This window comes from Parasteatoda tepidariorum, chromosome 3, assembly GCF_982258835.1.
Source record: "Parasteatoda tepidariorum strain Cologne lab strain chromosome 3, Ptep-v5.0, whole genome shotgun sequence".
In the NCBI taxonomy this organism is placed as follows: domain Eukaryota; kingdom Metazoa; phylum Arthropoda; class Arachnida; order Araneae; family Theridiidae; genus Parasteatoda; species Parasteatoda tepidariorum.
In genome coordinates, this window is record NC_141757.1 from 36,478,996 (window position 1) to 36,551,084 (window position 72,089).

Genomic DNA, 72,089 nt, shown 5'->3' on the forward strand with positions numbered 1-72,089 from the left:
ATGTGGGGCGCATGAAATACATAACAGTACCTATACACATTTTCATACTCATACACATGCACAGCCACAAACACATCCACATACACATGCATATACACAAACACATTCCACATGCACATTCAGATACAATTACAGATATACATACACATATTCTCATGAACACACATACACACACTAATATAACTGTTATGTGTTTCATGCACCCCTCGTTTTTCAAATTTTTATTTTTTAATTATTATTCTCCACTACAAAAACGTGGTTTTTAAAAACATTATTTTTTATTTTGATTTTTTTATATATATTTTTCGCTTTACGTTTTATATTTGAAATCACTTTCATTTCTTCTCTTTCACGTCTGGCAAGTCTTGAAAATGGGTGTCTGTTTTTGAGCGCTTTTAAAACACGTTGACATTTTTTTCTTCAATTTGCATATCTTTGAAGCGAATGAATTATTTAATAGAGTAATATCGTACCGCTTCAGTTTCTTGGAATTTTTTGTTTAATAGTATCTCCACGCGTGTTGATTTTACCAAATTTAAAAAATATGAATTTTGAAATTATCAAGCAGTATTAATAGTCAATTTTCTTTTCTTCTATAGGATCTTCATTTACCCTATAATCAGAAGAAAAAAAATGGTACCGAATGTGCTCTTGACGAACACAACACGTATTTACTTTTTTAAGAAATATATCTGTACGAGAATTCGACGTTGATAGACTTCGAAATCATACCTGCAAACTTTTACTCTCTCCGAGAAGTAGGGAAAAACTATCCTTTCACTTTCCCAAGGCCACAACACACTGTCATTTACATAACTTGCATATTTATATATGATTGATGCATTACATGCAATGCTGGTCAAAATAATTTTAAAATAAATTTCTAAAAAAAAAAATCAATAAATATTTCTAGTAAAAAAATATATTAGCATTTCAATTACAAAAATGAAATACTACGAGAAATTTGTAAAAGTTGACAGCTACGCTAAACATTTTTAAAAAAAGTAATACGTACTAACATTAACATAAATTTTTAATGATTGTTATATTTTATATAATAATAGTTCAAACAAATTTTTCGTATTTCTATTAAAAGTTGTTAAAATTTTACAGAGGTCCGTTTCCTGAACTTTGATTGACAAAAAAGAAATTAACGAAGATAAAAAAGAAATTAAAGAAGAAGATAAAAGATGAAGCAATTGTATTTCTTATTATAAAACTCTTGTTAATAAATAATCAAAAAACTTTTTAATGTTGTTTATAAAATATTAAGGAAAGATGTTTATAAATTGTTTACAATTAAGTTATTTATAAGTTATTATTAAGCAGCTAAAGCATAACTAAAAACTGTCAGGCTTTCTAGCGAAAGAAATTAAGAGATAAATAAGATGATTTTTTGTCGCATTGTTTAGAAAAATAAAAGATATGACAGGATTTTGACCGCTAGAATGATCAGTTGAAATAACAGGATAAAATTTAATTACTTCAACTGCTATTGCAATACCAATGTGAATAACACCGGGGAACAATTTTTGTTGTTGCACTTGTACAAGTACCCAATAAAGGTGTGAAGATTTCAAATCTGAAATTAATTTTGTTCCGAAAGTTACAGATTTTAATTTAAAATGATATTTTTAATGCAGTTTGTTTTTAGTTTATTGTATGTGTGTATGTAAGTATATACACAGAAGAGCCATTACATTATGACCACCCTGCAAATAACAAGTAGGACCACCTTTAGCCCTCAAAACTGCCAGCTCCCGCCGTGGCATTGATTCCACAAGGTGCTGATAGGTAGTCTGAGGTATCTGGTACCAAACGCTCACCAACTGGTCCTGCAATTCCCTCACAGTGCGAGGGGGTAGCGTGGCAGCACGAATTTGGTTTTCCAAGTAGGACCACAAATGCTCTATTGGATTAAGGTCAGGTGAATTTTGGGGCCAAGACATGACTTGAAAGTCACCGGAATGTTCCTCGACAATTCGACCCTTATGACATGGTGCATTATCCTGTTGGTAAACACCATCCCCAGCAGGAAAAACTGTTGCCATGAATGGGTGAACCTGGTCTGCAACTATGTTCAAGTAGCTTACAGACGTCAGGGAATGTTCTATGAGGATTATGGGTCCTAATGTGCCCCATGAAAACATTGTTCCTCGGGGAGAAACCATGAAAATCTGGGCGAGCCCATTATTATAGATGGAGGGGGGTCATAATGTAATGGCTCTTCGGTGTATATGTATGTATGTATATATGTATGGTCATCTTTCAAAATTATCTTGTACAACATACAAACTATGCAATCAAGCCGAATGCATAGCGCAACTATATTTATATATTATAATTCTTCGACCCTTCCTCTAATCCTAACACCTTTAATTAGTTTTAAGCAATTTACTAGCCAAATTGTTTTCGTCGTCTAGTTGTTAGCTCATGCGGAAATACTTTAATATCAATATCGACTATTTTCAAGAGATATAGGCAGCAGAAGTAGTAAAATTATTTCCATCTCTGTCTTGAGATGAGATAGAAAACTCATCCTTATTCTTCATTACGTGCTGTACTGCTTCCTCACGCACCTCTCATCTAGAGTATCTAGAGTATCTAGAGTATCGTGGAATATAGACATGTTATTTCCGGAAAAAGGCAAGTTCCGTCCCCAATAATTGGTATGAGAGTATATGCTGCACCATAGCACCGATTATGTTTAGCATTTCTACAATCATTTTAGAAAAGTTCAAAAATAAATCTAAATATTTACTTCGTAACAAAATCGGGGGTTGCTTAATCAGTAATATATACTATTTGTGATAAAAATTACATGCTAGGACCAAATTTTCATATGCCTCGGGCATGTAGGACAAAATAATTTTTAAAACCTTGATTTCCCTTATTCCCTAAAACGATACATTTTACAGATCTGCTTTGCAAGATTTTCCCTAACTTTTATTGAGGAACATAATGACTTTGTGTCACTTTCATAACTGTTATAATTACTATTCTCCGTTAATAACTATTAAGTAAATTTTGTGCCCTATATCCCTGCCTAAGACCTGTTTCTATCCTTCCACTCGGCAACGACGTTATATATATATATATATATATATATATATATATATATATATATATATATATATATATATATATATATATATATATATATATATATATATATATATATATATATATATATATATATATATATATATATATATATATATATATATATATATATATATATATATATATATATATATATATATATTTAATTAAAAACTAGAAGTTTTTATGTCCCGCAGTGAGCTGATCGTTAAGACACGGTTCCCAGCAGATCACCGAAGTCAAGCATCACTGGCTGCGGTCAGTGTGCGGTGGGTGACCACTTGGATCAGTCTGCGTAGGGACCGAGGGTGTGCGGTATTGGTCCTCGTTAAACTGTTCTACCGTAAAGTGCTCAACATCGCGTGCAGGTCGTCGGGCTACCGAAGCGGGGGTTGCCATGCCCTCTACAGAGGATCAAAATTGTGATGGCATGCCTTCGGATCATCCTCAAGAATGTTTCTCAGACCGTCGCCAATAGCCCATTGTGCAGATCTTGTGCGACGTAAATGAACTACAACAACAACAGCAGAAGTTATATAAATAAATAAGAAAAGAGTTATTCGTTATAAACGTCGCATTTTTATCATAAATATTTTAATAATGGTGAAAATACTATAATTATTAATATTGCATTACAATAATATTCATAATAATGCAATTCGACAAATGACAATAGCATGCAAAACATCTTTTAACGTTGACGATACCGTAACTAAAGAAAAATCTGGAATAAAATCCACGCTACGAAAATATTTTCAAAAAAATTAGTAAGAACAATGGGTAAATCATTCATTTTATCATCAAAAGTGATGTTGTAGTATCAACGATCCATACCTTTCTAGAATAAGTTTATTAAAAGTCACCTTTCCTAAGTTTAATTTCCCACTAGCACGTTTCAGCTAGAAATGAAAGAAAAATTCTTCAAGAGAAAGTGAAAAGAAAAAAGAAAAGAGACCAAGGTAAATAAACGCGGGAAGCTATGTGACGTCACGCAAGAATGGACGAATCGCGTTGCTGGTACAGTGACGACATTGACTTCGAAATTTCTTGATTAGGCAAATACCAAGGATGCGGCTTCAAAAAAATAAAAATAAATAAATAAAAATGAAGAATAATTAATATGATATTTTTCGAAAGGTAATCTGCAAGAACTAAAAGTATTCATTAGTTTCGTATTAAGAAGAAGGTATCAGTCCCGTGAAAACTTTCTAATAAGCCACATTCGAACATTTTGCTCCAATTGTATAAATTCTGGGAAACATTTTTTTTCTCACTTTTCTCAACTTTAAAGTTCTTTAAATATTCCAAATCTAATCTAATATAAATGTAATTTAATCATGAAAGCTTCAATTATCGTTTGCTTTCTGTTTTTGATTATTACGGTTTGTAATGTATCTGCCGAAAGTGCAGTGCATTCTACAGCTGTCAGTAAAGAGCCTGTTACTACAGCTATACCAGAGAAAAGAAACTTAACTGCTTTAGAAAGATGGATGAAAACTGATAAAGAACTTCAAAAAACTATGTCCAGTTTAGTGAAATCAATGCTACCTCAGATACTGAGAGCATCTGAGGATATGAATTTATCATCAGGTTGTTCTCGTTCCTTAATGAAGTTTTTAACTGGACTTAAGCAAATGAAATTATGGGCATTTCGAAGTAAGTTTTGTATAAATTTTATTAAATTTTCATTTTAACCCAGCATGGTCTGTATTTTTATGCTTTAATGATTTAAAAAGCTTGGTTGTGAAAAAGTAGCCATTTTAATTTATGTATACATGAATGTTTAAAATAATTGTGTATTTTTTAAGTTGCCACTTATGGGAGTTCTGAACACAAAAATCTTAAAAGTTCATTACAATTTCAGTTACATAAAAAGTAATTCAGTTAATCCTTTGACGCAAAAATTTTAATAAGCATATTTTTCATACTTTAATTTCATTATTGTATTAATTTAGGTGAAAATAAGTTTAAAAAAATATGTTTAGTATTTTAATGATTTATAGTTATGAAATATAGCATGAAACACCGATGTTTTTTTCTACGTGAAAGATCTTCTAAATACAACTCACTTCCGAACAATAATTTATCAAATTTTCAGTAATTTAGATCTAAGAGAAACAGTTATACATCATTGGAACTTCTTACATTTTACAAAATTATTAATAAATTTTTAAATATGAATGAAAAAAAAACTTAATGCTACTTTTTTTTTGGATCTTATATTTTTAGAACTAATGTAAGTCCCATAATCCAACAGATTTTTTTAGTAACTATTAGACTGCGTTTTATAATTAAAAAATGCGAAAATATATTTGTGAGTGTAATTAGAGAGTCAGAAAAAAAGAAACGAAAATCTTAAAGATAATGTGCATTTTTTAGAAATAAAATAACGTACATTATACATTTAAAAGAAATTACGGAATTATTTCGCAGATAGCTAGCAAATTATGTTTTTCCCCCAACTAGAGTTTAAGATAAGGCTCGGTTACGCTTTTTTCCAATATTGAATTTTAACATAATATACATAACTATAAAAATTATTTATATATAGAAAAACTCCATATGAAAAAATTGGCATTATTTTTTTTTGTTAACATCAAGAAGATAGTTCTCTTATTTTCTATCACTTTAAATAAACCAGCGTCAAAACAAACAACAACAACAAAAAACTTTGACACTGAAGCATGTTATTTTCAGTTACATTAAAAACATAATTTTTTTTTAAAAATTTGAACTTTAAAAATTCGTAAAAGTATTCCATTTTGAAATATTTTCTGTATCATACAATAGTACAAAATCAGCTCATGCGCTTAAGAAATTTTTCTTGCCCTTCGAAGTTTAAAAAAAGAAAATTCAATAAAATTTTCCCAGGTCCCAGTCAAAAGTTTTACATCACGCTTACAAAACGGCGGTAAAATTATTTTGTTCGCCAAAATAAAAATTAGTAATGAATTTACCTTGCCGCTAGTTCTTACCTTCCTGAAAAAGAGTACTGACCATTAATTAGAACGCTGGGCGATTTATGGAGATTCCGTGAACTTAACCCATATTCAGTAGCGTAATTATTTCACTCTTAGTTTTTGTTTCTGAAAAGAAATAAAACCTGTCTGTCCACCATAATAAATTACAATAGTAAGAAAAAGCTTCTAGTTTTAATCTGTAATCAAGGTTAAAATAGCCTCTTATTTTAAACATTGATAAATTACTACTTTTTTTTACAGAGTAATTTTCACTTTATTGGTATCATTGATGGTTAAAGATACTGATATACATATGAAGGCTTTATTGCTAAACAATGATAAGTCCTTTTTTCGATATTTTTATGTTTCTAGAAAAAATAAAAAATTATACTTAATCGCCTTATTTTAAACTAGTTTTTGATAATATTCTAAAAAAGGACAAATATGCTATAAAAAAATATTTAACCCATTTTTTTTCGATTACTAAAGATTGACAGCATAGAAAACTACAAAAGAAGCAAAAACATTAACATAAAAAAAGTAATTTCTGTCCTCTACTCTATCCCATCTTCCTTCCTTAAATATTTGGGAGCCATTTTTTTAAAGGCTGTGTGATTACGGTAGATTAAAACAAAACCTATTAAGCATAAATTTAAATTAATTTTTATAAAGCTAATTAACTGTAATCCTTATCATCTGAAAAGAGATAATAGCAAATCCATTGGAAATTTTCTTTCCTTTTTTATTTCTTAATAGCCGCCTGAGGCGGCCAGCTGTCCGCCACGCTAAAGGTTTTCACAAATAAAGTTTTTTAAAACATAGGAGGAAATCTGAAGATTAGTGGACAATTAAAGTGTTCCTGTCCTGCAATTTTGTCTTCATATCCAGATGAGCAATTTTGTCTTCATATCCAAATATATCAAAGCGAAGCGTTCGATTTACGCATCGAATATGTTGCCTGTAACGAACTCTCCTCTTTCCCCCACTACAGCGCCTCTGGCGGTGAACTAAGACAGTCTGCCAGGAACCGCCGTAATGCACGGACGTTTATTCGAGCCCAAAACCCCCTCTTCCAAATTCTTGTATTTTTTTATCCTTGTTTTATTTTTGTGTGTTTTGTCCTTTTCAATAAATATTTAGAGTTAGATAATTTCTAGTCTTTCATTATTTATGTGAATTGGTAGAAATACAAATAAACCAGGACTTCCCCTACATGCCACATTTTTAATACATAAGTTAAACTTTTCTCCACTTTGATAAATGCGAACCTTACAATTGGGTATACTATAGTCTACGTCACAGGTTGTGTTATTCCTACTAAATTTAACCCATGAACGGCATTTTCTGCGAGCCTAACTTCAAGCCACAAATAAACAAACGAAGTGTTTGATCGCTTAAATAACTGCTCGCCAGGTTTTATTGCATTATAAAGAAAAGTAATTGATATTCGATTTTTGATTAATAATTGATTTATGTGGATAGTGGCATAGAATTTAGCATTGCGTCATGGTAAATGTTATTCCTACTAAGTGGAAGTAGTTGTGTTTTTTTTATATTATACCCAATTGGGTATAATATGAAAAAAGCAAAACTACTTCCACTTACTAGGAATAACATTTACCTTTTAGTTTAATTAATAAACTGAGTTTTAAATATGTTTACTAAATTCATAAACTTCGGTAAAACAACAATATAAATTATTTCCAAAGGAACTAGACTAATACAATTCCAACCTGGCGAGTAGCGACTTATAACAAGACACTTCGTTTGATGCTTTTACTTGTTGCTAGAAATCAGGTTCGCAGAAAATGCTGTTTACTAGTTAAATTTAGTAGGAATAACACGATCTGTGATGTATGCTATAGTATACCCAATTAAATTATTAATTCCTTCGTATATTATTGGTTTAAGTTGTCGAAAATTAATATTTCAATTGCAAGATTCGCATTAGCATACATTTATAAGAGTGAAGAAAAGTATATGCATTTTTTAATAGTTTTTTGAATATGGCTCTTTGAAGACGAAAAAGCATTGATTTTCTTACAAAATGACTGATAACTGAAAAACTAATCCAAATTTTTGAAAAAGAAAAAAAATACTTCTTCATTATGTCAAAACACAATTATGTGCCGAGTTTCTTGCCTGGGCGAGGCTTCTGGGGCGATATATTGTGATTACAGACACACACACAGCCGCGTTTATTATTATGTATAGATTTCCTTTTGCTTTTTTTTTTTTTTTTTTTTTCATTGCTCAAATAGATGTTAAGAACTCTAAATTCAAATATATTGTATTGAAAATTTAAAATTCTACATAAAACAAAACTCTTTTTGTTTTTCTTTCTAATAAAAATTTAATTTTTACTTCCCAAAAAATTTTAGGTATATGTAACATTCTTTAGCTTTTCCCATTAGTTTTTATAAAAAAATTAAGGCCACCAATTTCAATGTTAGGATATTAGTTTATGCACTTTTTCATGTGTTATTTTCGTTAACTGAGTATTAATGAAATAAAAATCACTAAAAAAAATTTTTTTTCAATTACATTTTTAATAATTTTGGTAATATTTTTAAAACTCAAGACGAGAGAGTAGGAACAGAGTGGCGCCGTGTGTGAACTTTTGAATCACTTACGTGTAATGAAGTAAAAAATAGTTTTAAATCAAACTTACAAAGCAAAGAAACATATAGAAAAAAATATTAGGTAGGAGTTGAATAATTTTTCCCAAAAAGCATAGAAACTTGGCAGCCCAGAAAACATTATTCGAAAATTTTTTTTTTTTTTCTTTTTAAGTTTTCCTTCATTTTGAAAAAGAGAAATTTTTGCTGACTACACTTAACCTGCATCTTTGAGTAATTAACGTAGCTCGCAGCTTTTGCAATCCTCGCAGTGTATTTTTTAGAAGTAATAAAATTACTAAATTTAATTTTCCCTTCTCGAAAAGTGAATTTCATTAAAATAGAATTTAATGATACGATTTAACAACAATACTAATTATAATAACGTATAGGATTTGATATAGGGTTCTTACAATCCCTTAGTAAAAAGTGGGTATAAAATTTTAAAAAAATTGAATGACTTTACCTTTTACGCAGAAAGAGACACCTGTGTCTCATGCTGTATTTCGTAGACATAAATTATTAAAATGCTAAACATAATATTTTCCATTTATTTTGACCTAATTAATACAAAAAAATGAAACGAAAAAACATGTTTAGAATAAAAATTCTTCATCAAAGGGTTAAGGAGGACGAACCCTGTGATATAATCACACGAACATATTCTTGTTATCTTAGCTAATAATGAAGTCATGATACTATTACCATTTAATTGTTTTTTTAAATATATTGATCTGAAAAGTTCTACAACTGATGATTAATGCATAATTAATGTATTTGACATGGAAGCTATTCTATAATAACATTCATTACCGTCGTACGACTTAATTAGTAAATATGTTTGAAAGAGAAATTGAATGTAGAATTAATATATCATTCCTTAATTACGGATTATTTGAATATATAAGCCTTCTAATCGATTCTTTTTTTGGGGGGAGGGGAATATTTAATTTACTCAAACTTTACTTCCTTGTTGATCATTGTTAAGCTTGCAATTGTTATAATGAATGAGTACCTTGAAACGTTGTGAACTTTTTGAAGCAGTTGAGTAACAATGCGGCAACGGGCGTCCTTTCCGTGTCCAATGCTACATAGTCAAACACCATACATAAACACAATCTGTGACTGTCATTTATCTTCCCTGCTCATAAGGAAAGTAATAAAAAAATATGTATTTGAATTAGTAATGGGGGAAATTTTGTAGTTCATTATAAATACACTCATATTATATATATATATATATATATATATATTATTGACGTGCTTTCTATTATTGTATCAATATAGCCAAAGCAAAATATATCAATACAGTAGTGTGAGGAACACTTAAAACTCGAAACAAAATCGAACACATTAAGTAAAAAATATGTATCGCAAAAACAGAGAATAAAACATAAAGAAAAAAGGAATATATATATATATATATATATATATATATATATATATATATATATATATATATATATATATATATATATATATATATATATATATATATATATATATATTTACGTATTTTAAAAAATAGCTTGACATGCGCTTTTAAAATAGTTCAATTCAAAAAGCGTGGTTAGAAAAAATGGATATAGCCCAAAATTTACCCCATATCATGTAAAAAATAAATATAGCTATATTAGAATAAGGACATAGCATTTAATTTAGTTTTTTAAATCTATTCTTAAATTAATCGTAATTTAAACAAAACTAATATTGAATAATTGTCAAATAGGGTATTAAACTCATTTTAGATTAAAGCAAAATATGTATTATTCTACAAAATTTGCTGCCTGTTTAATTATAAGGAATATTTTCGTGAAACAATCGGGGTATAAATATTTCAGATGTATGTAACAACCCATAACATAGCTACCGAATCTTCTCTCTTTCGTAGGATATTTTATTTTTATAGTTAGAGATAACATTAATATTTTAGTCTGTTTCAAAAATATTATAATATCGCTCTGTATTGCTTTTGATCTTGTGATAGTATATTCATATTCTAGGACTCAATCTGAATGGTTTGAAAGATTGAACTCAAATATGCTATTTAATTAGATCAACCGATATTTTAAATTACGAAATCAGACACTTTTTTAAATATGTGACTTTTTAAATTCGATTTCTCAGAAACTATTAGACTGATTTTGCTCAAATTTTGTATTTCCATATGAAATTAGATTCTTTAAAATGATGTATCGTATACCTTACAATCAAAATTGTATACCTTATTGTATTCAAAATGTTTTCGACTACTATTAAAAAAAATAATAATAAATGATAAATATTTACTAAAAGTTACTTTTTGCAAGGAGTTTTTTGTTGATTAATGAATTTTATAATCATGGGAATAGTGCAAATGCTCAATACGATTAAAAAGTTCTTTAGTGATGGCGCAAAAAGTAAAATTAACATTAAGGGGTCCAAACTTTAGACTGGTCTCCTGACCAAACTATTACGACCGTATTTCCCAGATTGTGGTCACCCCTTATAACTCGGGGGTCAGAAATCCGTACCAGTCACAAAAAAAGAAACTAAGTTCATTTAAAGATAGCACGTTTTTTGTGTCTGATTTTATAACCAAAATTATGGTCTGCAGAAATTAATTAGTATACGGGAAGTCACCCCCTCAAACCATTAATATTAAGTCCTAGAACGTGAAGATCCGATCATTATATCAAAATTATTCAAAGTGGTCCGTTTTCCTTTTTTTTTTTTTTTTTTTTGGTCACTGTACTTCAAAGTTAGCATAATATTCTTCGCGCAATTAAAAAATTCTTAATTAAAATTGTAAAATTAGCTGTAATATCTCTCTGCTACTACAAAAAATCTTAATAAAAAAGTGATAAAAATAGCTAGATCATAATTTCACAGATTACTCGTAATCACAAAAAGTAATTAAGTAAAAATAAATTTAAGAAATTAAAATCAGGCGAAAGTTTACATACATTTATACATTACATTTATATACATTTAACGATCCAACTCAATTTACATAAATTTGATCGAGTAATTGATAGATTAAATAAGTCTAGGGATAATATTTAAAACGTATTTTAAAAGAGGCAGTACAGTGACAGGAACAGAAGTGACGAAACCTTGGGTAATCGTAGTTTGTCTAGACTTAGTTAATTATTGGTTAATAATATTAATTCATTGAATGCTTTTCTTAAAAAAAAAAATTTAAAAAAATAAATAACAAAACTTTGATTATAAGTTACAAAGTATAAATAATCTATTTAAGAAAATAATTTACAGAGGAAAGGATTGTAGTAATAAAAATTAATTGACTAATAAAATATTTAAGCTGATTTGGATGCAAAAGTTGTCAACGTTAGTCTGAAAATTACCATATTTCACCTGTTTGTCAAGGATAAAAAGTAGTACAAACTGTGCATTCCTTTTTTGTTCATTGTGTAACTTTCTAGTAGTGAATTAAATAATATTTCTAGTTATAGACCGTAGTGATAAGCAATTTAAATGTCAGCATTTTTCACTGATGAACTGTAAAAAGAAAAAACTATTTAGAGAAATTATAATATATATTCTGATCTTTTGAAAATAAAAATAAAAAATATATACATTTAACCTCAACGTGTTATATAAACTAAAATGTATTATCGCCTTCTTCTACCACTCCCTACGTGGCAAAGAAGTTGAAGCAAATAGTACTCACTCGAGTGAATTTTAAAAAATCCTGATTAGGAATATATTATTGAATTGCATAAAAATTGTAGTTTTTAGAGAGAAACCGATTACTGATTCAAAATCAGCGACGCCAAAATATTTAAGATTCTTACAAAAGTATCCTACAACAGGAATAGAATTGTTCCCAGTGTTATTTTCTACACATCAATACACAAGAACTTGTGCAATTAAAAAACGTAGCATTATAATTCATTTCAACATTTTCAAACTCATTTGTACTTAAAAGCCTTTTAAAATAGCCCTTAGTAATTTTGTTTTATGGTCATGTCAAATCAAAGGGCTTAGTTTAGTTGTTAAAGTTCTTTTATCAATTCAGCGAAATTCTAATGCATACCTAACATAAAAGTACAGAAAATGTTCTAAAGAAAAAATATTCTTTTCGTTCAACTCATGAACGGTTAAGAGCAGCATTTAATATTAATCCATGACACATTTGACTTATTTTAGTGGTATTCATATGTAAGATTCAAAAGACGTTTTTCAAAGGTTTTATAGAAGATAAATTCGGTTCTTGATAATCGAAGTTAACTTAGACAGGTATTCAAATTGGCAGATTTCACTGTACTCTTTATGTTAATAGCAATATTTATAATACTACAACGCAAATTATTCCGGTAATTTGAGTTTTGTTTAGAATTTTCTTCTATGAACCACTGTAAAGCTGTACATTTTCTAAACTCATGTTTTTAAACTTGTTTCCCGTATGGTCTATAAGAACTAAAAAGCTATACAAACGAGCACAGCATGCTTCTTTAATGTAATTTTGGTATTTAAATTTAAGATAGTTTTTGCAGTTCTGTTTCATTTTTGTACGCAAAAAAATATAAACTGGAAGACAATGAAAGCTTATCTGTATTTCATACAACCACTTTATGTAACTTGCAAGATAGGTAAACATAGGCAAGATAGGTAAAGATAGGTAAACAAACATTTGTTCTTACAATTCAAATTTTTTTTGTCATGTTTATTAGATCCATAAAAAATGGCAGATTAGTATTAAATTTCGTGCCCTATAATTCAAATAATAAATTGCCATATCTAAATTGGGGAAAAAACAGTTTTGACCTTCTGAAACAATTTAATAGTTTTCACGATTTACACAAGACTAAGGTTTCTTGCCCTTTATAGAAAACGAAGAACATTGTAGAAAAGTCATCCGTCACCTTCAGAAAATCTAATAATTGCACGGTGTAATGTTTTAGGTTGTGAAAATGTATTATATATTTTCTTTGTTTATCTCCAGTGTCCTTGTAAAATATGAAACTGTTGGGAACTTTTTAATTAAGTCGGCAAAGCTTCACTTTTTCAAACCAAAAAAATAAGCATTGTTGATTGTTCTATCAAATTATTTGGGTGATATTCTTTTTAAATTTAATATTGAAACAAAACTTATGTTTCAAATAGTTCATTTCTGTTTTAGTTAAGATAAATTCAAGTCAAGTTTTATAAACTCAGCGTCATCCACAACCAGCATTAACTATCCCTGTATTGACTTATAAAGTGCAACAGGCATGGAACCCCATCCCACAAATTGACATACGGCATCTGTATGACCCAATGCATGCCCATTTACAGGCTTGCATTCAAAATTTTGGTGGTTACACCGGTTATTAATGTACCAGTATTTCCCTTTTGAAATGGTTTTACTCTTAATTGCATTAACCTGTGATCTTGAAACTTTAATCAATTAAATATGTTACTCGTACAAGCGCATCGCCGAAATTTCATTGCTCCACAATAATTTTTTCTTGGTGTTGGGATTTTTTTCCCATAAGTGTAGTTATCCATCAGATATTTTTGTAAATAATAATCAGTGCTATTAAAGCGAAATAATTCTGTGTCGTCTATTGTTTTGCGAATCCTGTGAGCTTTTTCGCTGAGCAGCTCTTACATTATTTCGTCTGTAAATTAATATCATTTTCTACCTACCAATAAAAAAGCAACTGAAAGAATTATTTTTTTCTTAATAAAGTGTGCACAAGTTAGATTATATATCCTGTTGTGAAAAAGGTTAAGTGCATGTGTCTTAGGATAATTTTATTTTTTTTTATAAACGGTTCAACTCCGTAGCCTTGTTATTTTGAACTCCACCCAGAAAACAAGAGAAAACATGTTTTGGGACAAACTAACCTTCATAAATAACTTTTTGATGGAACCGCATTTATGTTACATGGAGAGGAAAACCACGAAAACCCTCACGATTATTCCGACGGCAAGGGAATTCTCACCATGAGGATATTATACGTCCGCACTGTAGTGGGAGCCATCGGGGAGCAGAATTCGTATCAATCAGCCACCGCGGAGATTCGAATCTAGTCACGTCATTTGGGGGCGAACTCTCTATCCCCTGAGCCACCACAGATCTCTTAGGCTAATTGAAGTATCCCGCTTTTTTCAAACTGCTGCTGTGATTTTTCAATGCAATTGGAGAAGTCATCAGTATTTTTCTAATAGCCTAAAACTTTTTCGATTTTCTGAAGTATGCCTTATTCTTTTATTTAATTTATTTATTACTTTCCTTGTTCAGTTAACCTGATTTTATTCAGATAGTTTGCAACAAGCCCAGAATAATGAAGGTTTGTTGTTAATAACAATATTTAAAGTTTTTTATTGCTATGAGTCTTAGCAAATTCATTCAGATTGCTATTCTTCGAAAATTTCCTAAATAGCCAAATGACATATAGACTAATTGTAATGTGACTCAAAAACAAGACAGCTAAAAAAAAAATACTGAGGACTTTTTCAATAAGCATGGTGCATTGTAAATTGTTGGCGAAGTTTAAAAACAGCTGAATTTTTCAATTAGCTTACAACGTATGCTACTTGTCTTTGTATATCTTCGTTTATTTACATGTAATCTTGTCACTTTAATACATAAGTATTAATAAACAGGGTATAAATTTTAAATGCCAAATCAATCATTTCCTTATTTTTTTTCGTCGTAAATAACAAAAATTTGCTGATATAATCAAATCGAATTCTAGACAATATGCACCATTCAAATAATTCAGTGCACATTTATCTTTGAGTGTAGTGGATAGTCTTTTATTTCAGCTATTACTCCAATTTCAAAAATTTTGATGATTTCGAACCATTATTTAACTAATTCTGACTATTCTTACTTTTGCCGCGTACTCAAATACGACACAAAAACTGATTAAAGTGAGTAATTTTTATTTTTTTTTTTTTCATTTTTTTAAAAATCATATAATACCCACAATGTTCTCCAACCTAATTATCCCTGCTGACCGGTCATCCTTTAAAAATTTTACCACAGCCCGATGAGGGGGGAAGAAAACGTTGATTGTTTATAATTTAGATCGTTTTGATTTAATAACTTTAATTTAACTGTATTAAAATTTGCCTTCAAAATAAAATAAAATTGCAAGCGTGGTATAAGTGCGGCTTTATGTGGCGTATCTGAGCTCCAGACCAACCTCTCGTCCATGAAAACTCGTACAAACCCCAAAGAAATACACCTTTATTAATAAAATAGCATCAATTTAATGCTCCTTGGGCGGCCCGGTACCATTTGACCCTCGACCCAGTACCAATTCGTGATCCGAGGGTTGGAGATCACTGCTATGATACATAAAAAATTTGGCATGTCATTGCATCCGAATAAGCCTTTCAAATATGTACGATGTTTTTTTTTTTTTTTTTTTTTTTTTTTTTAATAATAAATATGTTGTCAATTTTTGTGATTACACTCAACAAAGTCAATGCACTGAAATAACTTTCTAGAAAATATGTACATCTTCTTGAAAGTGAACTTGACAGTAACCGATTACGTATTTAGATGAACTTCCTCGGGAAAATCCGGGTCGTTTTTCTTGTTTGCGTAGTATTTCTTACCTTACACGTCACACATGCGTAATATTAGCATTATCTCTCTTTATTTTCAAGCTCATTATACATATTCATAATTAGCTCTTTAGCCTCCGGTCACCGTAGTAAACACCGGCTAAAAAAATAGAGTCTCTAATTTATAGTAACTTTAACTTTTTTTCCCTTTAGAGCGAAATCAACGTGACGTAATTACGTAATTTATAAAAAAAAATCAAGGCTACCTATTAGGGATTCTCTCTAATTGTGGTGGTCATTTCTGTGCGTTTATTCAATTCACACGATTCACGATTCGCGCATTTATAATTTTTTTATGATAACGCTTTCTTGTTAAGATTGTGTAACTGACGATTGTATGGTATGTTTATAAAACCGGGTGAATTGCAATTCAGTAACTTAGAAATTCGATCAAGCGATATTAACTACTCATGCAAATCATTAATGTTTTTAAGATAACGCTTTTTTGTTAAGATTGTGTAACTCACACTTGTATGGTATGTTTATAAAAATGGGTGAATTGCAATTCAGTAGCTTAGAAATTCGATCAAACGATATTAACTACTCATGCAAATCATTAATGTTTTTAAGATAACGCTTTTTTGTTAAGATTGTGTAACTCACACTTGTAGGGTATGTTTATAAAATCGGGTGAATTGCAATTCAGTAGCTTAGAAATTCGATCAAACGATATTAACTACTCATGCAAATCGTTAATGTTTTTAAGATAACGCTTTTTTTGTTGTGATTGTGTAACTCATGATTGTGTGGTGTGATTATATAACCGGGTTAATTATAGTTCGGCACCGATTCTAAAACCATTTTTTTCCTCGATTATTTTTTCGGAGGAATAAAATATTCCTGAATACTACGTATTATTTACAGTTACATAATGGAAAATTATATATGAAATCTCGACTCGAATAAGAGATGACTTTTTTGAGGAAAGAGAAAACTAAAATTGTATAAAATTATGAACTATTGGCAATTATTTACTTTTTCCTAGTAATAAACTGTTCTGTACACAACACGTGTCTTATAACTTTTAATAATTAATGGCACTCAATAATATTTGTAGTAGTAGTCAGTGATTTGGCAGAGAAAAAACTTTTAGAGAAAAGATTTAATTACCAGGCGGGTTTCTAAGTAATCTTATGTAAAAAAGCTGGGATCTAGTTCCCACACAAGCAACATCTCTATTCAGAGCTCCAAAAAATCGCTAATAAAAGCGTTAAATATCTATTTGTTCTACCCAATTCTTAATAAAAACAGCATGTAACACCCCAAGGCATCCCTGGTGAGTCTTTTCCGGCCTCTGGGAGGCCCCTTTTTCCGTTTTCAAGTTTTAGATTTTCGATGTTCCATTGATTTAGGCTTAGAGTGTCAGATCGCCATTTTAACATGTCATCCACTGCAAGTGGTAATCATTGCTATCTTTGGCTTAAATTTTCATTAACTTATCGACTCTTTTCAAATTTAAAGCATTTCATTTCAATCCTCCATGCGATTCTCTATTCAAAAATATTAACTTTTTATTTTCCAGTGGTCTGGTACTCTAATTATCAGTATCTTTAAATTTTTTGATGCTCCTAGGTATAGGCTATCGCTATGTTAAAATTAGTATTTAGTAAACTCTGACTTTGGACACTCAAATTTTTATCTTAGCGTTTTTATTTCTATCTAAATTTTTTATATGTTGTTCCCCCAAATGTTTTCAATTGTCCGCCACCCTGTTTTTAATTTTTCATCCATCCTTTGACTTTATATTAAATTTCAAAGAGACATCACTTTCCCATGTTAATGGTGTTCTATTCCCCATAACAAAATGTAAACAATTTCTATGATCGCAAACACAGTTAAGTGCTTCAAATCACACCATATTCATAATTCTTTAATCAATTAAATTTATAATCGACATTATTCATTTTAATAGCTTTTCCTATTCCATGCTGTTTTTAAGTTAATACCAGAGTCATTGTTTACAAACCTTTATTAAATTGATTCGATCATACATTTGTTGTCTTAGTTCATTTTTATTTCTTTTTACATAGATTAGGGCCATTTTATTTATCTTTAAGTGTTTTTTTTAATTATGTATCATTATATTATTGTCAAAATTGTCTCCGAGTGCTTTATTTTGATTTTTCTTTGCATTTTTACAATGTTTTTTCTCAAATAACAAAGCTCAAGTTAGATTTACATACTCATATATAGCTTAAGGTCATTTAGCAATATTTTGCATCAGCCTACCAGAAGATTTTGGATACTACCAACCAATGGAATACCCAGGTCAACTCATCAACAGTAGTACTTATTTATACTTCGGTTTGTTTATTCTCACCATTTTTAAGCACTTAGAAATTGTTTGTTAACATAGCGATGGCCTATCCTCCCTTTATTAGTACATTTATTGATATAACTTTTACCGGCCTAGTACCAGTAGTTATCTACTGTTGCATCTTATCTTTTTAGCACTAAATTTGATATAGTTAACTGTCTTAATTTATCACATATGTTTCTAGTTAAATTTTCATTAGGCAACTTTTAGTACTTGTATGCCATCGCCAGTGTATCCATTAATGACTGATCATTCTGCTTCAACCAATTAAGTTTCCTCACTCTGCCTAGAGCAGCCTTCATTGTTTCCTGCATTCTATCAGGTTTTCAGCACATCTAATACGCATTTATCCTCCCACACCTCCTTTCTCTGGCAGTGACATACCTTATCAATGGAGCATCGGTTCTCAATTAACTTCTATTCTGGGTTTTCTCAGGGGCCAGGCTTTGACTCACCATTGCCACTCTTTTTAATTTGTATTTTTACATTAACTAACGTTTTTAAAGAGCTCTATTTACCCTTTCTGCTTACATATTGACTACCTTCTTTCATGGCTAATTCACAAGTTACAGATAATTTTCAAAATCCTGCAAGGTCAGCAAGATCCCAACGCAGAGTTACACAAAACTTTCAAAGAGTTGACAATAATATTTCACTCACAGAAACTCCTTCTAGATCAAAAAATTCTCATCGAAAAGATAATAAAACCATACAAGATCCTGATTCTAATACATCACCTTCAGTAATCGTTGATCTCACTTCTGTCTATGAACATACTTCTCCGGTAACCAACGACTGTATCATCAGTGATACTCCAACTTCTACCAACAAAAATACCTCCATCATGTCACAGACTAAAGCGGATATAGAACGCCTTCTTCATATAATAGAGAAAAACATCAACTACAGCAATCATAAGAAAATATTCCTTCCGCAAGAACCACGATCTGCTTGTATCAACGCAATTCAACAAATAAGGAAGATAACTTCGGAACAAGAAACTCATGACTTGATAAATTCTAGAAACTCCCAAACATCTTTGGACAAGAAAATTGACTATATGCGAATAAAACTTGATGACTTTTCATTAAATGTTCACTCCTCAAACCCACTAAATCAAATTGAAGAGAATCTAAAGACCATCAACGCAAGACTCGAAAAATTAGAAAATACCACCTCTATCAATGTTGATGTTCCACGAGTAATAATACCACCAAAACCAATAATAGTAAAACCACAAGAAGACTGCTCCACAACTGATATTGTGGAAAGGCTGATTCAGGAAGAACCTAAACTGCCCGTGAAAAATGTCTATAGAAGCAGCAAGATACTAGAACTAAAGTTTCATAACAATCAACATAAGGAAACGGTCCTCTCAACCTTGCAAAAGACAGGTATCCAATATCACGACAAAGACGTAAAGTTGTTCTCTCTAATTCTTCTTAACACACCTGTCACATTCACAGAAACTGAGATTATTAACTTGATTAAAATCAATGGCAATTTCAACCCTGCCTATGATATCATCAAACTGACCAAAGAAATCCCACATACACGTCATCATAAGAGTCAACAGAAAACTCTCCATCAAGCTTTTGAATCTTAATTATTTCTACGCTGGTCTACAACGTTGCACAATTAAAAAAAGACTGGTTTTATTAAGGTGCAGAAAGTGCCAGACAATAGGTCATCACCAAAACACATGTATTGAGTCATACTGTTATTGTGAGAAGTGCGGATACAAAGGTCATAGTATCGAAAATTGCACAGAAAAAGAAGAATTCTGCATAAACTGTCACTCATCCAACCAAGACTCCAATTTAAATCTGGACTGTAATCACAGAGCCTCCTCACCTTCCTGTCCAACTTACTTGCACGATCTAAAAGAGCTACGTCAATCCAATCAAGTCTATACACATCCCTACTAAAAAGACATACATTTATATATATATTTGTTTATTAAGATTTCTCTATATCTAGTAATACTTTCATCTCTATTAGTTTTTTTTAACGCTATATTTTTTTTCTCTTTCTTTCTTATTAATTTATTTTATTCATTTCTTTTTAATAATTTCTCATTTTACATGTATATTATTTTTGGTCTTATTTCTTCTTAAATTCCACACATTCAGTAAAAAAAAAATATATACACTACCGGTCAAAAGTTTGCGAAAATTTTTAAATCTGCAAAGAAAAGGCCTAAATTCAAATGTTCATAGAACTGCGAAAAATCATTCAAATGGCATGAAAATTTGATATGTTCTGAGGTGAACCCTCTACTGTTAGTTACATATGATCAAATTGCAATACTTTGTTTTTTGCGAACTGAATCCAGCTTTTCATCACGGATTGTTTTTATGGTGAAAAAAGTTGTTAAGTTTGAACACTTGCCAAACTTGCAAAAAATATTTTTTGTACTTTCTGTTAATAGAAAATAGTTATTTGAACAGTTCTACGTAAGCCCTCAAAATTTCAAATCGATTTGATTTTTTTTGACGAAGTTATAGAATTTTGAAAAACATGTGTACTTCTCTCGATTTTTGAGCATTCCACATATGCAGTCTTCTGGTCTATACATCTTCTATCAAAGAACTTTTTAATTTTTATGTTTCTATATTTTCAAATAATTAATATTTATCATAAAACAAATACTCTTATTCATTATTGTAATTATTATTGTTTATATTTATTGTTTATATTTATTGCTTACCTGTATTAGTTTTGTTGTGATATTTTTACTTTATATTAAATTAAATTAAAAAGTTATAACAATAATTACATAAATAATTCTAAAAAAATAATAACAATAGTATAAAAAATTTGCATTTTTATTAAACTATTTTATTTACAACTGGTCAAATATTTAACATATTCTTATTCGTATTTTGTAATTAAATTAACATTTAAATCTTAGATTCCTCGAACCATCCACCTTTTGCTTTTATTATAGCCTTACATATGCATAGCATTCGTTCTAATAAACCATTAATCACTTCAAGTGATATAGAGTTCCATTCCTGTTGTAAAATGTCCCATAACTGACTTCGATTCCCATAACTGACTTTGCAAGAACAAACAAATTTTAGATGAAATGTGACATCTATGAGATATTGTTTTAATTATATTCATAATAAGTTCCTTGTAGTAACAATAATTACAATAATAAATAAGAATATTTGTTTTATAATCAATATTAATTATTTGAAAATATAGAAAACATTAAAATTAAAAAGTTCTTTGGTCGAAGATGTATAGACCAAAGGACCGCAAATGTGGAATGCTTAAAAATCGAGAAAAGTACACATTTTTTTCAAAATTCTATAACTTCGTCAAAAAAAATCAAATCGATTTGAAATTTTGAGGACTAACATAGAACTGTTCAAATAACTATTTTCTATTAACAGAAAGCACAAAAAAAATTTTTTGCAAGTTTGGCAAGTGTTCAAACTTAACAACTTTTTTCACCATAGAAACAACTCATGATGAAAAGCTGGATTCAGTTCGCAAAAAACAAAGTATTGCAATTTTATTATATGTAACTAACTGTAGAGAGTTCACCTTAGAACATATCAAATTTTCATGCCATTTGAATGATTTTTCGCAGTTCTATGAACATTTGAATTTATAACTTTTTTTTGCAGATTTCAAAATTTTCGCAAACTTTTGACCGGTAGTGTACATATTTTTTTTTAAATATCATGTTATGTAGGCTGGAGTGGAGCTGGATTAGTGGCCAAGTCTTGGGCTATATGGTTAAGGGTTTTTCATAACCTAGGTACATGCCCAGGGCTTGGAGGAAAGAAAAAAAAAAGAAAAAAAGTAATCTTATGTATCGCGAGCTCTGGTAAGCTTCGATTAAAATTATTCTGACCTCCAAAAGCAAGTCCGAGCTCATCTCAACCTACCAAATCTCAAAACTAACAATCGTCTAACAGTCGATCGCGAACTACTAGCAGCTCTTAGAGGCATTTTTTGGTAGATTGCTTTAACGCTCTCGTGGGCTAACCTTGATTTCTCCATTGCGGTCATAAGATTTAAAAAGAAAAAATTTGAAGGGTGAACACTGTTTCAAACATTAAAGTGGTATCGTAAAAACGAAAATTCCTACGACGTAATAACGCTGATTTGCTAAACCCTCTGAAACATTTTATTACCTTACAGAGTAAGAATTATGCACTTGAGGGGGAGGGGACATAAATGAAACATGATTAACTTGGAAGAAGAATGTGTCCAATGATTGACTTCAATGACGTATTTCATACCTTAATTTTGAAGCTAGTATCTTTGCTAATTCTACAACGACGTGTGCTGCCAGAAGGATAAATTCACATCTCTTTTATATAGTCTCTATGAAATTGATTTTGTCCCCTGATTGTTGTTGATTTTGTCCCCTCATATACACCGAAGAGCCTTTACATTATGACCACCCTCCATCTATAACAATGGACTCGCCCAGGTTTTCATGATTTCTCGCCCAGGAACAATGTTTTCATGGGGCACATTAGGACCCATAACCCTCATAGAACAATCCCTGACGTCTGTAAGCTACTTGAACATAGTTGCAGACTAGGTTCACCCATTCATGGCAACAGTTTTTCCTGCGCGGGATGGTGTTTACCAACAAGATAATGCACCATGTCATAAGGGCCGAATCGTCATGGATTGGTTCGAGGAACATTCCAGTGACTTTCAAGTCATATCTTGGCCCCCAAATTCACCTGACCTTAATCCAATAGAACATTTTTGGTCCTACTTAGAAAACCAAATTCGTGCTGCCACGCTACTTCCTCACAATGTGAGGGAATTGCAGGACCAGTTGGTGAGAGCTTGGTACCAGATACCTCAGACTACCTATCAGCACCTTGTGGAATCAATGCCACGGCGGGTGCTAGCAGTTTTGAGGGCTAAAGGTGGTCCTACATGTTATTAGCAGGGTGGTCGTTATGTAATGGCTCTACACGTAAAATATACGTATGAAAAACCTTATGCCTAACGCAATAAAGAAGTGAGCAGCAATCCAATATGAAACAACAAAAAAAAAATTAAATAACACACATATCGGAAACGTTGAACTCGTATTTATCTAAAGAATCAAATAAATCAAAGGTTTGTGTGAAAGATGTGATGAAGAAATTTTACGTATAGCAAAAACTTTTCAGAAATAGTGACATGAAAGGGAGGGAAAAAATTATTCTGTCACAATAACACACACGACATGCAATTTTTTTTTTTCTGGTTTTTAATCTTCTGCGCTTTTTCTTTGCATGATTCATTCTTACACCTGTGTAGATTGGAAAATAACGATCGTGGTAGCCTTTGACCTTATAACTTTTGTGATTTACATCTTTTGTGGAGGCGGGTCCTTCAGCACACTTAGCAATAGTTGTTTTTTATAAGATGAAAAAGACCTTTTAGTAAAATTGTTCAATAACCTTGTATTTTTATGTTAGTTGTTGAAATAATATCTGAATTAATCATGCAAATATTCCTTTATAGAAGAATAATTTAGTTCCTGTTTTTAAAATTTATATTTGTTGCGAGGAGTCATCGTACAGTATACGTACAGCATAGGCTGCCAGCCCTTACATTTTTCTTGAAAAAATTTTTTGTCGCTATATTGTTGAATTCCCCTAAAAATGTTTTTTTTTTTTCAAAATGTAGTCGAATCTGTTCATAAAATGATAAATACTTTAAATTGTGCGAGTGGAGCTCTTGGCCAGTGATCCATCCTCTTACTAAAGTTGATCTGTTTGTTATCTCAAATACTGTAGTTATTTAGAATAATAAAAAAATTGGTATGTTAGTAATAGTGAGAAGAAAGGACAAAACTAGGAAGAAGAAAAGTTCAGCAATTCTAGCTTCTAGTATATTAAGCTTTTGTTTAATTTCTTATGAAGCATCAAAAATGATATGTAATTATAATTATATAAGACTTAAGATCTAGTTATAAAACACAGACATAGATATTAAACATAAAGATTTTAATATGGGGTTTCTTTTTCCTCTAATCATGAACTATTTATGCTTGGTTACTGATGTAGGTTACTGATGATACAATGTGGTTACTGAAACTCAAGATTAAATTATAGAGAAGGGCTTCATTGGACGTGTATAGATCTAGATTTAGGTAAATTAATACAGATGAGATGAAAATTTAGTTCATATGTTTTCATTTGACGACTATTTTGACTAGTGGTAATCGATATAACTAAAAATCAAACTAAGAGTTTAAAAATAAGATAGGATCATAGAATAAAATTACAAAGAGATTAAATTTAAGATGATAAGATTAAAATTAAGATCAAATCTGGATTTAACGTTGCCTCGGAAAGCTACAGATTGTTTTCTAAATTATATTTTTATTTCATTTTTTGTGCGCTCTTACAAGTTTAGAAAGACCGTATAAGTTTTTATACATACATATACACTTGTCTGCTTCTTTGAAAATAACACTTAATGCACATGACCTTAGAGTATTGCATCATAAACTGAAATATGCATTATCACATAGAATATGATATCGCATAGACATATAGTAATTTTTCCTTAAAACAAATACGTTAAAAAATATCTACGTCTTTATGGAAAGAAAATTAAATGCTAATGTTCCCATTTTACATTTTAGTATTTAATTATAAAAAAAAATTTTAACATTAAAATGAGATTTTTTTTAAGCTGAAAGTAGTAGCTAATAACCAAAAATATTCACTTAAGTACTAATGCCATGCTAATATTTTTTTCTAAAAATGTACTATGGGTAAATTAGTTTCAGCACATTGTTTATAATCTTACAAATGTAACGATATTTGTCATTTATTCATTAAATAAATTTCATCTATTTAACAGGAGTAAATATTTCTGATTTAAGCATTGATTGATTGATTGCGACATGCACTGAAAAAAATGATTTTAATTGAGCCTGATACTTTATAAATGCCTCGCGACGAATAATAAGAATGTGACTTTTATTAACTTAGACTACTCTCTAGAGATGAGCTTGACCAAAATTACACCGTTATTAAAACAGCTAATAATTTTCTATCGTAACTATATTCTTTGCTTGTTTTACAGGAATGTATTTTTTAAAGCATTATTTTATGATCAATGTTTTATCCTTAATCAAAAATTCAATGTATATCTATCAATATGTATCTATCATTATATTAAAAAATTTCTCTCAAAATTATCGATTGTCCTTATGGTGAGCAATTTTTCTTCAAGGCAAGGAAAACTAACCTCCATTGAATGACCTTAGGGGATGTTATCTAGAAAATTCAACCTGTAATATACTTGACCAACTGCAATGAATAAAATAAACTATTTCGTCATCGCCTTGTTTATGTTTGTTCAACCAATTACTATTAATTATGATTTTTTCTCGAATTGCTTTTTATTACTCTTCGAAGGTCACGAAACAAATTGAGAAGATTTTAAAAGAAGTAAACAAAGTGACCTCTTCACGAAAATACGTAATTTAAGACATATGTTTAGTCATCTTTTACATTTTAGCACCACTTTCCTTTAATATATATTTGTCACCTTCACTTTTTAACACGTGAAATATTGAGTTAGGAAAATTATTCTTTTATTTTAAAATATAGACAGCCTTCAGTGGTTAAATTCGCCATTTTTCTCTCTCATTGTTTTGAGAAGTATTAATACAAAAAAGGAAAAAGGAAGAAAAAAAAGGGAAGGTTTTAATCCATTTGTATTCAGTTTCCTTTTAAAAAAGCATTTCAGATTTTTAAAAATGTAAAAATTTGGCAGCATAAAATTTTCATCATTAGTTTTTCTGTGAAAGAAACAACACAGTAATGCTGTTCATTACGTTAATAATCTAAACTGGAAAAATATTGCGTATTCGAGCAAGAATAGGTTGAAGAGCTGAAATATTTAAATACAATTGTGTGATACATTCGACATGGTTATCATTAAAGATGTGCCGTGCAAGATAATGCTGAACGGTGACCAATTTGGTCACCAAGGGCAAATTTTAAATGAATTTTACAAAAAAAATGAAATAATAATAATGAAATTTTGCAGTCAACTGTCATTTAAAGATATAAGAAAAAATATTAAAAAAAATAAAAGAAATTTAGTACCTGCCCCTCAACGCATTACTTCTAAATTTGTCCTTTTAAAGGTGTTTGTACGGTTTTTAATTTTTTTTTTTTTTAGAATATCGTCTTAATTGAGAAAGTTAACTGAATATATAGTAATTTAAATTTTATAGAAGGGGTAAGGATAGAGAAAGTAATTTAGGATAAAAAATATTTTAAAAAATTGATCACAGGTTACCCATTGGCTAGCAAACCCACGGGTTATCCATTGGCATTTGTTGTCTCATTTTTTTTTTTTTTTTTTTTTTGGAAAGCACGTTTATTGTGCTTTCATCTTGGACATCTTTAACTGTTAATCCTGAACTTCTCGGTACATAATTTCGCAGACATATTTGAATGCAGCTCAGACGCATTCTGTGTAAATTCTTTTGATGATTGAATAGACGTTGAACATCCAATCGAGATCAAAATTAACATTTTCGGATTGGTACAATGGTGTTTGATGGAGATTGTAAGCTGCATCATACACCCGTTTCGGATTCACAGGTTCATACATGAAATATGATTTGAAAGCTAGGCTTTTTTTCTGATTCTTAATTAAAACAATAAAAACAAAAATATCGATCAAATGATGAAATTCTCTTGATTGATTAATTCACAACTCAAGAAGTATTTAGGGGATCTCTCTGGTCCCATATCTCAAAAATAAACCCACCAAATTAATTCATAACAAAATTGAAAGTGAAAAAAAGAATTCTAAAACAATTATTAAACAGCAGCCATGACGACGCATGCGCACTGTTTACAATTACTCTTGATTACTGTAGTTGAAAAGTGTGATGACGTCCAAATAAGATGCGCACGCCATCAAACGCAAAACAAGACCCACTTTACCAATAGGTAAAAATAAAATAAAAATTTAAGAAAACGAGATTTTATATTTTTTTATTCGGGATTAGCACAAAGTGACCCAATTTCAAATATTTATATTTTCAATACTGCTACCCAGATTGCAATAAATGATAATTAAAATTACAGAAAAATATAACAAGTTTTTTTTTCACTTACATTTGTTCAATATGGGTTCACATTGTTCGAGCAGTGAAATTCAATATTTGCTCGATAACGGTCCCTTTTGTCAAATAACAAAATTCGGTATTCTAGTCTATTCCCCCCTATTTTCGATTGTCTTAATGCTACTCAAATACGTTCTTAAAGTTCTTGCAGTGTTTTCTGCATCGGTAATTTATGAGCCGAGTTTTAAACAATTCTATGTCCTCACCCTTTCCTGTGCAGCTCAGTAAATCTGGTAACACTCAACAAATGTTGCAAAAACTATTAGAAAATTAAAACCAATTGCTTTTAAACGTTTAAAAAGCACTATTTATTGAGCAGCAAAGAGAGCTTTAATACCATTTATCAATTATTAAAAATGTGTGTAAATATTTTGAAAATTTAAGTGTTTAAAATACAGTCGTTCAGTAGTCCTAACTCTCTATATCTTCATTTGATATATTTAAATTATATTTCCTAATTGATAAAGACAATTTTATTCCTCTCAGTAGCTAGATTAAAATGTTTATATTATATTTCTCAACAAATAAAACTATATGTAAGAAATGATTACACCATAAAGAGAAACAAATGGATTCACTGAGTTGCGTCCATTACAGGAAACTTATTCCATTACCAGTGTAATTTGCATTTAATTCTGATCATCTTTTGAAAGATACATAAAGCAGAAAAAATTAGTGGACTAAGGCTGCCATAGATAAAATGTGTGATGAAAATTGATAAAACAGTCTTAATTTATTCTATTTCAAGCTATTTCGAATTGTAATCATGAAGGTCGTTGAGCATTTTGAACAACCTTCACCTTCCGAAAGACATCACTGTTAAATCACACCTCTTTTTGATCTAAAAAAGTTTTTTTCAGGCTTAATGATTAAAAAAAGAGCATTGGTTGCTGAAGATATATTTAATTCAATCATAATTTATATAAATAAAAGAAACTTTTGTAATTGCAACTATAGAATTAAAATTCTGCTCATTTTGTGTTGAGCCATAGTTTCACCGTGACACAGAAATTATTCGTCTTTATTTATTTCTTGAATTGTTATTTATGGAAGGTAATTTACAGCCATTTTATTTTATTTTAAGGTCAAAGGTGTGTAAACGTACCATTTGAATAAATATTTTTCATTAACAATGTGAAGTTTATTTTTCACTAATTTTATTTTTCTGCTGTTGTCCAGGGTTCTGAAGACATCTAACAAATTTTAATATTTTAATTGGAGTAAAAAAAAATTTGTTGAGAAATTTTTAAACTACTTTTTCTAAGCTTGAGACGGTTATTGACTAATTCGATTTTTTGAAAATGTATACTTATTTCGTTTGAGATTTATCATTTGTTCTTATGGTGGATTAAAGTTGCTCGTTCTATAAATAAAATTAAAATAAATCAAATTTCCTGAAAATCATTTTCAGGAAATCAACATATTTCATCAACAAATTTCAAGCATCATATTTTTTCTTAAATGATTCATGAAACTTTTCGCTTGGAAGTAAGTATTTTAAGCATATTTCAATACAAATAATACCACATTTTATAAAATTTCTATACTTGACCTAAAATTGATTCATATAGAGTTAAAGAGAAAATTAAAAATGTATAATAATCTTTAAAAAAAAATATGGGTTGATACAAGAATTATAAATTACACCTAATTGTTCTGATAAGTTATGGGGTGATAGATTTTGACAATATGTGCACAGTTGCCAACTTTGACTATTTATACAAAAATGATTTCCGAAATTGTAGTATAATGTAATTTGAAATATCACTCTCAGTGTCTAAACTTAAACGCACCAACTTATAATTTTCAAAAATTTTATTTATGTGTATTTTATTCATCTGTAATGGGTTCAAATCACTTTAAATTAAATATATTAATTCCAGAAGGAAAACAATTAAAATCTTTTCTACTTAATTTCAAAAGCAAAATCTTCGGGAAAATCCAAAATCATTGGTAGCTTTGTATAAGACAGCTCATTGCAGCAAAAATAAAACTTTGTAGCAAAATTTTTGTTGCATTAATGCAGATACTTGATTTTATCTAATCCGGGTGTGTTGATTTGAAATCGAAAATTAGTTTTCATTCAAAAGTTAATTTTTTTTTCTTCAAAATGGTTATTTGAGCACATACATATACACTTATGGCAAGAAATAACAATTGAAACAAACAAAAAAAATCATGTGACCTTAACATATCTCATCATAAACTAAAATGCATTATTGTCTTCTTTGTACCACTTCCTACGTAGAAGAAAAGGGAAGGCACTTTGTATTCACTCGAGTGAATTTCTAAAAGTCATGGTTAGGAGAAAATTATTAGGTTGCATAAAAATTGTTGCATGTAGAGAGAAAACGTTAAAGATTTGAATACAACGATGCGAAAATATCTGAGATCCGTTCAAATGTAACAGAAAATAAAAAGCAAATGTAATAGAAAATAAAGAACAAATTTGTTGGCCAGTGCAGTTTTTTTTTAAGAAAAGCATAAAACTTGCTGATTGAGGAATAAATAGCTTTGCAAGTCGTTAAAATAAGATGGATATTAATGGGGGAAATACCCGGAGGTGAAAAAAAACCAAGGTAAAATAATACGATAAATAATACGACTTAAATAAGTATAAACCAATGCCAACTATTAAGCTCTGCGCAGTGGTATCGTAATTTACGGTTTGCGCTTGCATTCTTACTTGGCAGAAAAGGAATTTTAAAAAATCTAACTTCAAGGGTGTAAACCTTTAACCTTCTTTCGAATTTTTTTTTTAATACTGAAATGCAGGCTTGCCAACTACTACGCTTTTTGCAAAATATTTTATAGAGTGGTAGACATCTAAAAACCAACGCTTTCAGAATTTTTGGATATTTTGTCAACATTTTAAGAGCCTCATCACGAAACAGCTAGAACGAAGTGTCGTTGCATATGAACTTTTAAATCAAGTATATGTAGCAATGTGAAAAATAAGTTCAAATGAATAAAAAACAACACATTAAAATATAAACTTTAGCTACCACTAGAATAAATTTTTACAAAAAAATGCAGAAAGTTGGCAGCACTGGAAATGTTAAATAAATTTGTTTCGTATCGTAAAACTCAAACTTTATATTCTTTTATGCATGAATCCTTATACTAATTTAGCAAATAATAAGGGCTTCTCTTTCTGTTCATAAGGTTATTTCGCAATGTAACACAACATAAAAAGTAGCAAAATAAATTCTGAATTGAAAATAGCAAATTAAATTTTTACAACACGCAAAAAAGTTCATTTTTCCTTTTAAAAAAATAGTCGAAAATAAGCATGCGAATTGGTTGATTGTTTTTGTTTTATTTCTATGTTTAAAACAAACTAACTTGTATATGATACTTGTATATGACACTTGTGTATGATAACTACAAGTGTCATACTAAGTGTCATACTAGTTATCATATACTACAACTAACTTGTATATGATACTTGTATATGACAACTACAAGTGTCATACTAAGTGTCATACTAGTTATCATATACTACAACTAACTTGTATATGGTAACTAACCTATTTATATGCTATTTCCAAACATCTGTTAACTCCCCTTGTTTAATTCCAGTGGTTGATTCATCAGGCAAGATACCAAATGGAATATTAAGTGGAAGTATCAATTCGTTTGGAGATTATGATGTTTGTATCGACACTGTTATACCAGGAAACGTGAAGAGTGCTTACTGCACCCTTTTCGTGCAACCACCGCTACCTCCAAGAGTTCCTTTCACGAGCTTTGATGATCCTATACCAGAGTTCGTCAATTATAGTTCACCTGATAAGGTTTGTTCTCACTATTATACAAAATCTGTTAACACAGAGTATCTATTTTACAGAATCTCACTATTATACAGAATGTACCTTTTTTGTGCATCCACCGATACCTCCAAGAGTTTCTTTTACGAGTTATGATGATCTTATACCATAGTTCGTCAATCATAGTTCGCCTGATAAGGTTTGTTCACTCCATTATACAGAATCTGTTATACAGAATCTCATTATTATACAGAATCTCACTATTATACCGAATGCACCCTTTTTGTGCTACCACCGCTACCTGCAAGAGTTCCTTTTGTGACTTATGATGATCCTAAACCAGAGTTCGTCAATCACAGTTCGCCTACTGAGTTTTGTTCTTCCATTATACAGAATCTGTTTTACAGAATCCACTTTTTTGTGCAACCACCGTTACCTCCAACAGTTCTTTTTACAAGTTATGATGATCCTCTACCAGAGTTCGTCAATCATAGTTCGTTTGATAAGCTTTGTTCTTACCATTATACAGAATCTGTTTTACAGAATATCTATTATACAGAATCTCACTATTGTTCCGAATGCACCATTTTTGTACAACCACCTCTACCTTCACGAGTTATGATGATCCTAAATCAGACTTTGGCAATCACAATTCGCCTGATAAGGATTGTTCTCACTATTATACAGAATCTGCCATTTGTAGCAATGCACACGTTTACCCATTCTATATCAGTAAACTACCTGCGTTTTTTAGTGCTTCAGAAAATGCCTTTTTGTGTATAAAAAAATTTTAAAGTGTATTTTATGTACCTTTTATGTATTATTCTGTGTTAAGACAGTTATGCTCCCTCTAAATGTATGGTGACTATAACTAATTATTAAATCAATCTCAATATCATGTTTTTCAGATCAAAATGCCTATACTATTCTTTTGATATTGTTGTAGATAAAATATCTCTCTTTTTTTCAAGATAAACGAAGAATAAAATAATGCGAGAATAAATGCAAGATAAATTAAGAATGAAATAAATATGGAGAATGAAATAAACTATCTATAAATTCCTTTCGTTGTATAAAAAAAATAATACACGTTTTATCATAATAATATATTGATACCAAATAAGTACAAGCAGCACTGAACATGATAAACACACTTGCAGACATATTACATGGGATAGCATACAAACGATTACTCCAATTATTCTTTGAATTGTGTGTAACCATTATGCTATATGTGGGGTGGTTTTTCTAGTTATTTTAAAACTAATAAAATCAAATTTAATTTAGTTTAGTTGAATTGTTTCCGATATCTAATAAATTGATAATGCAAATATTTATTATAATTACAACTTTTTAATCAGAACTATTTAACGTTTTTCTTCTTTTTTAAAAATTGGATCATAGATAACGTACACTTAAATTAATATAATATAAAATTTCTATTAGGTCTTAAGTTGTGCGCAATATCTGGTATCTAATACTTTATTTGACTTACTCACACAAAACTTTCTTTCCATTATGAATGGGAAAAAAATCTAAAAATCAGAACAGCTTTTGTTCAATGCAGTGCAATTCGTCAAAAAATTGTAATTTCATACTTTCAAATGATTAATGAGATTGTTTTCTGAAAAACTCCAAGATTTTTTTTCTTTTGACAATAAGGCATTTCTGCATCTGTCAGGAGAACTGAGAAGTGAAAATTCGGGAAACTTCTAACGTAATAATCTAGATTCAATTCTAAGAATTAGTTTGAAGCATAAATGACACATTTGGAAAAAGAGGGGCTTTTGACTATATTTTCACAAACCATTAAATTGTATTTGTTAAAATTCTTGCTGAATGAAAATTAATAAGTTAATTAACTCATATCTTTTCTTCTGCACATTGTGAAAATTACTTTGAAATCAGACTTAAATTTCTTTTTTTCCAATGCCCACACGGGAAAGACCTTCCGTCAATACAGGCATCTGAAGAGCAGATTTGTTGGTCACTCTTTCAGAAGCACCATATTAGGTGGGCTAACGTTACTCCCACAGTAAGAACAAATTGTACAAAGTATGAAAGAACATCCATGCCTTGTCCGGGTTTCAAACCCAGAACCAGACTTAAAAATTAAAATCGCTGAATTTTACACCCAACATTAGATATGTGTTGCCATTTTAAAATTACGAATACTTTTAAATCAGTTTGATTTTAATTATTTTTATCTGAAACTCCTGAGAACAAATGACTGCTAAATTATAAGGGAAAATATTAAAATAAATTTGATTTTTGTCTGTTCTGTTTTTAAAATGCAATACAACAGTAGTGTTCAAAAAGTTATTCATAGTATGTATTGTGAAATAAATTTATGAATATTTTTGCAGGCAATATGGGATTTCATGAGAAAAGGAATGAATTACCACTTAGTCAGATTTAGATCCTCTATATGCATGCCATCCACGTGCAGTAAAGAAGAAGTTCAAGCTGTTGCTACTAAAGGTAAATTTTTTACTGGCAAAATCTGCAACAATTTAGATTGAAATTGTTATCTGTAAACTCTTAAATTATTTTGATAAGGGAAAAAATAGGATTGTTCTTGTTTATTTACCCAATCTTTAAGAATACTAAGTACATTATTCTATTGTTAATTCTCACTTTTAATTTTAGATTGAGATTTTAATTTTAGATTAGATTTTAATTTTAGATTAGATTTTAATTTTAGTATTTGAATTTAGCTAAAATAAAATTATTTTAAGTTTTATGACTTTTAAAACATAGCTCACGCAGATCCTCACGTAAAATTACGCTTTTCAAATTTCTGTAATTCATATAAAGGTTTTAAAAAGTGGTAGCAAAGTTACTTCGTTTTCGTTCTGTTTTTCGAAGAAATTATCCATTCGTTATTACCACAAATGATTCAGTATCTATGCAATTAGTGCTGCAATCGTTTGTCGTAATTCTTTAAAAATTGAAGTTGTAGCTTTAGAGACAAGTTTCCTCCAACTTTTATCAAATCTTGCCAACCACTTTTGTAAATTTTAATCTATAACAGCTGTAATAGATTTTTTGGAAAAGTTATCCGCGTGCAATACTTTAATATAAGACTGATATATTCGATAAATCGGTTTATGGCGTTTCATGCCAATATGCCGAAATTCTCGTAATTTCCAACAACGAAAGATCCAATGAGGAATTTTCAATTATTCCGTACGTTTGAGTGCGTTTATTTTATTAATTTATGTTGGTTAATTAGTTTATGTTGGGATATTTATGGATGAGATTTGTCGTTTTTCTAAGTTAAAAATCTTTGATTAATCTCTAAACAGAGATTTAAAATATCACTAATTCGAGATTTTTTAATTACATATTATAAGATATGGATATATTATTAGGATATTTGAAGCATAATTTTTATTATAAGCATTTATCTAGATAAATTCAACAATCAAATTACGCTGCTGCGCCATTTTAACATTTATCGTTATTAAAATCAGGTTTTTAAAAAATTTAAGAATGAAGTGGTTAATTATATTTTTTCAATGGGTTATTTTCTACAAAATTAAACTAGCAGTATCATAATATTTGGAAGAAAAGAAATACAACCCTCACATAAAACTTCCCGCAAAATAAACGAAATTCCGTGAAAAGGAACATCTCTGAAATTTTCAAATAAATTTCAAAATTTAAAATTGAAAGTAAAACATAATATCCGCGTTATTTTCACTCCACTTATCACATGCAAAATTTGAAACAGTTTATTAAAATTACAAGCTGAAATTCATTGGAATGAAATAAAACACCACATTCTGCATTGACATTGGTACGTAAAGAATAGTATCAATTGAATAAATGCTTCCTTCCAAACCATTAAATGGTTAAAGCTTTTGTTTATTAAGGTATATTATAAAAATGTGAAATAGTAATATCACTTAGAAAAATGTATTATCACTTTATCACTTTCTTATCCAATTTAAATCAGATTTCTCAAGGAAGGAGAAATATCATTAAATCTTTCCATTATATCTAATCCAAAATCCTATGACTAAGTGATGGTTGACATTTTGTAGCAACTCCTGATAAAACTGCAATTCCAATTCACTTTTGTAAATTATCCAAAAGTAAATTGGCTTTTGTTGTAAGAACAACCAATTTTAAATATTATAGATGATAATCATTGTGATCAGTCCTGATAAAAGTCATTAGCTCTTTAGCTATGATTAAATTTAATATTAGTGTTCCTCAATCTTTGAAACGGGTCGTAAACGAATAAATATTTTAGCCAATATAATTCCCAATTCAACATTAACTTTAAAGGATTCATAAGTTGCACTTACCTTTGTATTTTATCTTATCTTTTTATCTTTGTTTTTTTTTCGTGATTATGAATTTCATTTGTATTTTATCTTAATTAATCAACTTTAACTTAATATTATTTAAACTAAACTCAATAAGTTTGATCGGGATGATAGGCCAATTGTAATTGCGCAAATAATTCTTATATGACTTATTGGAAAAGATTATTTCTAACAAAAGAGTGTTTGTTTGTTTTTCAATTTTACTTAATTGCCAATTAGCTTTATATGAAGGAAAATGGCAACAAATAAAATAGATTGTAAGCTTTATTTCTGATTCATGATTTATAATAATTCTAGTCATTACTGATTTTCAAAATTTCCTTTTCTACTTCAGGAAAGGATGACCTTTCCTTTTCATTCTCATTTTTTTAATCTATAACTTTCCTTACGTTTGATTAAACCTATTAAAACAACTTTCGGTTGAAGAAATCTTTTTCGTGTAATTTGTTTAGAAGTTGGACTCTTCTTTTTATTGTTGTCCATATAACATTTGAAGCCTTATTCTGGATAAATGTTATACCATGAAAATAGAATTTGAAACAAGAAAAAAAAAATTATTGCGTGTGGTGAATAATTTCTGATTTTAACTGAAACGGCAATTTTAAAAAGTCATATCTTGATAATATATAATGTAAGTTAAATATTTCCACGAGAAATGTGTTTCTGATTTTAACTGGGACGGCAATTTTAAAAAGTCATATCTTGATAATATGTAATGTAAGATAATCCACGAGAAATGTGTTTCTGATTTTAACTGGAACGGCAATTTCAAAAAGTCATATCGTGATAATATATAATGTAAGAAATAATTTTCGTGAAAAAATTGCAAAATTATGTAATGGTGAGCCCCAACCTCTAATAAACTTGACCAATTAGCCCTGAATAATTTCTAATTAAAATGCCTTAACCAATAAAAAAGTCTTTTTTTTTCTTCATTTTTCATGTCGTTGTTTTTAATTTGGTATTGGTTTTTATTTATTTATTTATTTAATTTGTTTATTTATTTTTTTCTATTTGTCATGTCTTCTAATCTTAACCTTAACCTAACGTAAAAAGTCCCTTTATGGGCATAAATGCTGGGTTAAATGTTGGTATGTGTGCTTTTTACTAAATTTTTTTTATTAGCAATTAATGATGGTAATGCTTTTTACTACATTGTTTTGTTAAAAAGCAATCATAGTAATGCTTTTTATTACATTTTTTAATAATTATAATAATAGTAATACTTTTACTACTTTTTTTAAGAAAAAATAATGACAATGATGCTTTTCATTACAGTTATCGAAATGGCGGGACTTGAATTTGATGTTATTGTTCCAAACTGTGAAGTAAAAATTGACCAAATAGTTCTTGATGAAACCGAAACAGGAATTGCGTAAGTAAACCTCTTCATTTGCACATTTTAAGCTCTTTTACGGAGATTGCAACAATACACATATCTTCCAGCTTTTAAAATTTTCGCGAGAAAATATTTTTCAACGACTAACTAACAACAAATAAAGCACGAAATTTTAAAAATAGCTTTTTTATTTTTATTTTAAAATCATGAGCACTTAAAATTTTATTTTTTTAAAAATTATTTAATCTTTTATATATATACGGAGTGGCGATTAAATGTTTCTAAAATCAAATTTATTAAATTGAGAACTCAGGCGGTGGGGAAAGAAATTTAAATTTACCTTTAATCATCTTAATTTAAATTTCACAGATTTATGATAATTTTTGCAGTGTCTTTCGAAACATGTAAAATGCAAGGAAATCACTATATCAAAATCGGGGAATCGTTTTTTAATCTTATTACAATTTTTTACAATTTTATTACAATTATCAATAAAGCCTTGCAATCAAAATTTTTTGTGAGACATTTAAAAATCTAGAGGTAATTTTACATTTGCTTGCCTTTAGATTTTTGAAAAATATTTTCGTTTCTAAGTTATTTACTTTAGATTAATGAATTTTTCAACTTTATTTCAATCGTTTTTCGAAAGAAAAAAAATTATAAATTTAATTGCTGATAATTTTACATTATTAAATGATCTATACAAATTGACCTATGAATTATGAAAAAATTAACAAACACATAATTTTATTGCTTTTACGTTTTGAGAAAAAATCTCCTAGTGTTCTTAAAAAAATTGAAGCACTATGTTCCATTTTTTTAAAGCTATTGCTGCCGCCTTTTTCTCTATCTTATTTTAGTTTATAACCGTCGTTGAGCAGCCGACCCAATTGTCGAGTTTACGTCTATTAATGTTCAACTCTGTAGCCTCTTAATTTTAAACCCAATTCGGAGGACACGGAAACTCCTGAATCAGGTATTAGGAGAAATTTGCCTTTGCGGAGGACTTTTAGATGAAAGTAACTGACATTTGCGTTACATGGAGACGAAAACCACGGAAACCTCCCACAATATTTTAGTTCTCGTATTTAAGTTTTGTGTTTTTGTAAGCTACCAGAAAAATAATGGCAAATAACAATCTTTAATGATCTTCCCATTTTATAAAGAAATAATCTTGCCACTAAATATAAAACCTTTTAGAAAAAAGTAGAGATAATTTGGGAAAAGCTTATTTGGTCAACTGTCGAACATCACACACCGCTTCATTTTTCTATTGTATTTTTTGGAATGTTTTACTCTTTATTTACAGCTGATTTTATTCTTACAGTGTGCTTTTGGCAACAATTGTATTTATTGCAGTTGTGGCAACTATTATTGACGTCATTTTAAATATAAGATCCCAAGAAAATAATTTTCAAAAGAATTTAAGTAAGATCATCAATAGCTATTCATTTACGAATTGTATTATATGTTTTACAAAGTGTCTTAAATTAGACTGACAATTTTCTTAAGTTTGTAACAGGGAAACAGTTAAATGTTAAGATTAAAAATGCAAAAAAATATTCCATCAAATTTATGTGACAAGGTTTAAATCCCCGAGTTCCTGATTTTAGTTCAAAAAATTTTCTGCAGATAGCGCTGTTACCACTTTTTTACTAATATTTTCCATTTTGCTTTCGACAGTAAATGAATTTCATTCTCCACTTACGACATTTAATGTCGTAAAGCCTAAATAGTAGACTTTTCGGAAGAATTGCAATGATACTTTCAGTTACTTTTCTGTGATTCACAGGCATGCTACTTGCAATGCCATCTATTGAAGAAATTTGAACTAATAAAAATATGAACTCTGGGAGAAACATATACAACCCTGCCACTTAAATATACTGAAAGAATTTTTTTTCACATTAGCCGTTTTTCTGTTTCAAATGTTTAATAATCGTCCGTCTAATTTAGAACAACCTGTATATTAATAATTGAGATCAATTTATGTATATTTATTTTACAGTAATGGAATATATTTACAATTTCATTTTAATCATGATCAACTGGGGCCACTTTGCCCAATTTCAAATTGAAGAAATAGTTTGAGTTTCTATGTTTATAAAGGCAAGATTTAAGAATGGATTTATGGAACATAAATATATTTTCATTTTTTTCTCTTTCAGAAAAAAATTAAAAACCTGTTAGGGAAAGTTACCGAAACAACTACGCTAACTTTTCCCAGCAGATGTTTTTTTTTTTTTTATTAAAAACTGATTCTTTGACAATTTTTTTTAATTATTAATTTTTTCTTAAAAAAACTATTACCCTTTTTAGGGGTAAAAAGAACAAAAATAAACTTGAAAAGAGCATGAAATAATTTATTCACTATTTATATAACCAATATTTACACTAGACTAGTTGAATGATTGCATTCTTGTTACAATAGTTTCTTAGATTACACAGGGGGGGGGGGCAAATTTTTTGTTGCATTTATTGATCTTGCCTAATTCGGATGTGGGATCTGAAATTTGTTTCTAAAACAAGAGATATTTCTTAAATGATATTTTGCCGAAATGCACAAATTTAAAAATGTTGTGTGCAACAAGGGATCACAAAAATGCTGCGACAAACTTTTAGTGAAGATAGGAGACATCATCAGTTTTAAAATTGCATAGGAACCCATATCCGGAAATGTCATCATATTCAGCTACGGAAGCTTCCCTATTATTCCTGTTCAGATGCACGCGAAACTGCTTGTAATAGGGGAAAGGCCCATGGCGGCGTCGTACGACATTTTCGGGCAAGGATTGATATGCAACTTTAATTCAGATGATGTACCTTAACTCGCTTAGAAATTTGTCGTCGCATTTACTCGACCTCCTGTTATAAACAAGGAGTTTACTTTTTTTTTTTTTTTTTTTTTTTTGACAAAATTTCATTTTGACAAAAAATAGACTAAATGTGTCTCTAGGAAATCTGTAGCTTGGAACGAAAAACAGATTACAGGTTTGGAATCAGAGATACGAAAGTATAAGATCCTTTTACAAAACTTTCATACAACAAAAAGCAAAGAAAGATTTTCCCCAATGTAATTATTAGAAAAAAATAATAAATAAAAAATTCAAAATATACTAATACTATAATACTAATACTATAATACTAATACTATAATACTAATACTATAATACTAATACTATAATACTAATACTATAATACTAATACTATAATACTAATACTATAATACTAATACTATAATACTAATACTATAATACTAATACTATAATACTAATACTATAATACTAATACTATAATACTAATACTATAATACTAATACTATAATACTAATACTATAATACTAATACTATAATACTAATACTATAATACTAATACTTATACTAATACTATACTATATTAATATACTAATATTCAAAAGAAATTGGAAGGTTATGCAATTTATATACATTTTAGAAATCTATAGCTTGGAAAGAAAAACCAATTACAGGTTTGAAATCAGGGATACGAACGTATCACTGATAAGATCTTTTTACAAAAATTTCATACAACATGAAACAAAAAAAGATTTTCCCCAATGTAATTATTAAAAAAATATAATAAATAAAAAATTCAAAATATACTAATACTATAATACTAATGATTATACTAATACTATACTATATTAATATACTAATATTCAAAAGAAATTAGAAGGTTATGCAATTTATATAAATTTTATTAAATTCACCTTTCGTTAATTGACCGTCTGTTTCTCGTATAATTTGACTAATTTCTTTTTGCTTCATATCAAAAAATATAATTAATTTTTCTTACTTCGAATAGTTATGGGTCTTTGTCTTGGAATTTTTTAATCATTGGTTTTGTTAATTTTTGATATCTAGCAACGACAACCATGTGGAAGTAGTCTTGATATTTTTCGATAAATCTAAAGTTTGGTTTTTGAAATCTTGATATTTCATGTCAAATTACTTTATTTAAATGTCTCTCAATAAAACAGATAATGTTTGATATCTACATTTTTCATCATGAAGAATGTTTTTCTATAAAAGATTCATTAAGTTTCTTATATTAAGAAATTATTTCCCGGTTATTTGGTTGTACACATCCTTCAATTAATTTTTCAGATAATTCAGAAAAATGAAGCACATATTCACATTTGAAATAATCACCTGAACTTATGATGCCATCCTCTGAAAGCTTAGTTTTAGAAAATTTATGGCAGTTAATTTCATTTGCTATTTATTAACAAAATATATTTTTTTGTTTTTATAATTCTTTAATGTGTAAGAATGGTATTGATTTTTTATCTACATACATACCTGACTCTACATCTGAATAATAAAACCAAAATTTTTAACATTTTTTTTTTAATTGACATAGTATTTAATAGCACAAACCTTATCATATTGAGGAGTTCTTACATTTGAAATTCTTTTATCATATGCATTATACAAGTACTTGACCTAACCTAATTCAGGTTCGGAGATTTCAAATATGAAATTAGCATTGTTCAAAAATCTAGAGAATTTTTTAAATGGCATTTGGAACCATGTTTTATTTTTTTGTCTGAATATTTAAGTTTTTAAGAAAATTGTAGGGTTGTATACATATATATACACTTGTCGGTTCCTTTTTTTAATAACCGTCGTTGAACAGCCGACCTAAATTTGAATTTACGACTACTAATGCTCAACTCCGTAGCTTTGTACATTTGAGCCAAATTCAGAAAGCAAAGGAACTCCTGGATCAAGTATTAGGATAAATTTGCTTTGTAGAGGACTTTTTGATGAAGCTAACATGCATTAGCGTTACATGGAGAAGAAAATCACGCAAACCTCACATGGTTAGCTCGACGGCAAGGGGACTCTAACCCATGATCTGTCTTCCACTGAAGATATTTATCGTCATCACTGTAGTCAGTGAGATCCGGCTGCGGAATTCATATCAACCAGCCATCGCTGGGAATCGAACCTGGGTCACCTCATTGGGAGGCGAGCACTCTTATCCCCTGAGTTACCAAAGCCTGCTCCTTTGAAATAAAACTTAAGACTAAAGACATATGACTTATCGCATCATACACTGAAAAATCTTATCATCACTACCACACCCTACGCACCAGAAATGTGGGGATGACTAGTAACAGTGAATTGTAAACACTCCTGGTTCAGATTATGTTATAAGATTACATAAGCACTGTAGCTTGTAGAGAGAAACTGATTGCGTATCAGCTTAGTGAAAACATATTCCCTGTATTATCTACGTATGCTCACTGCCTGATGACGCGAATATATGTGATTCTACTGTATGTTGCTAATAATAATACTTTCTTTTCTATCATCCTAGGTGTGCCTTTGAAATGCTTATTAGCTTTCTCATTGTATACCAACTTCAAGAAATTGATGAAAATTGAAGATAACCCAGATACTATCAAAATCATTCATGGATTTAAAGCAATTACAATACTTTGGGTTATTCTAGCTCACAATTACTATTACCAAAATTTCCAAGCAATGAGTGAGTTACATTTTGATGTTAAATCCGATAAGGATAAAAAAAAAAGTGTTTATTTAATTATTTCATTCAATTTATGACTACCCTATAGTAAGTTTTTTTTTATTTTTGAATAATATATGATTCTGATAATGCATAAAATATCATCCTACATATTTATTATCTATTGATAGTCCCCGCAAAAAATGTTTGTTATAATCATTGGAAGGCGAACGCACTATTCTTTGAACCACCACGGCTCAAAAAAATTTATTTTAATTAAAAAATATATTTTTTTTAATTGTGCCTGATATTGCCATGTTTAGCCATGCTTTCTGAGTTTAAAACTCAGCTTTAGTACTTTTGCCAAATTTTTAAGAAAAATTTTTTGAGAAATTTATTAATTCAAACAATTTATAATTTAAAAATATTTTTATTTAAAAAATATATATAAAAAATAGCTTCGAATTCTGCTTAAACATTTTACAATTTTGAGCAAAGATTTGAGCTAAATTTAATACCATCTCATACGAATGATATCTGTTTAAAATAACAAATCAAAATTAATAAAAGCTTTATTTTTAAAAAAAATAATGCAATGAATACCAATGTTTACACCAAAACGATGATTTGATTACTCTGATTACAGAAAGGAAGGACTCTTAACTTTGAAGAATGCATCTAAGCACGTGAAAATCCGAATATTAGTTAAAAAGTTATTACGGATTGCGAGTTTTTATTTTAAAAGCCGTCTAAGTAAATATTCTGATTTAAAAATTAAAACTTTTGCATTTTTGCAGGTCATCTTCTGGAAGTCAGAGAAAAATCAAAGGAAATTTTATTCCAATTGATAAGCAATGGTGTTATGTCTGTTGAAACATTTTTCTTTATCAGGTAAATTAATAATATTTTAGATTTTTAAAATGGGCACTAGAAATGTTGTATTTAGCATCAGTATAAACTATTTTATACTTCTGTCAGAAATCGGTGATAAAAAGTAGCGAAGAAAAAATCAGGGTTCATTGTACAAAGGAACCAATCCGAAAATCTTGGATTCCCATAATATTTAAAGTGGTAGCGATGCAACAATTGAGTACTTGCAACTCGAGAAGTGAAGTGATTATGCTGTGATTTAAATCAAATTTAATTGGATACCTGCAAACGAAGTCACGCTGTATCTCAAACCTGATTGGCTTTTGTATCAAGAAAACAAATGGCATGCTTAACCTACGATGACGTCACTGGATTTAATTGGATACCTGTAAGCGAAGTCACGCGTGTATGTCAAACCTGATTGGCTTTTGTATCAAGAAAACAAATGTCATGATTTAGCTACGATGACGTCACTTGCAGGTATCCAATTAAGGTGAACTTAAATTGCTTAATCTTGAAAACTTAACTACACAAATTGCAAGACTTAAATAGAAACAAATAGAAAGCTTAACTACTCAAATATATGTATTTAAATTGATACATAGTAACGGTCAAAACTGTAATAAATTAAATTTATTACATCAGAAATGAAATGGTAAAGTGCAAAATTGACTGTTAATCCAAATATTCTCGTAAAATTTTCCGTTAATAAGGAAAAAGTTGATGTGCCTGATAGTAACTAACTGATCTAAGTCCGTTATAATAAACAGTAATCAGCATAGTAAATGAATGATAAAAATCAGTCATAAATCGTAGCAAAAATGAGAAAATGACTAATAAAACAGTCTTGCTTTAGTATAATTTTAATTCACAATGTTTTATTTCAAAGTAGAAGTGATTTATAATATTCACCATGGTTTAAGAAATCACCAATTACTGTAGTAAAATACATGACTTACGCCAACTTTTTTTTTATATGACTTAACTTTTTTCTGCGAAAACGACTTTTGTAAATAATTTGTTTTAATAACCCAACATTATAATAATTCGTTTTTTTTTCTTCTTGTTTCAGTGCTGTCTTAGTTTCGTATGGTGTTACTAAAATGAACGGGAAGTTGAATGTATTCCTCTACATCTTTAGAAGGTTTTGGAGGTATATAGTTTTGCACCTTATAAATCTCTACACTAATAATAAAATCCACTAAAATTATTATCATGCAGTCAATAGGTATTTCCAATTACTTATTGCAGTTTAACGTTACGGTTCATGCTACGAACCAAGAACGGAAAATGATAATTATTGATTTGAGAGTAGTTTACCCCATTGCTGTCCAGACATTTAACAAGTTATTTAAACGAATGTAAGCACTATATCATTTAATAATCCCTAATACAATATTCGTATGTAACAAACATTTATAAAATAATGTGGTAACTAAATATTAAGATATATAAAAAGGTTAAACCAAAAACACTTGCTCAATTAAACAACAACAAAAAACTATAACCGTTCAATTTGACAAATATTTAGAGACGAACTGACTTGATACTAAGAAAAAATACATCAATAGTCCACATAGTAGATTATAAAATGGACAAAAATATTTTTTATTAAGGAGATTTCCCACTTTTACGTCAGCTTCCGTACTCTCTCATACGTAAGATTGAAGTTTATTTTAGATTTTTTTTTTTTTAGATGCAACGTATCTACGTTATTGTTGGCATGATTTACACGACAAAGCTACAAGCCCGCTGTTTATAGTTGTCAAATGTTGTTTTCTGTTTAAGCCTACCTTCGAACTAAAAACATGGACATGGAATGCGAATTTGAAGAAATGTATTGATGAAATTTAGAAATGATTTCGCACTTTTTCATTAACTTTCGTGCGCTCCCGTGCGTAAGATTGAAGCATGCTCGCGTTTATTTTAGATGCTACGTATCTTTAAGTTATTGTTGGCATAATTCACACTGAAAAGACAAAACTACAAGCCCGCTACTTATAATTGTTAAATGTTCTTTTTTGCTTAAGCCTACCTTCGAACTAAAAACATGGACATGGAATGCGAATTTGAAGAAATGTATTGATGAAATTTAGAAATGATTTCGCACTTTTTCATTAACTTTCGTGCGCTCCCGTACGTAAGATTGAAGAATGCTCGCGTTTATTTTAGATGCTACGTGTCTTTAAGTTATTGTTGGCATAATTCACACTGAAAAGACAAAGCTACAAGCCCGCTGCTTATAATTGTTAAATGTTCTTTTCTGCTTAAGCCTACCTTCGAACTAAAAACATGGACATGGAATGCAAATTTGAAGAAATGTATTGATGAAATTTAGAAATGATTTCGCACTTTTACATTAGCTTTCGTACGCTCCCGTACGTAAGATTGAAGCATGCTCGCGTTTATTTTAGCTGCTACGTATCTTTAAGTTATTGTTGTCATGATTTACACTACAAAGACAAAGCTACAATCTAACTGTTTATAGTTATTGAATGTTGTTTTCTGTTAAAGCTTACCTTCGAACTAAAAACGTGGACGTAGAATACGAATATGAAGAAATGAAATGAATCGTGTTATCTTACAAGATCGGTTCATTTAATAAATAAAAAAATTATTGGTTTCTGTTCCATAAGTTCTATAAGAAAGTTCTAGTTCCATAAAAAAACTAGATATATTTTCGCTATTTTAAAATCATAAATTATATTTATTAAAACTATACAATTTCGTTGAAGGAAATTAAATAATCAATAAAAGTTTAATAATATTTTTCAAATATTAATAACAATATTAATAAAAGTAAGCTGCATTATTTATCGCTGAATTCATTCTCGCAGTTATTACGAAAAGCAGAGTTGGTTTTAAACCAAGTTAGCGCAGAATTCTACGTGAAAGTGCGAAATTTCTATTATCATTTTGATTTTGAGTTTATTATCGAAAAATTCACACACTTTTTTGCGCGTTTGCTACTGGATCACGATATCTCGTGTTTAAATTTTTTCGTGCAGCTAGTGTCTATAAAACAGATGAAACTGTAGCAAGATTAACATTCAACTAATTTTGCAAAAAATCTGATATTTTCCTATAACAATGACGTATCGCTTATTAAAAAAAAGTTGTAAAATTTTGAAACTAAAATACGAGTAATTTTTAAAGTAAGAAAATTTTACTTTGATTTTATATTTATAGATGACCACTCTTCAATGATAGATATAGTCGGGAGAGGATATTACAACCAAAACTCGGGTAGCAATGAACGTGTTAACTTATTGGGTTTGGGCAGAAAGCAGCTTTTTGAAAAAAGTGACAAAGTATTAGCACTGAAGCTAAGTCAATAATTTCTTACAAGACTAACACCATGGTTTTTTTTTAAATTTTGCTAGAGCATAATTTCATATCAAAAGATAATTACTTGAATTTATTATGTTTAATTATAATCATAAATGAATTTAATTTGAAAAACTTTTAAAAATGAAAAAAAAATATCACATTTAAAAATCTTAAAATTATCACATTATAGGGCTCATGAAAAACTTTTAAATCTACTCCCAAGTTTTTCGAAAATCCGAGAAATTTCAAATAAAATATCACATAAATTCGAACTCGGGAGCAGTAGACACTCTGAGTGTGCATTACACCGAAAAGCGTTTACATTATGACCAACCTGCTAATATCATGTAGTACCACCTTTAGCCCACAAAGCTGCTAGCACCCGCAGTGGCATTGATTCCACAAGGTGCTGATAGGTAGTCTGAGGTATCTGGTAATAAGCGCTCACCAACTGGTCCTGAAATTCCTTCACATTGCGAGGGGGTAGTGTGGCAGCACGAATTTTGTTTTCCAGGTAGGACCACAAATTCTCTATTGGATTAAGGTCAGGTGAATTAAGAGGCCAAGACATGACTTGAAAGTCACTGGAATGTTCCTCGAACCCATTCATGACGATTCGACCCTTACGACATGGTGTATTATCCTGTTGGTAAACACCATCCCCCGCAGGAAAAACTGTTGCCATGAATGGGTGATCCTAGTCTGCAACTATGTTCAAGTAGCTTACAGACGTCAGGGATTGTTCTATGAGGATTATGGGTTCTAATGTGCCCCATGAAAACATTGTTCCTGGGCGAAAAACCATGAAAACCTGTGTGAGCCCATTGTTATAGATGGAGGGTGGTCATAATGTAATGACTCTTCGGTGTATATTCCATAATCTCGTCTCTAATGCATATTTTTAGATTCTGAATCAAGCATAAAATTAATAACGTACACACAATAGGATTCGCAAATTAATGTTTCAGCGAGGAAAACAAAATAGTAACGAAGCCTTATTGTAGAAAGCAGTACGAATAAAAATAAAGAAGCGTCTGATTGACCGCTGAAATTTAGATGCCTTTCTTCTCTCACCTGACAACTATTCTCGTTTTTCTCCGGCAATTAAGCAGGTTTTGATGTTTTTCATCTCCTGTTCTTAAGTAGGGCTTCGTTACATTTAGAAAAAAAATTTATTAACCCTCTATTAATTTTTGACCCTCATATAATTTTTTTGACTTTAAGGATTCAAAATACAAAAAAAACTAATAATGGAGTGCATAAGAGGGTGGTCTTAATGGATTAAACTATTAATTGTTACAAGTTACGAAAAACCATTATCCTTAAAGAGAGAGCTTGTTTGCATCTAAGTGGACGCCAAATAGATGCCAAGCTCCCAGCGCGAACATATATCAACATCGCCAACTTTTGAAACGACGTTTTACGGCATCCTATTTTCTTGCTAAATTAAATCGTGGGAAATGAGAGAAACAAAACTTATTGAGTCATCCATTAACAAGTAATAAGAATTAATAAAAATGATTCCTAAAAATCGTAACAAATATACGTCTTACTCTTCGCTGTTAAAAAAAAAAACCTGCTGAATGAATAATATTGTTTCTTGCTGGTTAATTTCTTCTACAGTGAAACAAACGTAAAAATTCCTTATATTGCCTTTGATTTGTTTGGGACATGTCAGCATACGACACGACATTTTTAGTGATTTAATCAAATCCAATGCTCTGGCAATATCATATAGTTGTTTTCTTCTTCTTTTTTTTCAAAAACGAATGTTCCTCATATTTATGGAAATATGTCGCCTTGTCTATAATTCCAGAAACACTTCGAAACTATAACCTACATTTTTTTTAATAATTCCGCAATATATATCATAAAAAATGGCATAAATTAAATCATATTTGTATAATTTGATAATTAAATAATACGGAACTATATACAGTCGCGGATGATTACTCAAATCCTGTACATCTATGGTATTTCCTTAACTTGCAACGGAGTATAGTATTTGTTACCCATACTATTCAAGAAAACTTTCCTACATCAATTTGTCACACTATTTATTAATATTTCTTTTTCTTTCCCTCAGATTAACACCGCCTTATATGCTTGTCATCGCTACGAGTATTCTTTTACCTCATATCAGCTCGGGTCCCGTATGGAAAGAAACAATTACAGACAAAATTGTTGAAAAATGTAGAAGAAACTGGTGGACTAATCTTTTGTACTTCAGTAATTTCGTTCCTACAGAGAATATGGTAAGGTTTTAACTATTTAAGAGTATGTAGTATTTTGAAAGGATTAAATAAATTGAACACCTACTTGCATCATTCAGTAAATTTTTATCTCGTAAAAATGCTGCTTGTTTTAAAAAAACTAGCAAGTTTTGAGCGATTATTTTTTTACATATTGCAAGCGGGTCCCGTAAAATTTTCGTTTTTGAAATTTCTGAGATTTCTGCAAAGTTTAAAAAGTGGTAGCAAAACTATTTCATTTGTACTCTGTTTTTCAAAGAAATTATGCATTCGCGAGTACCACAAACATATATGATTCGGTATACATGTAATCAGTACTACAATGGTTCCTCGTAAATATTTTTTTAAAAGTGTAGCTAAAGCGACAAATTTGCTCCGTTTTTTTTTTTTTTTTTTATGAAATCTTGCCTACCATTTTTGTCCCGCAGTGGAATGATCGTTAAGACACGGTTCCCTACAGATCGCCGTAGTCAAGCATCACTGGCTACGGTCAGTGTGCGGGTGGGTGACCACTTGGATCAGTGTGCGTAGGGACCGAGGGTGTGCGGTATTGGTCATCGCTAAACTGTTCTACAGTAAAGTGCTCGATTTCGCGTGCAGGTCGTCGGGATACCGAAGCGGGGTGCCATCCCCTCTGCAGAGGATCAAAATTGTGGAGTCGAAAGTCAAATTTAACAAACGCTAAAACAAATATTTCAGTTATAGTTGGCACACGCGTTGCAGAAAACATTTTCTAATCATCAGCGCCAAATGTTTGAATTTAAGCTCAAAAAACTTATCTGGTTCCTAAAGCTAAAAGCAATAAACTGTGCGTTTCCATATCCTTTCGCTTTCTTTAATTGATTATTTTAGAGATTTTCGGTAAACAGATGTAGACTTTTTGTTCAGTTATCATAGTTGCCAATTTTCACTCTTTTTGCTAATCATACAGTAACTGCTACAAGCTCTAGTGACATTAAATAAATTTCATTTTAATGAAACAAACTTAATTTTTATTTAACTATTACCTAGGAAAAAAACAAGAAAAAAAGCATAGCTATTGTGGTTTTGATGAAATTCTATTTACTTTCAGTGCCTGGACTGGTCTTGGTATATACCAGTGGATACTCAATTGTATTTGCTCAGCCTATTAGTTCTCATTCCTCTCCAGAGGTATGTAACGGCATACTTTAATTTCATATTGAATTCGCAATATTTTTTTCTACTACGAAACCTTAGTCTGCTCTTTTAAATACATAATATATCAAAACCCTTAATCAACAACTGTGAAACCAACGTCACTTCTGCTATAAATGTCCTACTTGAAGGATTGCACGGCAATGGGAAATCCTGCTTGCTGCAATGAATACCAGCGCACGTGAATATTGAGGGAAACGAGTGTGCGGACTCCTTGGCTAAGGAAAGCAGAGGTGCCGACCAACCTTGCACCACCATCACGCTTGCAGACGCAAATGCAGTTGCAAAACACAGACTTCTGCCCCATTCCTTCAGGAAACCCCTCATTACTGACTTTGATTGTTCCAAAATCTTAACATCAACAATTACAAGACTAAGAACAAACCACTTTTAAGGGATGAAAATTCTCCCAGTCAAAATAAGAACTTATTTTCCCTGCAAGAACTGCGCCGATATCCAACTTACCCCGGATCACATTCTCGAGTGTCCAGCCCCTACTCCATATGTTTTACAACTGAGTATGGTGTCACTGGCTTCAGAACTTCGTGAGATCCTCTACAGTAATGATGTATTGGAGCTAGCGGATGCAGTTTTGAAGGCACACGAGGCCATTTAATTGTCCATGGACAAGATAAAAAAAAGATCAAAACCTTTAGAGAAAATTAAAGAAAATTATTAAGACGAATTTTTTAGTGGTTTAAAATCTCCAATTGCGCAGCATCCAATAAAGGTACGCAGCACAAGTAGATCTGGTAAAACTAGTTATACATTAAAATTTGAATTTTAGTTGGGAGATGAATCTCTTAATGTGTTTTTCAAATTTCTTCTGAATATGTAATTTACTTAAATCTGTTCTACCACTCGTCATTTTGCTTCTTTCATAGTAATAACGGCAAATTAATGAAAACTATAAAATAAAAAAATAAAATAAAAAAAATTGTTACATCATCATTACCCAATCATGGTCAAGCACCTAACCTTATTTACAAGGCTTCATCTTTTAATTGAAATTAGTCGTTCATTTTTAATATCTCATAAGTTAAGAAAAATAATAAAAACTAACTACATTTTTATCCTTTGATATCCTTCTGATATCACGTTATATTTAATCCTTTGATTTCCTTCGGATATCACGGACATTTTATCCTTTTATCGAGGAATATATACATATGTGCCAACTTTTTCCCTTTGAAAAAAATTTTTTCCAGTGATAGGGAAATGAGAATGAATAACAATTTCAGACAGAAACATTTTTATACTTTGCCAGAGCTTTAACACATTAGCATATGATTTTTATGCATTAATTAATTTATATTCATTAATGGAGAAATCGTTCTAAAACTGTTTGTATAAATCAAATAATGAATAAAAGAGATATAAGTTCGGCTATCACTTTATCTTCCCTTTAACTTCCAAAAAATCTAAAAAAATTAGCATCTGTGCATTACCTATTTTTTTTCGCTGAGGCATTAAAAGAATTATTTTTAATATAATTTAAGAGTAATTTATCTGTAACTTGCATAGCTACCAGCTTCTACGAACTGTTATACATTTTACATTATTATTAGAATATATTTTATAACTACTACTGCAACTACTTTGTAATTTAAACTAATATGTATTTAGTTGTTTTAATGTTTTCAAAAAAGATATAAATTTTGCTTACAAATTTCAATTTAACTTTGCCTCCCTTAACGAAAATGCACTGGCTTGGCGATGCTACTTTTCTTTCTTACGCCAGAATAGTTCCTTTATTTTTATCACTAAACAAAAATTCTCTATTAAATGTCTAAATGTTGAAAGCTTTGAAATACTGATACTAATAATGATACAGTTACTGATGCATTATTTCAGGAATCCCCGCATAGCGATGACGATCAATGCTGGATTGTGTTTGGCCGGAATAGTTATCTCAGCTGCATTCACTATCTTTTATAAATTGAACCCAGTAGCCATCTATGTTTTTATGCATAAAGAGTAAGTCATTACTTTTGTTTCTCCTATTGGTTATCACTAATTAAAAGCGATAATTTAAAAGAACAAATAAAGGCATTTTTTTTTAGTTTTACTAAGTATTATTCAAATGAAACTAAATGTAGCTAAAGGAGTTACTTGACACTTTCAATTCAAATGTATTTACCTACATCTCGATTTCCAATTATTATTACTGATTTTGAGTTAAAATTACTTTTTCATAATGAATTCTAATTTTTATATTTGTAGTGATGTGAATTACTTCATTGATCGTGGCTACTACCGAACATATTTGCATGTATGTTCTTACAGTGTAGGCTTAACCGTTGGTCACATACTTGCGAAAAAGAAGAAAATCCGAATTCCACTGGTAAGAATCATTGTTTTAGTTGTCTTAATGTAATTTATCATCTGATTCTTCGCGGTAAAGTAATTTGTAAGTTTTAGTAGGGTTTTATGTTAATAAATTGAATGATATTCAACTAACTGTATTAATAAGTAGCTCTCACATCTTAATCTTCGCTATCACATTTACATTTATTAATAATACCAGTGTTCCCACTGGTCTTAGAAAAATTAAATAATGGTAGTAATTCACTTTATATGGTAAACTTCACTTGTACGGTAAATTCATTTTATATGGTATAATAGTAAAAGGGGTTTCCTTTTTAACGATAATTTTATAATGTTTAGAGGTTTGGTAGGCTAAAGATTTTAAACACATATATTTTCTTTTCAAAACAATTTATAGTTGTCGTCTTAATTTATCGAACTTTGTTTCTTTTTCATTACCACTTTGAAGTACTTCTAGGAGCAGTGAGGACAGGGGACATATTAATAATGGTTTTACCTAATTTGTATTTTGTTCTGTAGGCTCTCAATTTGTTGGGCTGGATAGTTGCATTCGCACTGGGATTCAGTGTCACTATTGGAGTTTATAACTGGCATCAAGGCAATGTACCTAGCTTGGTTACTTCTGTGCTATATTTAAGTCTGAAGAATTTAGCTTTTACTCTAGGATTAGCGTATGTTACCATAGCATGTATGACTGGCCATGGAGGTAAAAATATCAATTGTTTTAAGTTAATTATTTACTGTTCTTTATACTAAACACGTTACTATCCGTCCATCATAAAAAGACGATTGTATTCCAAACCATGGTACGAGTTCATTAGTTAAAATAAGAGCTGTTTCGAAACTTCTGAAACCAGATGATAAAAGAAACGGTGGTAGGTATGGGTAAAGTTTTGCAGCAATGACGATTCTTTAGCACGACGATATCCCCATGTAGGAATGAACTCTCCGAAGGTCAATCGTCTGCTGTGGATGAATAGTGCAGTCTGCTTGCGGGGATGGATAGTGCAGAAAAACAAACATTTACAGTGGGGGAAAGAACAAACACCATTAGGTAAAAAATTTGCAGAATCAATTATTTTTCAATCAATTACGAAGGTGAAAAGCTTATAGGAAGATCAGCTGCACCTATCACATAAAAGAAATTATATTTAATGACTGGATACTTTAATGACTGCTTATGTCAAAATAAAGAGGCAAAATCCAATTTCATGGAGTAAAAGTGATGGCTAAAATCTTAAACTAATCACTACTCTCAGTTCAAACATTTTACCATTTTTATAATTTTCTTATCGTACCCCAAACCCAGGTATCTCGATCTTTTAAAGATTATATTATTAAACTAAGTCATATGCTATTACTTTATAGTAACTTTGTTGTAACTGTGCCCCATTAGTGGGGCAAAACCAGGTACATTTGTTAACGCTATGGGAGATTTAGAAATACTGGGATTTCAGAGAAAAGACAGCAAACAGTTCTACTTTATTTGATAAATTAAGAAAGTTAGGCCTATAATTTACTTGTGATGAAGTCAAGGCTATACTCTAAGAGGGGATAGAATGATGATTGTCCTAGGCCAAGAAACTGCTGAGGACCCAACCGAAATTTCTTACAAAAATATAGTGCTTATTAATTAGTTTTTTTTTTTTTTTTTTGAAAGATAATTGCAGAGAATTTCATTATAGTATCTATATAAAAACCACGATTTCGTATAAAGGATCTTCTAGAATTCTTCAAAATATGAAAATAAGTTTTTTCTGTGCCTATGAAAGAGGCCCACAATAAATTTTGTCTTCGTTATCTTCTTCCTCTGGTTATCTCCTTCCTTTCGTGTGCCCAGCGAAGACACAACTCAACAGAGGAGAGAAGCACAGGACCCGGTCTTAACCCTCGAACTAAAGTTATCGAAACGAAGCAGGACAGTGCTTCGATCGGTTTAAATCTTTACAGTTTGTTAAAATATGAATCTCTAGTAAAAGTATAATAAGTTGGACTAAAAATACATCATGAAATGAGTGATTTTTAAACCACTTTCTTTTTCAGTTTATACAACTTTATTTTTCTATTTCAGGAGTTGCAACAACCATTCTCAGCTGGAATGGCTTTGTCCCACTGAGTCGATTGACGTACATGACATACTTAGTACATCCATTTGTGCATTATACATATTATGGTACCATTAGAAATCCTATTGCAGCATTACATCCAATACTGGTAGGAATGCTTTTTTTAAAAGAATTCGATTTCTCACGCATTATTATGATTAGAATATAGAATACATAATATACAAATGTTCTTATACTTAATATACAAATACATATACCACTTCCGGTTTTTTTTTCTTTTTGTCTCGGTGTTCAAAATTTCCTTAGGGGCGACTTATTTCTTTACTTATACTATTATAGACTGATAACTTCTATACAAAAGTAGTAAGTAAGTAGAAAATAGATAGTAAAAGGGAAAGAAAACAATTCATCATCAAAAAATCATTAATCAAACAAATCATCAATAATTAATAAAAAATCATCAATAATTAATAAAAAATCATCAATAATTAATAAAAAATCATCAATAATTAATAAAAAATCATCAATAATTAATAAAAAATCATCATTTAAGACAGCAAATTGGTTTTCGACAACAATGTTCTGCTCTCTACAATTTTTTCTTATGGTCAAATAAAGATACTTCAAGTAAGGATATCAAAAATCACCTGGATCAGTTTTTTCGCCAGCAAAGCGCGCGAAATCAAGCTAATGCCAAAAAGATGATAAAAGGTATTGGACAGAATGGACAATATCTGATTCAATAAAATATTTGTTCACCATAAAGTGTATCACCTTTCATTTTCATAAAAAAAAACGAAATTACTTTCCGATCAGCCCAATACGAAACTAAAATGTGACAGTGGTTTTTGTACTGTCATCAGATTAATTTATTAAGTTGGCAATTTTGTTCCCACCGTATTTATTTTTTTTTTTTTTTTTTTTTTAATATTTTCAAAAATTTAAAACGTGGCAGCATTCTGTTTTCTCTGTCTGTTATCTTGTTGTTTGACTCGAAGTTTCGCGCAAAGGTTAGTTTAATTACTCTTCATCGAACTCAACTGGACAACCTGGACTCAACTGGAGGTGCTTCTATCAGGCCAAAATTTCCATTTTTAAACTTAACGTCCCAATCACAAGTAGGTTTTTTCAGTTATGGCACATTTTCCCTACACACAGCGCAAATGTCAAGAGCATTATTAGCGGCTTTATAACCTTAATTGAAAACAAAGAGAAGGTAACGAAGAAGCTCATTTTTTTCTCAACTTAATCTTCCATTTCAATTATCTGAAAACTAACATTAACTAACTCGAGCAAAAAAAAGGCAAAACAGAATACAATGGAACAGAAAACATTTTATTTTAAGTGATATAAAACATTTTGCTTAAAACATTTAAAGACATGTTAAAAAAGTGATAAAATTTTTCTAGAAAAGCGACAGGAAATTAGTAACCAACTAAAAATTATAATTATTTCATTATTTATTTATTTTTACAATTAATATGTGGAATTTTCATTCAATTTCCTGTTGTAGGTTCATCAGTACTGCGGCACAGTTGTTTTAAGTTTTCTTACAGCTTGTGTTTTGAGTTTGTTGTACGAGGCTCCTTTTATGGCTCTAGAAAAAGTCTTCCTGTCATCGAAAAAATCAAAAGAAAGTGCAGCGACCAACAAAGGCGATAATATCGAATCAACTTTTCAAGCAACGATATTCCCTAATGGCCACAATCTGAAAGATAATCTTGATGTTCATACCATAACTTTTAAACATATAGGACAAGACGCCCAATAGATTATTGCTATTTATTCTACAAAACTATTTTTCATAGACATTTATATACATAATTATATCGATTTTGTTTCATTTGAGAGGGGTAATATATGTATCCACTTACCTTTAAACAATACCATATTATGAGACAACAACAATGGCATTTTAGAGTATTTGTCTTATTACTGCTTCATTTTATAAAAATTCAAAGATTTATAAGTTTATTATATCTTTTAAACTTAATGTTCCATCGTTAATGGCAAAATCAAGTATAGTTGTTTTAATAATTATTATTCAATTGCAAAGATAAAAAACTATAACTGTTTAATAAATAAATGACGTACTATGTTATTTAAACTTTTGCTAACATTGAAATCAAAACCAAATTTAGTTGTATCGATAATATTTTAGAAAACTACAAATGATTATAATTAAATTAAATACGTATGGTATGGTATAAACCTGTTCTAACGCTGATATCGAAATTAAATTTTACTTTCCTCATGCTTTAAAAATACAAACGTAAATAAATGAGAGAAATATTAGGTAATTTAAACCTAGTCTATTGTTAATAGCTAAGTCTGATTTCCTTAAATAGATACTTTAAAAAAATTACAAATGTTTATAATAAAATAAGTATCTATCTATGTAAATTAATAGTAATATTAAATTTGAAATTATCAATTCCAAATTTAGCTGAATATAAAACAGAAGTATTTTTTATACAAAGTGGAAATAAAGTTAATTGCATTTTTTTAAATATCTTGGTTAATTATATAAATAAACCCAAAAAACTGAAGAGGTAAGATATTTTATTTGGTTAAAAAGTTTCATTCGCTGAAAAAGAAGAAGAAAAAAGTTTGGAAGTAACAGTCAGGCTCAAAAATAAGCACCCAGAATCAAGCGCTCAAAAATAGGCACCCATTTTTAAGACTTGCCAAACGTAAATGAGAAGAAACAAAAGACATTTGCACCTTTCTGCCTCAGTGGTTTTCCTTTTCCTGGTTCTTCACGTTTATTTTTATTCTCTCTCGGCTACTGAGGTTTTTCTAGTTTTGTTTTCTTAACTTGGTAATTGTTTGGCAACTTTACATTTTTATTTCAAATAACCTTTCTTTCTTCTCATTCACGTCTGGCAAATCTTGAAAATGGGCGCCTATTTTTGAATGCAGGAAGCATGTCAATCGCAATCTGTGTTATTCTATTTCCAATCTATGTTATTTTAAAGCGAATGAAGTTTCTACTTAAGTAATATCTTAATTAATATAATTTCAATTTTCGCAAATGATAAAATTTTTTTGTAGATTATGTCAGTAAAAGAGATTTGATAGTAAATCAAATTTAATAGTAAATTTTTTTAAACATTCGATAGCCAAGCTAATAATTAAAATATTTTCAACGAAAGGAAGATAGCTCCACTTTAAGATATTATCTCCATATCTTTGAGTAAGAACGACAGCATTATCGCCAAGGGATAGAAAGAAAGGATGACGTTAGGGGTTCAAGTAAGAAAAACGCTATGCAATATCATTCTATTATGATGTTACCCCAACTTGTTCAACAGTGCAATTGGTTGCCCGTAAATTTTTAAATTATATAAATGATATGGTGTACATAATTATCACTCGTATCTGACAAGATCTTATTACGAAATGATTTCTTCATCATTTTTTGCTCATTTTTCAGCTATCCACCACAATCTATATATTTATTTTAAGTTAAGTAAGAATGTATGACATCACAGTCCTTCAATTCGATGTTTTTACTTGTAAATAGTTCACTTTAAGAGTTGATATCATAAATGTTTACAGTTTCATCCCTCATATTTGCCATGTACTATTCCATTGATTACAAAAAAAAATGTGAAAGAATAAAGTTTCTTCATAAACAAAAATCTGTAAGTTTTTTTTATGCTCACGATCAAATACAATTTAAACATGAAAAACATTATAATACACATATAACACAATTTATGATTTTGAAAATTTAAGTTAAGCAGCAATTTAATTGAAGGAAATGATTTGAAAATTAGAATATTAATTAAACGAAGCCATTTTGTTCAGGACCTCGCTGGGTGTTACAAACATTCAGTGCCGGCGGAAGACGTTTAGTGATACTGAAAACAACGCCCTTAACTTAATTTTAAAAAAAGGAAGCTGAACTGAAAAAAAATAATAACTTTTTTCCTTGGATTTTCTCGCTGATGTAGTTACAACGGTGTAAAAAATAGCATTTTGTATTTTAAATGACAATATTTCTACCAGAAAATTATAAAATCTATATCAACCCTAAATGTTGATTTAAGAGACATATGAACAAGATAAATATCAATTAACGCATTCAAGGTTAAGGTTAAGGAAAGTCAGTTTAATTAATGAGAATATCACCTCAAGTATTCTAAAATAAATATTTGTAGATAATATTTTTAATGAACACAATCGCTTATGGCATACAAATATAAAAGCATAAACATTGAAATTTAATTTTTCGTGCTTTAGTAGGCTCTTCCTCAACCTTTTTATCGCAACGGACCAGTCAACGTTTGAATTTTAACTCGGCCCGGTAACGGGGGGGGGGGAGATTGTTTATATTTGAGATTGTTTTGATTTAATAATTTTAATATTTAATTGTATTTAAATATGACTTCAAAATTAAATACAGTTACACCAAGAAATGAATGTAGATAATCCTGATGTAGATATCGCACATAAACAAGTAGTTTTGCATCGTTGTCTATATCTGTATATTCGTCAACTTGGAGTGTGTGCCACTGTGATTCATTAATCCTTCTCTAACAATTGTGTCTCAATGTTTTCGACCATTTTTTTCAATGAGCTTAGTCGCAGTGCTATTCAACAAGGACATATCGCTTATGGGCTGAAATAGTGGCACAACTCAAAAAACACGCGTTTTGGACTAAGAACAGGTGTATATGTGAAAATACACATTCCTTCAGAAGCAATACTAGCACAACTCATAATTCAACTTGAAGGTAATCTTCGTTTAAGCAAACTAAAGCATTTCTTAAGCATTTTGCTTAGCAATGAAAACTTTAAACCCACTTATCTCAAATATTGATTTTTTGACTTGTGCCGCTATTGCAGACCATGAGCGATATGCTATCTCTTCTACAGCAGCTTCTATCTAGAAGTTCACGGCAAATATCTTTAGTGAAGAACAAGATCAATTTTTCATCGACAGAGAATGGCTTTTTAATCTTAGCAATCTATCTCCCCGGTTGCCTCTCTTCCATAGAAAGTTGCAAAAACCGGAGAGAAATACATCACAGTAAATAAAATGGGAATAATTTAATGTCCCTTGGGCAGACCGGTATAATTTTTTAATCATGATTAATCGTATTATATCATTAGGATGATAACAATCGATTCACCAATTATAACTGACTAATGTTAAAATCCCCAGATCATAATTCCCGACTTTTCCAGAACTTTCAACTCGTGTTGATGAAAATAACAAATTTCCTCCATGCTATTCAATGGGAAAGTAATGGATGTCAAGGAAATGTCCACACAATTTTGTTCAGGAGCTCAGTGCTTCCAATATTAAAAAACTCTTCAGTGTAGAGAATACCGGGCAGTGTAACTTAATTTTCAGGAAACATCGATGAAGGTAATGCAGGATAAGTGAAGCAGTTGGACTTAAAATTCAACGAAGGGAATACCGGGCAATAGCTTTTAATTTAAGAAAACATCTGTGCAGCGAAAACCGCTATCATCTGGTTTAATCCAATCATTAAGATAAACAGCAATTACACTAAAAGAACAAGCTATTTATATATCTGGCTATTGTATATATAATGTTTACTTTTTCTAATGGTGTTTGTTATGCTGATTTCAAATCTGAAAACCGTTTAGCTCAATTACGTCAGGTTTTAAAGATGACCCTTCAGTAATTTTGCCTCCATATTTTTACTTCAGTTCTGTATCTGATAATAAGAGTCGTTTCCAGAGTTGGCCGTTGATTACAGTAATCGATTACAACTGTAATTGATTACAGATAATTACAGCTATGTAATCAATTACTTGTAATCACGATTACAAGTAATCAATTACTTGTAATCGTGATTACAACTTTCAAAAAATTTTGATTACAGCTGTAATCATGATTACAATTTTGATTACAGTAATCAATTACTTGTAATCACGATTGCAAGTAATCAATCAATCAACGTATACATGTACATAATTACAAGTAATGTACAAATACGTGCGTACATTTAAATATATGTAATTACAATATACACATACATTGTGCATTCATTAAAAAAATTTATATGAGTAAAGTTATTAAAATTTGTTTTAAAATAATTCTAAGGTATATGAAACTCGACCTCATATTTTTTAGAAAGCAAACGATAATTTTATTTGGAATTTCTAAATATTAATTCCACACATAAAATTTACCGTTTTTCTTACTATTTAAAAAATTTCTATGAATCATGCATTATGTTATAAAAAAAATAAATCTGTATTGTCAAACATTTCATGAAAGTACCTGAAAATAATTTTTTATTCAGAGAATTTCAAAATGATATAGAACAATTAAAGCTGAAAACTAAATTTAAATATCGTTTGATTTTGTCATTTAACTTGCTTGAGTCATTAAAAGTTAACTTGCATGCATTTTATTTATTGCATTGTACACATATTTAGACATAAATGTAATGTACATATGTATACGTGTAATGTATGAACGCATGTACAATGTATGTACATACATTCATGTATTGTACGTGCATATATAGTACATATGGATATGCATACATGGAACATAGGTGTATTGTACATGTGTGGATACATTCATTGTACGTATATACATTGCACCATATGCATAGATAGGGATAGCATGCATGTACACATGTAAAATTTGTACGAAAGAATTATGCCCAATATATTTATGCACATACGTACTGTATATGTACACACATATGTACATTATATGAACATTATATGTTCATTTCATCATATGTACATTATATGAATATACATCTGTACGCTATATGTATATACATCTGTACGCTATATGTATATACATCTGTACAATATATGCATCACAAATGTGTGTATGTACGTACGTTATGCATGTCGAATGCATGTATGAATATATGTGAAATATAAATACGCCCAATGTACGTACAATAGTTCACAAATGTATTATGCATATTTGGATACTTACATTGAGCATGAACATATTATGTGCATGTACATAAATACACTGGACATGCATATCATGTACATGTATACATACATATATTGTACATCCTACAGATATACCTATATTGTACATGTATACATATATTGTACTGTTCATAAATAAATTGCACATGCATGCATGGGACATACATTGTACAGACAATGTATGTATGTTCGTACAAACACAAGTACTTTTATATACATGCGTACATGAACATAGATATACATTTTACATACACAAATATTTGCGTAAAATGCATATATTCATTGCGTATAAATGTACATGCCTACATTGTTTGCACATACATACGTAATTATTATCTATATACATACGTACATATATTTTATACCTACAATATAAGTGTATGTACATGTGCGTGATACTAAAATGTCTGAACATATGCACTAGATAAAATCATATGTACATACATTTCAGTTACATTCATTTGTACGTATACAAATACGTACAAAATGCAGTACATGTTAATACGTGCAAAATGTATCATTATAAAATACATTCTACTATCTACTGTAAAATATAATCATTTATAAGAATACAATAGTCTTGTAATCGTGTAATTAGATTGTAATTGTAATCATAATTACATGTAATCAAATTACATGTAATCATATATTTTGATTACTTGTAATCATAATTACTTGTAATCGTTTTTGTTGTGATTACTTGTAATCGCAATTACTTGGAATCATGATTACAAGTAATTGATTACTGTAATCAAAATTGTAATCATGATTACAGCTGTAATCAAAATTTTTTGATAATTGTAATCATGATTACAAGTAATTGATTACTGTAATCGACTATGTAATCATGATTACAGCTGTAATCAAACTTTGTAATCACGATTACAAGTAGTTGATTACTGTAATCAATATTGTAATCATGATTACAGCTGTAATCAAAATTTTTGAAAATTGTAATCATGATTACAAGTAATTGATTACTGTAATCAAAAAATGTAATCGATTACAATTTTGGCCAACTCTGGTCGTTTCACGGTAGCCAATATATATCACAATAAGAAATGTATAGTCAATCAAAATTTCAACTATTTTCCGGCTAACTGCAATGCTTAAATCTCAAATAGAGACCTATACCTGATGACAATGTATTTTTTAATCATTTCCTAACCTCTAAGCGAATTTTATCTTCATTGCTAAATTTCCTAAAATTCCCCCTCTTTTCGGCAAGCTAGAATGTTCAAATCTCAATTGCAATGCTGCGCTTGCCACCACACAAGCTTCAATCCTTTTTAGAATTTTTTAAGCAGAATTTGTCTTTAAGTAGAATTTATCATCAATCGAAATTTCGAACACTTCAGGACAGCCTCCAGGACGTGGACTTGTACATACATTACTTAAAATCTTTAACCGAATTGTCCACGCCTGGCTAAACACTTCAGGACAGAAAGTTTATATCAAGACAGAAAAATTCATCTTGAACAAATTACAATTGTTTCCTCAATGTTGCAAAATCCATCTCCCTTTTATCGCCAATCAAAATTTCGAACACTTTTTGATTTTAACCAACTTCGGCAATTTCGAACACTTCAGGACAGCCTCCAGGACGTGGACTCGTACATACATTACTTAAAATCCTTAACCGAATTGTCCACGCCTGGCTAAACACTTCAGGACAGAAAGTTTATATCAAGACAGAAAAATTCATCTTGAACAAATTACAATTGTTTCCTAAATGTTACAAAATCCATCTCCCTTTTATCGCCAATCAAAATTTCGAACACTTTTTGATTTTAACCAACTTCGGCAATTTCGAACACTTCAGGACAGCCTCCAGGACGTGGACTCGTACATACATTACTTAAAATCCTTAACCGAATTGTCCACGCCTGGCTAAACACTTCAGGACAGAAAGTTTATATCAAGACAGAAAAATTCATCTTGAACAAATTACAATTGTTTCCTAAATGTTGCAAAATCCATCTCCCTTTTATCGCCAATCAAAATTTCGAACACTTTTTGATTTTAACCAACTTCGGCAATTTCGAACACTTCAGGACAGCCTCCAGGACGTGGACTCGTACATACATTACTTAAAATCCTTAACCGAATTGTCCACGCCTGGCTAAACACTTCAGGACAGAAAGTTTATACCAAGACAGAAAAATTCATCTTGAACAAATTACAATTGTTTCCTCAATGTTGCAAAATCCATCTCCCTTTTATCGCCAATCAAAATTTCGAACGCTTTTTGATTTAAACCAACTTCGGCAGACTAAAAAGAAAATAATAATATAAAATTTTTAAACCATACATTTTTCAAGCAATCTATGAAGACGTAAATCCTCAGCGGCCATGCCGTATGATTATGCGGCATGTAAAAGATCCCTGGAGTGCCTTATTGGCTCTTGGCATTTCCGGCAAAATTAAATTCCCAGTGCACTTTAGCATCCAAATAGAGTCTCGGTTCTACCATCTAATGTGGCAGAAACTAGACGTCCAAATTAAGATGACCAACGGTATCTCACCCATTGTGGTGGTCCTGAAAGAGTGGATACCACCTCTGGAGAACGCACTAGGTCTGCTCATCGGCAAGACTGATTGTGCAGCTCATTGGAAATAACAAAAATAAAAATAAAAAAATAATGAAGACGAAAATAGACGAATTTTCTCCAAACCTAAAACTAAAAACGTAGGGTCCATCGAAAATTACCCAAACTTGGTTCAAAGTGATGTTTTAATTCTAAGGGGTGATACAAGGCTAACTATTTTCTTGCTTTCAGCTTACTTGAAAAAAGTTTTTCTCTATTTCAAAAGTATTTATAGCCATCTAAAAGTAAAATACATTAGTTTACGGGTTTAACCTAGTATGTTATTATTAAATAAAAATATTTATATATATATATTTCTCTTACACGGCGACAAGAAAAAGCCTCATTACAACTCCCCAAATGGCAACGCTAGAAAATCAACCAATGATTGCCATTAAAAATGTTACATGCCAAATCTAGCTGAGATGGCTCAACATATAGCGCTTTTGAAAACGGAAACGGAAATAACCAGAGAGAGTATAAGCTAGGCAGAAGTGAGTAGTCTTTGTCGATAGATCTCTATTTTAATATTTTGTCGAAAGCGCTTTTTTTCACCAATTTATATATTGCTAATTTTTTTGACGATTTTTGATTTATATCACGAATTTATTTGTTTTACTAGAATTTATTTGTTTATGCAGGTTTTTACATTGCAATTCACTTATTTCAATTTTTAATAGACTTGATTATAGCCGAAATTTTAACCTTTTTGAAGAGATATCAGTTTTAGAAATTTTATCTTAAGATTTTATACTATATCACATTTCTAATAGGTTTAACGAATCACATGTCATTTATTTGAATTCAAACTTATTTTAATGACTTAGTATTTACTAAAAAGAAGTCATTTTTTTTTTTAAAAAAAAGTTGTTATATGGATTTGAATGATTGTTTTGAATTCTTAGAATTTTGTGCATTTGCAATGCACCTAAGTTAGTAGCGAGCGAAGCAAACCATATAAGATTGCGTAGCAATTTTCGGGGGTTGGCGAGCGTTAGCGAGCAGGGGGCGCAGCCAACTAGTATTATTTATTATTTTGTGAAATCAATATAGAAACAATAAAAATCGAAAAAAAATTTCAAGAATCTTATTTTTATTTGCTTATTGAGAAGTTAAGCAATGATCGGATTAAAACAGATCTACTAAGAAAAAAAAAATTTTAAGAATTTGGAGACCTCATTCTCTGACTGGATCTGATAACTTACTTTTTAACGGCAATAACTGCTTTTTTGAAGACTCAAAATTAGTAATATGAAACATTTAAGAAAAAAGATCAGTAACAAAAGGACATTTCTAGGAGGAACCTGATGTTTAAGGATGAAATAATTTATTGCTTTCTAAACGTTGGTCAATGAATTATACGTTGGAGGAAAGAAATGTTCCAGAATCGGAACTTTCCCAAATGGCTATTCAGTGCCCAATAGCATGAGCAACCAGAGAACGTGTTTGAAGCATGAAAATGTTTTAAGCGATAAACGGCAAAGTAAAAATGACAAATTTTTTTTTGAAAAATGCTCAGTATTTTGTTCTAAAAACTCAATTCATTTAAATAAAAATATTAATATTGCAAAAAATTTAAGAAAGAAAAAAATTCCCTTCTTTTGTATGCTTTATTTCATAATCAGTGTATAATTTTTCCTTTGTTTTTTTTTTTGAAGTTGTGTTCCGCGAAATGTGTAGTTTCCTAAGACAAACTTTAACTTACTACCCTAATTCTATAAATTCAATTTCATGACTACTTTACTTATTCATGCACAAGTAATGTAGTAATGAATGATACGAATGGAGATTTAGTTTAGCCTTTGATAATCTAAGTTTCCTTGCTCAGCACTCACCAGATATACTAAACCCGGCAAATGCTTAATAATGTTTAAAAACTGAGAGTGTGAATGAACTATGTTATTTAAGAATGTAATAAAATGTTAAAAACTAAATTTTATCAAACAAAGTGGTACACTTGGATTAGGTTTTGTATACATTAACATTTTCAAAATAAGCATTTTTCTTGTTTTTCTTTAAAATTTTAATTTAACGAAATAACAAACCAAAAATTATTTCGATTTCTTAAGCCTCTTTTTAACCTTATTAGAATAGCCACGCAAGAAAAAATCACGTTTTCTACACTGAGTAAAGCGAGCTATGTTTTACTAATAATCTTAAAATTCAAAGATGATAAGGAGGAAAAGTATGTTCCAACCTAAATTAATATTTTACACTATAATCTTAGAATATGTATAGTTTGCACCCACCAAGAACTCTTTATTCATAATTCGAAGCGATATCGAAAAATTAATGTTTGTTCTGCCCAACACGCAAATAAAATCGTAACGCCTACTTTATACACTCGCAATCAGCAAGTTAATTGAATGCATGGAAAAACCATCGATAGTAACGCCTACATCAGAGATGGACATTTGTCATTCAGATAATAAGAATAATGAAACTCTTCTTTATTCATTAGTCAGAAATATTTTGAATAAATCATTCATTATTTTCAATTATTATTCTTTATTCATTCGTCAAGAATAAGTGAATGATTTTACAGCTCAACAGAAATGGGAACGAAATATTCTGACTACAATTGTGACAACTACAAATAAAATGTACTACATAGTATTAAACAACTTGTAATCATTTTAATGAGTAACGATTTCGGATAAAAAGAGATTATGATTACCTGTAATCAAAACAAGACGCTATAACTGGTATATGGTAACAATTGACAGAAATCTTTTAAAGCAATCAATGTAATCAATATGTGCGATTATAAGCAGTCATTTTCACTAGCAATCATAATCTAACGATTACAAGTAATCTCGAATACGAATAGTTGTAAAAATAGTTACTATACGAATGCATTATTACGTTGTACATGCATGCGCATTTAACTACACTTTATGGCAGTCCGACATATGAAGATTTTGCACTAGGGCAAGTGTGATTTCTGATATTTTTTTTCCCCTTTCAAATGGCAGGCACTGAACATTATTCTTCGCCTTAGAAGATGCCGGAATTTTTACTCATTTCACGTTACCCAGTGGGCACCTGTGAACCAAAGTCACGGAGGCGAACAACATTGCCCACGCCACACTGCCACAAACCCGTTTATAGGGTGGGCCGCATTCACACATCACACACAACAGATGACAACACATAGAGAGAGAAACATCCATACCCAGTGCGGGATTCGAACCCGCAGCCATTGGCTTCGCAGGCAGGCTCGCTCTAACCGCTCAGCCACCTGGCCGGCGTGATTTTTGATGTTTAAAATAGTGGAAAATCCCACAGAGAATTCTGCGGTCGTCTTGAATGGAAATGTATAGTAACTCAGTATTCGGCGCGAAGCGCCGCTAACTGATTCATCTAAATTTAATAGGCATAGATTAGGTAGTCATAAATTGAATAAGGTCGTCTTGAGTGGGAATTCTCCAGATTTATAAATCAGGTAGGCTTTATGATTTTTATAACAAAAAATTTAGCTGTAGATAATAATTTTTTTTTTTTCTAATTGGATGATAGTTCTCTATAGAATGGTTTTCTACGTCCGATTAAGAATTTAAAAAAACATGAAATTTTTTTTATTTTACTTTGAAGAATTTTTAGAATTGTTATTTTTTTTCCCGTAAGCATTCTTTATTTTGCTTTTTTTAGTTTATAAATAAGGATTTTTATTGAAACTTAAAATTTTTTGATAAAAATTGTTGTCAAAAAAGTTTTTTGAAAAATTAAATGATATAAAATTATGGGCTTATATATACTTTTTGCATATTTTAATGTTAGAAGTAATATGATTCATAAAACTATGGAATGTAAAGTTTAAATAGGTCTTTCATGTTATATCATTAAATTAAGCAAAACGATTTCGCAGACATTAGGTTTTAACTCTAATAAGAAGATACATATTTTTTTTTCTGTTTATTTACAAATATTTTTCCGGTGTGTTCCCTCTCTAAAAAAAAAAAAAAGAGATACCACTTTGTTTTCACTTGCATAAGAAAGAATATCAAACAATTTTCTTTTTTAAATTTAATAAGCCACAATAAAGAATGAGCGTTACAATGCTACACGCTATATTAAAGACGTCTCCAAAGCAACTGAATGACTGCTCATATCAGATACCTTTTGTGTCAGCTAACAATTTTCTTTTTTAAATTTAATAAGCCACAATAAAGAATGAGCGTTACAATGCTACACGCTATATTAAAGACATCTCCAAAGCAACTGAATGACTGCTCATATCAGATACCTTTTGTGTCAGCTAACAATTTTCTTTTTTAAATTTAATAAGCCACAATAAAGAATGAGCGTTACAATGCTACACGCTATATTAAAGACGTCTCCAAAGCAACTGAATGACTGCTCATATCAGATACCTTTTGTGTCAGCTAACAATTTTCTTTTTTAAATTTAATAAGCCACAATAAAGAATGAGCGTTACAATGCTACACGCTATATTAAAGACATCTCCAAAGCAACTGAATGACTGCTCATATCAGATACCTTTTGTGTCAGCTAACAATTTTCTTTTTTAAATTTAATAAGCCACAATAAAGAATGAGCGTTACAATGCTACACGCTATATTAAAGACGTCTCCAAAGCAACTGAATGACTGCTTATATCAGATACCTTTTGTGTCAGCTACCTTTCTGTTTCTAAGGAAATCGCGATATTATGCGATATACCATGCGATAATAAATGTATTTAAATTAATATAATTCACATAAATTTCTTGTTTCTTTGACATAAATTCCAAATTACCCTTTTTTATATCTTTTGTTTAAAAAAGAGCATGTTATGTTTCCGAAATGAGAATTTTTTCTTCTAAAAATATCTACATAGTATTGATAAGAATTCCAGCTTTTTTTTTTCTTTCAGAGTCTTCGTAATGGAGGAGAGAGCCAGGTGTAGTTATAGTCTAAAAAATATCTTCTTATTAATTATAAAAATAAAATAAAAAAACAATTTTATAAGATTAAAAATTTTGTTTTCTATTTGAATATCAATCGATGATAATCTTGCATTATCGATGATAATCTTGCTTTCGATTTCTTCGAGAAAGCATATATGTATAACTTTTTTCGACTTCTCATAGGTTGACTTATGATTCTAAATTATTCACCGGACATTTTCGTGAAATGATACCAAATACTTTAAATTTAATTTTTATTACAGATGAAATATTAAAGAAAAATTATTGCCATTGCGTCTGATTCTCCCAATGAAGGTCATGAAAATAATGCTAATGACTTGCAAGCAATTTTAATTTTATGTCAAATATGCACTTTATCCCATAGCAGAAACCATGCTAGCTTAAAATAATTGAAATTTAAAAAGTTTTTCATGAACTTTAAAGAAAATTAATTATTTCGATTTGCATAAAAAAAAATATTTTTAATCAATAAATAAATAAAATATTTGCAACTTTCAACCACTAGAATATATTGAAGCAAATTGTTCTTCTCGACCAGCTATCAAGAAAAAACTCAACCCAGTATCAAGATGACTCAGTATCATGATGTATCTTAATGACTCAGTATCTTAATGACTTTATTAGAGGTTGAGTATACTTAAGCACCACAAAAATCGAAATTAAAAAAGAAAAAAAAAGCTGATTTAAAGACCACGTTAATGCAAATGATTTTATACAAAATATCTGAGTCTGCAGACAAGTCAGGGAGAGGGTTTCAGTAATTTAATTGTAACTTAGGAAGTTTTTTAGAGTCATCTTATACTCAATGTCAAACTACACTGGATAAAAAGGGTTATAACCTTTTTTTTTTTTTTTTACTTAAAAAAAAGCAAAAGTTTAGGTCAGAAAAACCCTCTAGACTCCTTACCAGGTTTTCCACCGCTACGGAATTGAAATGTTTTAATAGATTTTTTTTTATGAAGCCTTTAAAATTTTCTATGATGGAACAAAAATGCCAACTGTTCCGCTTTAGTAAGAGATTTTATTAAGTGGTGCCGAGTTAAAATCTAAAAACGAGCCAATTGCTTTGCTTACTTTCTCCAATACTTTCAAATTTCAAATCTGAGTGCGCTGCCACGAAACGGCATTAACTGATTCGTCGGATTTTTTGAGCCACATAAATGGGGGAATGTGTGAAGTGGGAGTAGAATTGGGGGTGAGAAAGGGTGCAAAAACCAAATAGTAAAGTCATGATGATTAAAATATTACTCACTAATGAGATAGTGAAGCACAGGACTGGCGCGATGGGTTGATAAGGGCCAATCTCACTGCATGTGATTTATGGACCATTCTCACTGTATTTTCGCACATCTGATTGCCGTTGGCGGATACTGAGGACCTATTTAATAAAATATATTTTCCTGACAAAATATCAACCGTCAATATCTCATAACTCAATAGAATGTCAGTGAATCACATGCTGAGAAAACAGTCCACCGCACCACTCCGAACTACATTATGGTGAGTGGTGCACGCTAGATCTGTATCGGGATCACAAAGTCATCAAGTTCTCAGTATAGTAGCTGAGAATGATCCTACTCTGCTTCAGGTCAAAATAACGATCTGAGGATGGATGGTATGTGAATGTGTTCTCATTGAAAAATGGGATGTGACGTATGCATGCTGTCTCCAAATCATCCTCGGGGATGTTTTCCACACACAATTCCAACCACAAATGGCCCATTCTCCAGCTCTAATGTGACGTATATAGAACAGACGAAGTACCGAGCATCATCCAGGAAGAAATATATTTTCTAGTGAACACTTACAAATTAGGTTCTCCTTCTCTCTCGACGGTGATCAGAGTTGAAACTCTCATCGAGTGTGAACGGTTCCAAAAATTTAACCTCATGTGTGTCAATCGGAATCAGTATTTCTAGGGTCTCTATCTTTTAAGGAATTGGTAACTAATTTTAAACCATAGTTTCTACTACAGAATGGCAACAAGGAAATGATAACGTCCGATCAATGGGCTTTTCGCATTGTGATTGGCTGTTGACTATCACTCATGGTTGCAAGAATTTGGGAAGTTATCGCGTTTATTGTGAATTAAAATAAAAATTTCAATAATTTTGTGCACGCCAGTCTATGCTCTCGCGTAATCTCGTACTTGGTGTGATGAAACAATTGGTTCATTGATGGATTGTGTTTACATTTATTTCGTAAACAGCCACTGGAAAAAGAGGAGATTTGTGTTTAAAAAAGAAATTAGGCGAAAATGTTTTCGAATTTTTAGATATTTATAAATGTAACAATAAAAATGAATGTTTTCTTTGCTATGTTTATTATTTGTTTTTAAATAAAATTATGTCATTTTGATATTAAGAGTATGTTAACGGGTGCTCTTAAATACTTTTAAATTAAGTATTCTCTTTTAAATGCTTAGCTGCAATATTTATATAATTTTCTTACGTTCTGTTGTAAGGAAAAGAAAATTCGGATCTAAATGAAAAGAATAATTATGCCATGTAATGTCTAATCATCCTATGCATATTTCCTAACATTTGTACTTAATTATTAAGTATTGTAATTGTAACATAAAAAATAATTCTGCAGTAAAGTTCAAATTGATGTTTAAGTGTTTATATATTATGTTTATTCGACATTAAAAGTGTTTCTACTTATAACATTTTATAAATGAATTTGTAACGAGCAGTAAAACTATGGCTAGTTAATAAAACTATGGCAAGAGTTAAAAATTATCGATAAAATTTTTATGTGGTTATCAATTATTATATATTTATTTGGAAGTAATGAAAAGTAATAATATATTTGTGAATCTAAGCACATCATGATAAACAATAATATTGAAATGATAAAAATTCTGTGGAAATAACAATAATATTGGAAATGAAAAAAATTCATGTGACATGAAATTTATTTTCGAATAGTTGACTACTTACTTTTATGATGATAGATT

At 30.1% G+C, this 72,089-nt stretch overlaps 1 protein-coding gene across 1 annotated transcript; it reads left to right on the forward strand.

The window, feature by feature from the left end:
• Positions 1-4,268: 4,268 nt before the first annotated feature.
• LOC107445367 (nose resistant to fluoxetine protein 6) lies at positions 4,269-56,581 on the forward strand. The gene is made up of 15 exons (XM_043043784.3): positions 4,269-4,758; positions 31,285-31,499; positions 33,839-33,953; positions 37,088-37,184; positions 38,476-38,576; positions 42,492-42,662; positions 43,439-43,532; positions 44,584-44,664; positions 48,928-49,096; positions 50,166-50,245; positions 52,124-52,246; positions 52,493-52,613; positions 53,117-53,303; positions 54,669-54,811; positions 56,177-56,581. Exons 1-15 carry the CDS (start codon positions 4,440-4,442, stop codon positions 56,432-56,434), a joined length of 2,274 nt encoding a protein of 757 aa, XP_042899718.2. The 5' UTR covers positions 4,269-4,439; the 3' UTR covers positions 56,435-56,581.
• The last annotated feature ends 15,508 nt before the right edge of the window (positions 56,582-72,089 follow it).

What these genes read in the sequence shown, in the direction of transcription:
- LOC107445367 (XM_043043784.3), top strand. Translation starts at nt 4,440, where the DNA reads ATGAAAGCTTCAATTATCGTTTGCTTTCTGTTTTTGATTATTACGGTT. An exon ending in TAATTTTCAAAAGAATTTAA is followed by an intron (nt 38,577 to 42,491) that starts GTAAGATCATCA and finishes CTATCATCCTAG; the next exon opens with GTGTGCCTTTGAAATGCTTA. An exon ending in GAAACATTTTTCTTTATCAG is followed by an intron (nt 43,533 to 44,583) that starts GTAAATTAATAA and finishes TTCTTGTTTCAG; the next exon opens with TGCTGTCTTAGTTTCGTATG.